The sequence below is a fragment of the Scomber scombrus genome, chromosome 21 (genome assembly GCF_963691925.1).
Source record: "Scomber scombrus chromosome 21, fScoSco1.1, whole genome shotgun sequence".
Classification (NCBI taxonomy): domain Eukaryota; kingdom Metazoa; phylum Chordata; class Actinopteri; order Scombriformes; family Scombridae; genus Scomber; species Scomber scombrus.
In genome coordinates this window covers 15,018,296-15,090,068 of record NC_084990.1, presented here as the reverse complement: position 1 = coordinate 15,090,068, position 71,773 = coordinate 15,018,296, and the positions used below count along the sequence as shown (strand labels likewise).

Here is a 71,773-nt window from a genome sequence, read left to right as displayed (position 1 = left end):
TTAACTTTCTTGCGGGTGCAAAATAAGAAATAAGGGGTTTGCAGTGGGGGTGGGGTGGGACTCTTAAAGACAGAAAAGGCAGTTATGTCTGTTTACCCACGTCATCATTAAAGTGACGGCCAACACTAGCCCAATGGGCTCATCTGCATAATTGAATAGAGTTAAGAGTTGCACCAAAGCCTGTGGTTTCTGGCTGTGTGTGGACTCTGGAGACTCAGTTTCTTCCTCTTGGTACAAACGTCATCATTAGACCCCCTTAGCCCATCGCATAACAAAGAGTTAGCTCATTACTGACAAAAATATCTTTGCTAATGTCCCCCCCGCTTTCCCAGATTCTCTTCTAATCTCTCTTGGCACAAATGACTTCAATTTCATGATGATAACATAGAAGAAGAAAAAAACGTGCACAGAGGAACTGGAAGAGAAAAAGAAACAGCTTCGGTGACATGGCCACACTGTGTACAGAGATAGGCATGCCAAAATACAGACAGAATAAAAAGAAATGAAAGAGCTTTCTTCCTGGCAATATTTCTGCCAACATCTGTCACATGCAATGCTTGGTGTGTGTGAAGGTGTGTCTGCATGCTATACAGTATATGCCATCCGTGTGTGTGGCTGTGTACTCGCTCCTGAATGTGAAGGGATACATATTCATGTTGTGTGAGAGCATGTACAAATCCAGCTAATGTGTATGTTTATGTGATTCCATTCGAATGTCGGCGGGAGTATGCATTCACATGCGTGAGTACTTATGTTTTTATATGTACATCCAAAGCCGCTTCTCCTCATTTCCTGCACCATTTGTGTGTGTGTATATGCATGTGAAAGAGAACAGCTTTGTATGTGTGCAAGTGTGTATGAGGCCAACCCAAGTGTTTTTACGCGTGCATCCAAAGCTTCCTCATTTTCCTGTGTGTGTGTGTGTGTGTGTGTGTGTGTGTGTGTGTGTGTATGCATGCCATTAAGATGAGCAATGGCAGCTGTAGCCTCTTCACCCTGCAGCCCTCCTTTCTGCCTCTAGAAATGTGCCTCCTGCTTGTCATAGAGGAGCTTGGCCTCTCACCACTACCATATATCAACTGCTGAATAGAGGTGGAAGAAGGGCAGAAATATTTTACTCAAGTACAATCACTGCAACTTCAGTAAGTGCCCCTTTCTAACAGTGTCGCAAAGCTGACTTCAGTGAGAGCTGAATGAAATGATAGCAAAGTGCTTTCAAAATGAATCATGGAGAGGTAAAGGCCTACAGAAAAAAGGTTTTTACTCTACTCTCAAATGCAATAACAAGAGATGAAGTAACTAGTTAATTTCTACCTCTGGTCTTGAGTGTATCTCATAGACACTGGATAAGAGGGGAGCTGAGGTCTATTAGGCTGACGCATCTTCCAAGGTATGTACCCCAAAGGAAAGCTAAAGCCACTACTGAATAAGGAGAGACTTAAACACATGGCTTCCCTTTTTCTGGCAACTCTTCACGAGCAATTTCAGCAGAGGAAAAGCAAGAAAATGACAGTAACCTGGATAGAAAAAAAGACACCTGACAGAGAGAAATAAAGTGGCAGAGAAGAAAAAACATGGTTTACATTAAAATATTTCTTATTAGTCTGTTTAATTACTTCTCACACCTCCTCAAACTCTTTTACAATTCTAATAGCCTAAAGAAGCAAAAATATAAGGTCAATTAAAAGACATCAGGACATCTGCAAAAGACATTAGTCAGAAATGCTAAATAAATAGCAGAAATTCCATCCTAGTTGGAAAATGACAATTACAGCAAGGACGATGGGATGACATCGTAAATTTGAGCTATAAATTTCAAGTCTCAAAAAGTGTTTTCCATATTTTATTAAGAATACAAATGCTACAAAGTCTGCCTTGAGGAGTATTATAACAGAGGTCTGCAAGAATGATAATAAACTGGGCTGAAGCTGGTGTATTGATGTTATTTGTGGTCTCCTCAAATGCAGCAAGGTGCAATTAGTTTTGGTGCATGGACAATTGATGGGTAAAGGTCAAGATTCTTCTCTGACATGTTCAATAATAAGTATGTAATAGCTGCATAGTATTTCCTTTGTATTAATTTACTAGTGATGGCCATTCACACTGAGAGCTGTGACTAAGAATCAATATTAAATCTTTAAATCTGACCCACAATTAATATTGATCATAATGTCAATGTCCAGAATCAGTCAATCAACACAACAGGAAATGTATTATAATGAAGAACATTTTGGTTCTGGAGATGGTGACCAGAATGGGATTGCTGTAAAAACAAAACCCATCCCTTTATGTCAGGAAAAGAAACCTCTTTCACCCACAACCTAAACTTGTGCCTTAGATCTGACCCACACCACCAACACCTGACCTACAGCCCTACAGCTCCGACCAAGGTCTCTCTCCTCTCAGCTGCCTCTAGAAAACAGTCGAGATCCAGCTTCTCCTCTAAACGTCCATCTAAAAAGAGGAGAAGACCCAGTGATGCTCTAGTCTCCTTTGCCCACACATCTCCCCTGTTTGAGAAAGCCTCAGTGCTTCTGCTGGGCTGATTGGCCGGCTCAGTGCAAGGACCAGATAGGATCTTTCTATTTGCCCAGTGGCGGGGCTGCCTCTCTATCAGCACTACCTCTGGAGGGGGTTTAGCTGGCCTGCTGATAACAATGTTTTCCCCTGCTTCCCTCCCCTCCCTAACGGTTTGTTACACTAGTAAATGGGAGTCAAGGCTGGGGCTGAGCATCCACAGCAGTCAGCTGGTACTACGCTTCTTATAAACAAGATTGGGTTCGTTTGCTTTTATGACTCCTCAGTGGTGTGTGTGAGACAGACACACATACAGGGAACAAAAACGATGGAGGAGAAACCGAAAAGGAGCAAAAATATACCCTTTCACTATCAACACTTCTAAACAAATTAGTCAAGATACTCAAGTTTATGAACATTCTTATAACACATTTAAGATGATTTTTTACACTCCTGTGCAGTGTAGTCAGAGTCCTGTTTTTTTACTGCGCTGCTGCCAGTACATCTGTCACTGGAGAGTTGCCAGCTTGACAAATCTGTGCTGAACAAAATGCACTGGAGTCCATGGAAGCAGCACTAAATAGCGTCTGTGTCAGATGAAACCTTGGCCAGTGAAGGAGGTAGTACTTAGCAAAGTGCACCTAAGTAAAAGTTGTAGATCATTCTCTGAGCTTGGCTAGGGCAAAACCTTCAACATGCTTTTTCATTCATACCGTGGTGGGAAAAGCCTTGCGTTCTCTGCATCGCTGAAACATCTGTAAGCTGTTGCAGATACAGAGCCCAGAGGAAAACATTTACCTAACAGAATACTAATTCTGTCAGGCCTCAGTGTCAGCACTTCATAAATAAGCTTGCACATATGGTATTGTTTTTTTAAGGTGGGTCTGGGAGAAGCATTCTGGCCGTGGTAATCCGCCACGTCCAACCCAAGTTTGTTTTCTTTCTTTCTTTCTTTCTTTTTTTAATGTTACCAGGGTTCTTGCTTTATCTGTTTTTAATTTCAAATACTCTGTCCACACCTCTTTTCTTTCCCCACTGTCTCTTGTTCTTTATTGACTACTAGCACCCAACTACTTTTATCTGTCTGTCTCCTCTTTTTCACATTTACATGTACAGTACCAGTCAAAAGTTTGGACACACCTTTCCATTCCCTTGACTGAGAGAGTGTGTCCAAACCTTTGACTGGTACTGTATCTCCATGCAATTCATCTTTCCAAGACATTTAAAGGTGTTGACCTTTGTTTTAAAGCAAATCGTAAATTTTTAACAAATACAAAATCTCATCAAATACTTCTATCCTGGCCCGATCTATTGCCACAAGTCTTTTCTGACACTGTGAATCTGTGGGTCCAGAATAAATGTTTGGCTCTTTTAAGAAAAAAAAATTTAAATATAAAAACCGGTGCAACATTTTTCAAACATGTGGGGTGCCAAAGAAGTCTTCACAGGCTATCAGAACACAATCCAACTAATGGCCTACCATCTCCATCTCCCTCGTAGCATAGTTAAAACTCTGCTTTTATGTCCCTGCAATGAATATGTGCATTCCTCTTTGGGATGACTGTCCTAGATTTAAAGGCTTGTCAGACACCACTAGCCCTTTATTTTTCCATAAACTCTTGTTTTTTTAATCTTTCGCATTTTTCACTGGGGAATTCTTGCTGCAGGAATGGTGTTGCAATGGATTATACGAAAAATGTCCACAACTGGGAGTTGAAATGGAAGGCTCCTTTATCTTTGCCTCGCAGCATCTTTTGTTGTGATGCCTGTGTGTTGCAGCACTGGAGTGCAAAAGTATTAAAATACACAAGAATTATAGGTTTTGCAGGTTTAATTTAAGGTACTGTATTGTAAGTAATCTCATTATTAAGGCACAAGCATGCAGTTGATGGTACTAGCAGTTAACAACCTTTCTATAAATGTCGTTGTAATTGCCGTCAGTTGAACATCTGTAGGCAGCTGCAGCTGATCAGTGCTCCTTGGTAGCCAACAAGGTCACGGTTTGTGCGAGACAGGAAATGGAGATATTCAATGCTGACAAGTCATTCTGTGATTGTGTCAGCCGCTAAGATACATAATTCAGTGCTTTTAAACTGGACCCGTCTGTTAAAGCGAGTGGTGCTTGTGTTGTTTCTTTAGTACATCTGTCTCCTCGTCACTCCTGGAGGATGACATCTCTCTCAGCACCGTGGCACGGTGGAGGAAAGAGCATTTCCATGGCGCAGGTAAACCCGCCAAGAGATAGAAGGCCCCCTCATGAATAAATGATTGTGACACGCAGCAATAATTTGCATCCTTGTAAAAGTGACGCATCAGCGCTTTTGTCTGCCGAGAAGTCTAGAGGTGTGTTTTTATTTTATTATTTAATGGAAAATGGCTTTCATTAACAGTGGCAAACCAAAAGGTGTTGACAGCGATGCACCGACTTGTCAAGCCGATCACAGCCTGTTTTTCAAGCTGATCACAGCCTCTGCCTTTTTTTCTCTAATTAGGCATATGCTGCAAGCATCATAACAAACGCTGAAACAGGTTTGTCCTTGCCTAATCCGGGGAACTAATTTTTAAGGTTATTATGCAAATCGATACTGTTTACAAACATGAAAGCTGGCGTCCTATTTTTGATCTGCCACATCGGTTTTCGATAGCTTAAAGCCCAGCTCGGCAGGTGTCATGTCAATAACAACCAGCAATCGATCGGTGCCAGTCTGATGGGGATTGGGACAGCAGGGCCTTGCTGTGTAGTGGGGACTTTCATCATCCACAGACTGAGGCACAGCCACAGTCACAGCACACCCTTAAACCTTTTGTCTATGGACACAGCCATAGATGACAATGTGGCTAATGTCATACTGAAGCAGGACAGATGTTAATGGCTTTTGTTGGGAATGCCATGTTTGAGATCTAAACAATATGACCACTTTTTTTAAGATCCAGGTCTGTGACTCCATAAATCTGAGAGCCCCTTCACATTGCTCATATGTACATTCAGACAATGTAGTTTGGAAGATTTAAAGTGTTATGGACTATTGAATAAAATTGAATTGGAAAAAAAGAAGATGCAAAACCCAAATAAATATAAGCTCATATATTTAGTTTGTGATTGGGGGTAATCACAGATGTGTATTAGAGAGGCTCAATGAAACACTGAATCTCAAACACAAGATAATGCCTGTATTTCAGGAACTGTGTGACCATTTTGAAAAGTATGCTAAATTTCACATTTATATCGCTTGGAACTGTTTAGCATACTTATTATGTTTTAAAAAAATGGAAAGCTTAAAAAGATTGTTTTTGAGCTGCAGTGAAAATGCTGCATGTTGACAAGCTACTGCAGCACATGGGTTCATCAACAGTAGCTGCTCGAGGAAAATACAAAGCCAGGATAAGGTTTCTCATGACTGCTTCTATTGTGGCATCTACTGCTATACCACCATGATCAGCTACAGAAAGGTTTGCCTGCATTTTCCCAGGCTGGTGCTTATTTGAGGAGCCCAGTCAAGCAAATGTGCCAATGTGCCAGTATGAAATGTAAAAAAAAAAAAAAAAACCTTCCAAACTCCAAAAAACACATTTATTTTAACAATTCAATAAAGTTGCTGCATGATTTTGATTTATTTTCAGATCTCGATTTAACAAAGAGGAGCAGGCAGATTGTAATGTATTTTTTATGCTGAACATGTTATGTCCCTACTAAAAAGAAAGATACATCTAAAGAATGGCAGCTGTTAATGATGCAAAATAGGATGCTGCATTTAAGAAATGGCTGTCCATATGGTGATGGTTGGGCCAGCAGTGAAAACCTTGTTGCCCCTGGCAGTTCGCCACTACTGATAGCTTCGTCCAAAAACATTATTCTTGGCCTTTTCATTCATAGTGTATCAGCTATATACAACGCTATAATATTAGGACAGAAATAAACCTCGAGTTGGCAATGCATACACCAGCGGCACTTGATTTATACATAAATTCATTGGAACTGGAACCGTGTATAGAGCTAGTCTTATTGAATTCAGACTTGACTTAATGTCAGTGACTTGCAAACAATAAGCATCTTTCAAAACCACTATGAACATTTACAAGAGGAGCAAAGTTTATATTCTTTTTGATGCATCGCATTGTGCACCTGCCATTCACAGCTGTGGGCCATGAATGAATCAACAACACACATACAAGATCAACTCACCAGCAACTGTGCTGGCCAAAGCACTGCTTCGACTAGAGCTGTATCATACATAGCAGCCTTTGGCCTTCAATGCCCTAAAGGCTAAAGAGAGGAAATGTGTCATGTACACTTATAAAATTGTATGTTTGCCTTATTTTCACTTTCAGTAGACCCCCAGTTACTGAACATATTTTGTAATAACATCCTGATGAAGTTTTCATCTTGTGTGTGGGCTTCAACTAAATAATTAGGTTTGATTGTTATTTTAAAATGCATTTTAAAACCCAGCATTGTGCCATTAAGTCCTTATAGTAAGTCCTGTTCCTAAAATCTAACAGAAAGGCAGTGAGAGAGAATTCAAAAAATATGGAGATATGATGTTGGCCTGAAATACAATGAAAATGTAATTTCAAATTGGACTTGAATGTATTTTGTAACTTGCAGGTTATAAAACTGTTGTGAGAAAGTACAATATACTTTTCCTGGATTAGGCCTGAATTTGATTTTCAGTTGATCAAACTAAAACAGGCGAGCAAATTTAGGAATTTTTGCCTTTTCTGCACAACTGCACATTCAGCTTTAATTTCAGACTTTGTCTTGAGATTTCAGTTGAGTTTTTCATTAATCAATCAAAACTCAGCTTTTCTGCTAAGAAATTTACATTGTAAGCTCACAAACTGACACAAGAGCACAGTTTCAGTTTCTTTTTTTCCTTCTTTTCTCTACAACTGCTCGGTCAAGTTCAAATCTTTGCTTTTCTCCAGTGATTTCAGTCCAGCCGTTTATTTATCAAGTAATTTATTCATACATTTATTTGAAGCATCGCTCAATAGAATCTGACCTCGGCGCCCCATCATCTGACTCTCCCTTCCGAGACAGAGTGCAAGCAGTCCCCCAAGAGTGAGGGAATGCGGGTCAGAGGCAGAATTTACTTGGGAAGGGGGCGGGGGCAATTTTCACAACGCAGTGGTGTTAAGCGGGTAATCATAATATGAGAGTGCTCTGGCTGCTGGGGTCATATTTGCTTAGGAAAGTTAAGGAGGACTGTTTTAAAGGCCTTCAAAATTACCCCTGATATCAAACATTGACCTTTTGTTGAGGCTGCAACATGCTACGATCATTAGAATTACAATGTGAGGAGCTTTTGCCATATTTCACACTAAGAACATGCTAAACCCTTGTAACCGTCCTTGACTTATGTTCTGATAAAAGAGAATGTATACAGTATGATAGTATATATTTATATAATCGATATGACAAAATAAGATTTAACACATTCATTCTAATTCGTGTGGTAATCATTTGAAATTTAAGCCCCATAAAACACAATAAAACCCAGATATTTACTGTCAACATGGGTGTTTACTACTAAGTTACTAAATCATCCATCATTTGGCATGGAAAATCAATACTGTAGTGAGGTTACCAATTAAATTGCCTGTGTCTTTTAAGTCTGCTCCACAGATGGAAAATCTTATGTTCCTATGCTGCACTTTAAATTAAAATACAAAAAGGTTTATAGATCTATTTATAATGTTCAGCATCAGCTAGTTTTCTTTTTTCTTCACAATAACCCAGCCTTCAAATGCTATGAAACTGGGGCTTGGAAGTTAGAATACACAAGACTTTGCCACCAATGAAAACTTTCAGTTAACTCGATGAAGCACACATCCAAGGAGTTCAGCTCTTATCAGAGAGCAGGATAATTGTTGAAACAGGTGTAACTGTCGAAGTGTCAGCGCGCCTCTCTCTGTGTTCTGGTCCCCGAACCAACCTCCGCCTATGACTCCATCTCATAAGTCTTTCAGACAACCTTGGTGTGATTTCTTGACAAAAGCACACACGCTCTCAAGGTGCACTCGAGCGAGAGGTAAAAAGGGACAAAAGCGCCTGAGAGAAGATAGGAGAAGAAATGGATTTCTTCTCTAATTATGCAAGAAAAAGCGACTTTGTGAAGATAAAGTTGGGTGACACAAGGGCATATTGAGGGACACACTCACTTTAGGAAGATTTTTCAAAGTGGGAGGCACAAATGGATGTTTGTGCTATAAGCTATGGCTGCTAATTGGTACAAACTTAATGAATGCAGGGTGCTGTGTGGAGACAGATGCTTTGTGCAATGTGGCAGATTTCAGTGGCTGCGCGTCTCTCTCCATCGCTGGAACATCAAGAAGAGGAGAACATTTGGCAGGTCACAAAATTATGCGAGGAAAAGGGGAAGCCCAAGAAGAAAAAAAAAATGTAAACAGTTGTTTGTTTATTTTTTCGTTAATTTATGGGTGACTGTGTGTATATGTGAATGGTTGTGTGTGTGTGTCGAGTGTGAGAGTTAGCAGTTCTCAAGCGCTTGTCTATTTGTTTGAGCCATTGCTTTTGTTTTGTCTTTCTTGCCTCGCCAGCTCTGTGGCTCTCAATTAGCGTGCAAGCCTCAGGGACCTAATTAACCAGTTCAATTAATAAATAATTTTCTTAAAAATCTCATACAAGCCATTCTGACATTTGTCAGCCACTCAGGAGCTGTTGTGTGTGTGTGTGTGTGTGTGTGTGTGTGTGTGTGTGTGTGTGTGTGTGTGTGTGTGTGTGTGTGTGGGTGTGAGAAAAGAGAGAAAAGGGAGAAAATGATTAGCTTGTTTGCAAGCTCTGCTTATCCCCCAGGTGGCTGATGCAGGGGACAGTGCTGTGTGTGTGCACAAAGCTGGATGGAGAGGGGCTTACTTACAGCGCTGGACCCCACAGCAGAGGAGGGCCCCCATGACCTTTTATCGAGTGTCCAATCAATAATGTGCGAGCGTCCATCTCTTTGAGTTGCAGCCCGAGCCTGGGCTTCTGAAGGCCTGTGGCCAGCAGCAAAGCAGGATGGGAATGGGCTACACAGTGGGGCAAAAGAGTCCTTGGGGGGCCAGAAGTGGAACAGAACCAACCGCCTCATGTCATTTACTCATAATGATGTCTTCCTTTAGTTAAAAGGGGAGGGGTGCAGGGGATGTGTGATGGGGCAGTGAACCCCCTCCTCTACTAGCCACAGCAGATTCAGCCTCTCTCTTCCTTTGTCTGACAGTGAAAGCATCCTCTTTGGTCTGTCACCGGGCTCAGTGATTAAGGAGTATAAACAGACCCTGGCTTTTTTCACATTAGAATCCCATTTAGTGTTTCTTATCATAGCTATCTATCTGGTCACATGTTGGGATGGAGTTGTATTTCATTGTTTCGTGAACTGTAAAGTATATTCCCTTGTGGGCACAATGGGACAGATGTGCTTGTTTAATTTGTAGCATTATCTCCAAACATCGACATTACAGGATCTGGTTGTCACCGCCAAAGAGCCAGCGCTGATGGATCTGACTGTGTACCAGTGTTCATTAAACACACACCAAACAGCCTTCAAACCGACTCCATTAGTGGCTGCCTCTAGAACAAGAGGCGTTTGAATGCAATTTTTGACCATGAAATGCTCTTTAAGCAGATGAACGGAACTTGAAAGATGAACAGGACTTGAAGTTTCCTTTTTTTTCTTGAAAATGCCAGTGAGGAGTCAATCACTGGATATCAAAGCAGCAGGGACACACAAGAAAATCCAATGATAATACATGGGCTACCCACATTTACTGAAGGCTGTTAAGATGGCCATCACAAGAATCTGCGCCGACACAAAGAGCAGTCACCGGCCATTCAGCGAACAGCTAGCTGTCGCTCTGTATTAGCTGCTGGCATGCGACGACAGTTTGTGTTGAAATGAGATCCTGTTTCCTGTATAGCTGTGCAGAGGGAGTTCAGAGACTTACTCAAGACACTTGGCTGACCCACACTGCCTACAGCAGTCAACATGTGGCTCCCTGGTCTGGCTTCATTGTATATTTATTGTGAAATTTATTTCTACACTAATCTATTGAGAATACCCACACAAAATGAAGCTGGCTTGACTAAGGAGGAAATATATTCTGGCAGCCAGATAAGAAGAAAAAGCAAGTTAAATATACCAGCAGACAAATAACTATTAAAGTCTGCATGTTCATATTAAGCATCTGCGGTAGTCATTCCTCATCACAACTGGGCTGGAGAGATTTCAGCGCATCGATCGGCAAAGTAAGTGTGTGAAAGAGAGTATGAGTCAAAAGGGGATCTGAAGGTGGGCTGACAGATGGAAGACACATTGAGGACCTAAAGATGGAGAGATCACTTTTGTTCACTGTCAGGTTTGACCGAGGCCTTCTCTACTCAGAGGTGACTGTTGCACTCTCTGGCGCCCCCAAACATCCCCCTGAGATCACTCCACTGCCTCCGCTTTGATGCAAAAGGGGGGTTATTGTGTAAATATTTTGCTTGAGCATTTGAGCATCTTAATCTTCCATAAGGTGATCTTTGGAGTGGAGCAACACGGGGTGCTGATGTTCAGAGGAGCTCCCAGTTGTAGAAAGAAAGAGGCAGTGAAAGAGACAGAGAAGGGAGAGAGAGGAAAAAGAAGGTCTGTGTACTTGCTAGAGTGCTGGGAGCTAGAGTTCACTACGGGGGCGTAAGTGTGTCAAGAAGAGCGCTTTTCCCCCATCCGCAAGCCCCGGGCCCTCTCCACAACATTAAAAAGCATAAACAGTCAATACTGAATGTAACTCAGAGAAAGAGCAAGAGAGGGAGCGTGGAAAAAAAAGAAACAAGTATGAGAACGCGAGGGTTTTTCAAGCGTTACACAACATAGTGAGATCAGAGAAATGGAGGCTGGGCTGTAGTGTATAGTTGCAAAGCTTTCTGATGGAGGAAGGGAGCATCTCCAAGTGAATCATTCATTGCGGGCGGCAGGGGTGTAAATATGAAGGGGAGGGTTGAAGAAGAGAGGGATCAGGGAAATGCACACCTGGTGCAAGACAGGGGTCAGATTGGCCCTACACAAAAGGAAACGAAAGGGAAAAAGAGAGTTTTTTGGCATACCTCCGTTTAGACAGCAGCAGTGCTTCCAACGGTGGAGCGCCTGTGCAAAGCAGGACAGAATGGAGTAGGTAGAAGGTGCATATGGTGGTAGGCTGTCTGTGCCGATCAACATGCTGAAAACACATGCCGATGAGAGGGAGGCTCATATTATTTTTGAAAAAAGAAAAAAAAGAGTTTCAAACATTCAACATTTTAGACTTCCAGTATGAGATGTGAGGGCTTGTTTATCTGTGGCACATTGTTCTTGCTCATAATCGCTCAAGAGTCTCAATCAGTCACTCCCTCTCGCCGTCTCTCATAAGTTTTTCAAACGATGTCTCCCAAACACTCGACACCTGGCTGACTGACTTCAGAGCTGAAATCAGTGGAGAAGTCTGTGTGTCTCTCAGTCTTTTTAATCATCCATTCAGTCACTCCTCACATGTTCAACCCTATGCATTCGGGGAGATCTCCCTCTATAGACAGATCATAAAGAAGTACAGCTTACTTTAGAGCAGGTGTGGGATGGCTGGTGCAGACATCATGGTGTTGTTTTTGAGGACATGTGCAATTCCTTATGTGTATATAATTAAATTAATCACAATTTTCTTTGATTTAACAGATGAAAATTGCTAACCATTTCATTCAAATGTTATAAAGAAATGTGGATCGTAAAGGATGTGTAACTCTGCTAACATAAGATTGCCAGTTAAAATGACTTACTGTATAATTATTTGTTTCAGATGTCTACAGTATCCTTGAAATGGCAAGACGAACATCCAGAGAGGACAATTGTAAAGAAAAATAAGCAAACAAGCATATAGCGCTACCTTTATTTTCAAGGTTTTCTAGTTTATTTAGAAGTCATGAACCAATGTTTTCCTCAATAAACTACTCCATCTTAAACCAAGGCCACTTCAACTATATACTGCTTTTCTCCTTGAGACAATGTTCTCTTGGTTTATGGCTAAACAAAAGTTACTTCAGTGCAAAGTGCTGTTTGAGCCACTTCCCTGCCAGAGCAAGACCCTATATTTTAAACATTTGGAGGAAGGAACAATATCTATGAAAGTATGAAATTTGATTTTTACCCCAAGGAATAGGCCGTTTCCTTCTGTTGTCAAACAGAATGACTAAACATGCTCATTCACATGCTCCCATGGTATTATTAATTTATCACTTCAGAGTTTTCCATGCTCTTGCACACACGCACCCACACATACATACATACGCTCCTGCACACACGTTTGCTTCTCGATGACTGACAATGTGATAAATTTTATTTGAATATGGCTGACATGAATTATGTAACCAGAGAGACTGGTGGCTTTGTTGCTTCCCTCTAGCTCTTCGCTTTTCCTCCAAGATAACATACAGTTGATAATTTACAGTAGAACACATTCTGAAACTATAAAGAAAGATATAGCGACAATGCCCCACAGAGAACAAAACAGAGTGCTTCAGTGCAGCCCAGCTGAGCTGATTGTGAGAACTGCAGAGAAGTGGAGAGAAGGTTTACATTGTGGCAACACTGCAATAAGGTTAGGTGGTTGACACTTTTGACACTGGAAAGTGATTTTTCTTGAGTTCAGCTCTGATGGTAGCGATGAGGTCTCAGAAGACTGGGTTAGGCCGAAAAAAGGGAAAAATAAACACAAATGAAAGAAAAAAACAGCACATCACCCCTGGTATCTGATGTTGATAGCTGTGGCGAAAGACTGCCTTTGAAAGGCTTGAGGAAAATGACAAAACTGTATGTTTTTTCATTGTTGCTGCTCCTGGAGACGGCTAACATAAAAAAAAAAACCTGCCTGATTGGTCCGAAAAGACTGTCAAATGTCAAGCAGTTATCAAACAACAGACATGTTTTCTTTTAAAAAGATACCGGCAGAAGGAAAAGCCTAACCTTTCAGTGAGTGAGTGGAAGTCACTCATCTCATCATGTGCGGCACTCCATACAAGCAAAACCCTTGCTCTTTACAAGGCTTACACTTTTCCCTCTGATTCAAGTCGATAGTTGTTGACACAAGTTGTCTACGGCTGAAACAGATGGATCTGTTAAATTTAAAATTTAAAAAGGTACATTTATTTACTTGGAGGGTAACAATAAAGACCCAAGTGGAAAAACTCTAACATTCACACATTACCTAAAAAATGTTGTTTTCCTGCATATATAATATGATGTGGTAACACAAAATTAAGAAAAGTTATTGTCACTAACAAAAGGAGTAATCCTCATATACAGGTTTTTCCTTCGATTCATGGGTCACTTTTAGATATGAAATTTCTTTTCTATCTTTTTGTGGTATCCCTTGTTCTTTTGCATCATGTTTACATCTTAAAGGGAAGCTCTTTTCAACCTGGAACAAATTTTCCCATCATGTTGTGTTTTAGTGACTAAAAGGGAAATAGTGACGTATCAATGTATGTACACTAGAAGTGCTTGTTTTCGTCACTGGCAAGCTCAGATTGTTATATGTGCCTGACAACATTTTGGAAAGGACCATACAATGAAATAACACTTTTTTCTTTACCTTTCACTTGGTCTGTTTGTTATTTTGTCTAATCAAGTTAAGTCTTGTTCTGAATTCTCGCAAGAGTTGAATATTCAGCCATGACAGAGTTGTAGAGAGGAGTGCTCGATGCTTAGTGTTATCTAAAAGATTTTCAAAGATATGGCTAAATATTTAACTGATTTCAACAACTCAGCTCTCACAAGATTTCAGAATGAGACTTCTCATTGCTATACTGCCCCATCGGATTACATAGCAGCCTGTTAGGCGGCTGCGGGCTGAGACGCTGTTGCTCAATACTGGACCAATTTCAAAAATTGTTGTGCCCATTTGTCACCTAGACATAAAAAGATAGGACAATAGGATCCAGGGTGAAAAATGCCAAAGTTTCCCATTAATGTGGCCTGTGCAGTTGCATGTCATAATCATCAGCCTGGACTGACAGGAACAGCTTGCTGAACACTGGAAGTACATTTGTATTTTGGTGTTCCAGTTCCTGTGGCTGCTGTTGTTCAACTCCCCTCACACTGAGCGTCACTTGTAAGAAAAGGGAGATGGGACGACAATGTCCTTGATTTTGATGAGACTTGTTAATGCCCTCATTTTCATGTACACCACTGAATCAATCATTACTGCGCCATTGCACTATTTAAACAAACTTCTCCACAACTTTCACATGAACTTACATTTCTATTCTCATTATTTTTGATTTTATTCGAAGAGAGTCTTTGTGCTTTGTGCTCGCTGCACAGGCAGGTCAGAGATCAACATGGAGCTGGCAGGGATTCAGTGTCTTGCTCAAAGACACTTTCGTAGACTGGGTTCTCGCTATCATGGGCCTCGAGCCCAGCCATACTGCCCTACAACCCCAACACCGACAGCTGATATGAATCTCAAAGACTGTGTTACACTGAATATTTTTCTCTTGCACTTTTGTTGGACTGTCTAAAGAAGCAGTGAGTAATAGATGACTTTTTTTTATTTCATCTCTGACTAAGAAACTACAACATTTTTGGCAATGGTTACAGTGAAATGTAACAAGGGAAAAATAATAGTCACAATAGAGTTAATAAGCTAATTAATAAAGGGATCCAATAAAAGCATCTAGTGAAATATCCAGGTAATATATCACAATGAACAATAATTCTGCTTTGTTTTTATTTGTTTATTTACTTGGCTTCAGAAAAAAATGTGTTGCTGGGGTTGGAGATATGCAAGAGGCAGAGGATGGAGTTGTGTGTTGTCACGCTCTCCTACATCTATGAGCAGCTGAGTTGCACCAAGGGAGCTGAAAAGTGAGTTCTGACAACTGCAGATATCTCTGAATCTGGCAATGTAGAGGTTTTGATATTGGTAAAAAACCCAATCAACTTCTCATATATAAATCCACCTTTAAAAATGCCGAAAACTTGTGTCATCTTTGTGAGACAGTTGGATTTTTAAAATCCTGCAGCCAGAGTCAAAGTGGTCACCAGTTTTCATTTAAAACACAGCAGCTGACAAGGCCAAAAACACCAAATCAGTATTTACAAAAGAAGGTGAGGCCAGGACAAACTTTGTACTTTTTGCATTTCTCTGCTGTAAATGGAGGTGATAATGAACATTAATATGTACAGCTGACTCTTTATACAACTCTTGCTGTGCTGCCTTTGGTGTCCTGTTGAGAGGGTGTCTAAGCAGTGCACCATCAATGGCAGGGAACAAAGCCAGAGAAAATATCAAGTCTTTTTCACAACTGCCTGCCTGCCTTGCTCTGTCTTAAGATTAATCTAATTTGGTCTTTATTGAGAAATGGGTAAGAGCAGTTTTGTTTTATTTATGTATGTTTTTTCCTCCTCTGCTCCTTTCCTTTGTTGCTTCTCCTCGGCTGCCTCTGACAAAAGACAGCCAGCCTGCCAAGCCCGGTGTTGCTCTGGGACGGACCTGTCAATCACTCCTGACGGCACCCTGACAACATGTACGTTAAAATTTCAAACGGGACTCAAAGGCGGCGCGTGACAGCCGAGCCTTTGAAAGTGGCTGTAGCGCTCGGCGACAGCCAGAGGAGTATGGGTGGAAAACAAACTAGAAAACAACAGTGCGGAGGGAAAAGAGAGAGAGTCAGAGACAGAGGGAAAGAAAAAAAAACTAAAGTTAAAAGCAAAACAGTGAAGAATGTGGGTCTTGATGATGGGAATTGGCATTAGATTCTCCCTTGGTGTATCATTGTTTTTTAATTTGGTTGAAACTCCCTTGAGTGGAGCTTTCGGTCTTCCAGGGACTCTACTGAGGGCCTGTTCTCGCCTCAGTCCAGGGACAGGAGCGCCTCTCTCCTGCTCCTCTGAGGCCTCACTCAGATCAAGTAGAGCCTCTTATGCATCTCGCTACCCTATCCTTCAACAAAAAACAACTGTGCACGAATGTTAATAACATTCTTGATTCCATCTCGCATTACCTTTTTCACGGTTGTGCAATTAATTCCCAGTAGAAATGGAAGCCAGTGCTTGCCACAAAGATAAGCCTTTTCTGTAGAATTCATAAATCTAAGATGTATAGCTTCCAATGCTGACAAGAAAATGGACACACATCTCAATTTAGATTCCAGCTCTGCTGTCCTGTATATGCAAGGATGAAATCTTTTTGAAACGCTATGTCTCTGCGAACCTTGTCTATACACACAAACAAATGGCATATGGCGTTCAATGAGCAAATAGAGGCTTGAGGTTGTACTTTCAAACAACCACCCATGCAACACACAGGTTCAGACCACCACCACCACCTCTTCAACGTGGCTAAATGAACAGTGCAAATGGGGTACAACACAAAGGCCTAGGCTGTGCCAGACCCTATGGGAGAACTGCCATCTATGCAGTCCTGCAGTTTGTGCACTGATCCTTCAGTCAGCATCCACATCTGCAGTTCAAAAACACACTGGCTTGAAACTGCTACAAAGCTAACTGTTCATTGTCTGTCTGAGACTTTGTTTGACCATGCTGTGTGTGTGTGTGTATGTGTGTATGTATGCGTGTGTATGCCTGTGTGTATATATGTGTGTCTAGTTTAAGTTTGTTTGAAACATTCTAAAAACAACACTGTGGTGTGTGTGTATGTGTTCAGTGAATGTGTGTGTGCCTCTACAAACAAGAGGACAAGCAGCATGTGTGCTGGGACACAGGTCATGTCAGCCTGTTAGTGACTTTTTTTCTTCTTTTTTTTTTTTTTTAAACTTCTCCCTCGGTAAAACTATGTCTGACCACTGATAGGCTTCAGTACAGACAGGCGCCATGGCACTGACACACACACACCGTCCACCTGAATGTGTGCCATTGTCTATCTCATGTCTATATACATGTGTGTCCAAGCTTACCTACAAATGTATACATGCAAGCAAACAAAGACACATACAAGCTGCTCAGAGATATGGCTGTGGTATAAAGAACTTTAAAAAGCTTTTCTGCAAACAGGCAATGCTTTGGCTTCTAGTGCCCTCTAGTGCTTAGATCTATCTGGCAAATTAACAGATATCTGCTGAATACTGAAGACAAACTTGGAACTATTTAAATGTACTAGTGCTAACGGACAGAACAAATGTAATGTTGCTCGACTTGTGAATAAAACAATTTTAGAAATGTGTTTTACTCGAGCATGAACGTGGGTATTTTAAAAAGGTGACATCTAAAATTGATAAAGCAAGGGGCAGAATAAGGAAAGGCACACATTTCCCAATAAATTGAATCTCTTGAAAAGATCTAAGGCATTTATATACTTTAAAACATTCAAATTATAAAACATCCATGTCCTCTTTCTGCACAATTATTCAAAAGAACTAATAATAATAACTACATTTTACTATACTATATCATTGTGTTATTTTTTCATGGCTTTAACTATTTATACTTAAATATTTTACCTTACATTTTACATTTGTACAAAATCTAACATAACATCAAGGATATTACTATTATAATGATCCCATATGTGAGAAATTCCTTTTGTGTTATTAAATATATTAAAATGTGAAAAGTGGCTGTTTTAAACAAGATGTTCTATTAACAAAGCTGGATCTACACACAAAAGCTAATTTCAAATAGTATAACAAGCCTGTCTTATCTGTAGAGTCCCATCAAATTGCTTTATAATATGATCAATCAAATTCATTTACATAAATAGATGGCTTTTATTTTATATTCATCTCCTCAAAAAAGGGGCTGGTGTGGCAGGACTGAGTGTAGATTATCTCAACATTTTTTAAATCGTGTTTATTTATTCTTAAGGACTTAACAGCTGCAGCAGAAGAACTTCTTTGTAATCAAAACAATTCAAATACACGTTCACTTTCTTTATAAGATTTTGTTTCTTAGGCTGACAATAATATATCTTAATCTGATCAAACTGAATCTCTTGTGGAAATTAAGAGTCAAGATTTTTCTGGGAGGCTCTTTGTAAATGTGTGTAATAAAAATACCTCACATAAAAACCTGTTTAGTAACTACCTTATGTTGTTTTAACTGTGTCATTTGGGAAAGTGATCTAAGACCTGTATTATTTTAAACTGTGCGCTCATAAGCAATTGCATGCGTCTGGACGAAGAAGAAAAAAAGCATCCCGTTATTATGCTCTCTGTTGTGTATTATTAATGTGGTGCACAGAAAAGGCCTTTCAAAAACTGGAAATCCAAGTAACATTATCAAGGTGCCATGCAACTACAAACACAATTTACACATAAAAATGTGACTAAAAATATGACTTATTCCTGCATACTTTTTGTTTTCCACATGTTTATCCCCTCATATGACTGAAGTCTTTCATACATAATTTTGCGCAAAAATGTTTTTATGTCTCATCACATCAAGGAACATTTTCCCCTGTGAAAATACTGTAAACTGTTATTTATAGCAATACTGTAGATTGTTATATGAAAATGCTTAAACTTTATGTGTATTATCTGAAGATTTTGTTAAAATAATAGAATACATAATATAAAAATGAAATAGTAATCGCCTCTGAAGTGAAAAATATTAAATCCAATACATCTTGACATATGTAGCCAGAGCCATTATAACCTAACATATTTAGGGCAGCTAAGGTCACTGCCTTTGAACAACTGGATATTCCATGTGAGGATATTAATGTAGTCTTATCTACTGCTTAATTTAGTAAAATAAGGAAGGGTTTTTGTAAATCATATGCGTATATTTTCTCACATGCATGATAGAGCCAGCAGAGGTGGGATTTGAGAGGCACCTCAAAGCTATGATTATCCTGAGTGTCTCTGCCCAATAATGTTACCTGCTGGGACAGCAGCACAGCTCCTCTAAATAAATTGCAAGTGGCCTTGGGCAATAAGAGGAACCTTCCTTTGATCTGCCTGACTGCCAACGAGGAAAATGTGCAGGCAGTCAATCAAGCTCTTAAAGCTTTGCAACAATGGAGCCGACCCCAGTTTATTATTTATTTTTTAAATTGATGTATTTCATTATCACAAGGTGTCTACTTGCTGGGGGAGGGGGGAGGGGGGGGGGGGGCAACATGATCAATAATTGATATGCGGTATGAAAAAGCTGATTTGCTGCCTCTCCTCTGGTGCACTTGTCACTAGCTGTTGTCAGAACACATTTGCTTTGATGACAAATTTGAAGAAGTGAACAACAGTATCACATCTGAATACAAATTTAGTGAGTGGTGAAAGGCAGGAGCCCCTTCTTGCTGAGACTGTTTGTTCAGGGCGCTCTGGAGGAATAACTACCAGGCTCTGAGGTGAGTTACAGTCTTGTAAGCAGAGAGATGAGAGGGGGTTGAACTTTTTTGTCATGTGTCAGTAAACAGCGTGACTTGTTTGAAAGGCACCTGGATTACAGGATGAAAAGTTGCTCTTTAAACCTTTAAAGCTTTGGGGCATGGGAGACACGCCACGTCAAAACAGAGTGTGGAGATGAGGAGTGAGAGCAACTAAAAGCCATCACTCCCCCTGGTGTGTCTGCTGAGAGACGAAGGAGTTGTCCTGCTTTTCACAGAGTTTGGGTCACGCTGTATGGTGGAGCATCTTAAATCGATTTTGTATATAAAGCAAGATCATTGAATGATTTGAACAGTCAAGGTTTCCTGAAAGACAGCTGGTTCCGACTGCTGCACCTTGAAGGAAATTCGTCATAAATAAGAGCGTGGTTGTTGGTCCAACATACTTTAACTTTAATTTCAGCAATCTTGACAAAAAGGAGGAACTGATATTTAAAGTAACGATTCCAGTGCCAAGCGTGGCACTGGTGTGATAATCTTCTAGTCCTTTTTATTTATAGATATGAGCTTGTTTTCTGTAACAGCAGAGTTAAACGTATTTAATAAAAAGCTCTCTAAAATGTAAAAAGTAAATTGCATTAATTGTACATACAGGACGGTTTAAAACATGCAGAATATTAGATGTACTGTGAATATGTAGATGTTCATTAATTCTTCGTTAAGAAAGCATTCACCTACAGGTCATCAGAATCAAAATAAGAAAAAAATCTTCATGGTGATTTCATTGCTAAGAGTACTTCTTAATTAGCCTAAATGTTTTTTTAATTACATGTACGGATTGGATTTAACACAAACTTTATAACTAAATCCTGATGGGGAACAGTTCAACACAAAAATCTCAGAGAAGGGAAAACAAACAACATATCAACAACTCAACATAATTGACAGCTGCATCCATTTGCTCGGTCCAAGCCCCCTCCTCCTGCTTTTCCACTCTGTTCTTCCAACACCATTTCCTCTTTTAATTATCCCCCAGCAAAAAGATGGAGCACATCAGACGCATCGTGGTAAATCCTGGCCCTGGCACAGGCTCATAGTGGCTCCTGCGTCTGGCAATCCCGATAGAGCCTGTGCGCTGGCAGTGACAAGAGAGGAAGGATGCCTGGAGATTTTCTGACAGAAAGAATGGAGAGGATGATCTCTCGGCAAAAGAGAGGTCCTCATTCTACTCCCGGCGTGGGAGGCTTTTTGGCGAGCGATTTCCGATCATACCACACTTTCAGCACCAGATTAGCCAGTTCTCAGGAGCAAAACTCACATAGACCCCTTGTTTACACCCATAGTGTTTTTGTAATGACTGTTCAGTAAAAAAAACACATTGGAGGCACTGCAAGCACGGCTGCTCTCCTATCTCTCCCTACAACATTTCAGGGGTGAGACTTATTGTATATACCAGGGTCAGAGGTACCACGGTTTGGAATAAGGTTTGTTTTATAATTGAAGTAAGTCTCCTCTGACCTGAAATGTGTTTTACTGAGTGAATTCCACATTCACATTTTAATTAGATATCAGCTACACGAATGGGTTTTTCTTTTGGAAGCTGGATAGATGAAAAAAGGTTGCAAGTTAACTGGTGGGGTTGCTATCTGTCAAAGTTTCTCCTATCTCTGTGGGGTACACATCAATCACAGAGGTCCCAAACTGACAGTCATTCTGCAGGCTAATAGTGTCGTCATCTCCCACATGATTACACAGATTGCACAATGAGATCCTCGGACACAATGGAGCTGCAAATCTAGCCCCCCACTCTGTTCCCGTCTCCTTTCCCTTTCTTCCATCATTCTGAGATGAAGAGTGGAATGCTCCACAGCGGGTAGCTTTCTTCTCCTCCAGGGGGAACTGAAAAAGCAGGCAAGGGCCTCTGTGATGTTACTTTCCCTTCAGGGTGGGGAGGAGATGTCTTGTAGCACAGCTAAAGATGATCATTTGAGAGCCTGGGAAATATGGTTCCCTCTGGAAGCCACAGAGACATGGAGAGAGCCAAGGTCCCGACTAATGAGTTTGGGTTAGCTGATGTTCCTCAGTGATGAAAATGAAAACAATCTCAATGATGGTGGTGGCAATCAGATTTTTAAATATGGCTTCGTTCAAACATTGTATTGCACCTCAGTTACATGCCTCCATCAGTACAAAGGTCAGAGGTCAAGCTGAGCTACAGAATAGCAGCCTTGGGGCCTTAAGACACTTCAACAGAGCAAATGTTTACTACTGTATCACACACAGCTTGAACGAGTGATTTCCAGTCAAAGTATGGTTTCCCTGACATTCTGTTGCCCTCTTGCATCAAGACTGAATAAAAAGATGTTACATTTAATATGCGTGATGAAAGAAGTCATTAATCTTTGAATGAACATATGAGGAAAATCTAAACATTTGTTTCTTATATGTTCTGATAAAACCTTTCCTCCCAGAGTAAATATTTGCTCCAGAAACTCACAAAACAAAACAACGTCCCATCTGATAATCCACCACAATTACGCTGCACGGTGTGATGAAAGGGTATCAATGATCTATTTATGTCATAGAAAAAGAGTGCAGCTTCAAACATTAAACCTATTGAAGCCTATGAGAGTTTCAAGTCGATGAATGATCAAAGAAGCAAAAGCTTATCAACGCTGTTCCTTAACACTGAAATAGTGTCATATGGCTGTCGATATACTACCACAGTTGCAGCGTTTTTGCCCAGGAACATAATGGCTATTGTGTTCTCTGAAAACATTTGCCTTTTTACAGAGTTGAAGCTGCAAAAAGCACACAAAGTGAAGAGGGGGCACACGCTCTTTATCCTGATGAAAGGCTAAAGGATGAGACTGACCTTTCTGGCATCAGCTGGGCTTTGGGAACACAATGCATGGCGGCAACTCTTTCTGGCCTTTTCCCCTTCAGCTCTGGGCTATGCTTACAAGCCAAAGACTCAAGTCCAAACATCTATCACTTTATACAAAGACTGAAACACACAGATGCCCCAAAACCCTCCTTTTATATCACACATACTGAGCAGTTTTGTCTGTACATCTGCAAACAGACCAGCCCCGTCTGGCATCATAGTACAACTGCAGGCTATGGAAGCAAAAAAGACAACAGATCACTGTAGATTACATCAACACAAAAGCTTGACTTAGTCCACGGTATCAGCATCACTTACCCTAACAGGAATTGAACAACAATTATACTGTGACCTGTACCACTTAGGGAACGTACCAATCCAAACTGAGACTGAATAAAAAGTGACGGTTACAATTATACAGAGAGATGAAATCAAAGTCATGACCTGGTTAAATAGTAGTAAAGAGTGCCCCCCCCCCCTCCAAAAAAAAGACCACCTAACCCACTATACACTTTAAAGGCTTTGTTGTTGGGGGGCCACATACCTAAAGGGCCTTTGTCTGATATTTCAAAAGGCTGCATCACAAGGTCATGGCTGAACAAGGGTCACCCAAACACAGAATAGCACTTGTATGGCATTCATTTTTTTTTTTTTTTGCGGGGGGGTCAATTCTATAGGTAAACTCTAGCAGACAGGAGATAAGTTACCCATGGACTCTCAGACAAAGGGAACAGTAGCTGGCATCTGAAATGGTAAAGAGTAGTAGTCCCTGACGTGTCAGAGGCCTCATTGTCAGTGGGAGAGTATAAAAGGACCTGTAAGTGTGTCTATGGCTATGGTGCGCTAACATCCACAGCTCTGCAACCATGGGGAAGGTATGAGCTCACATGCAATGTGGCAACAGCTTTGGCAAAGGAGTGATGGTGGAAAATGGCATGATTTTGGAAGCAAGTGTTAAACATTGTGACAGGGATAGTAAAAGTAGCAGAAGGGACTAGCAGTAACAAAACTACTTAATCAAGTAATCAAGGGCTTGCTAATACTTGAGGACTCAATTTTGAGGGGAAAGTCATATAGGTGTTTAAAGGGAAAATGTCTCCTGAATTTCTCTCCTTGAATTTCAGAAGTCAGAGTGTTCAATTTGGACAAGCATACATTATGCTTTCAATAACTGTCAGCTGAAAACTAGTTTAAATTGTATTCGTTTTCACCTGTCAAGCGTTACAGATAATATACAAATGTGCAGAGTGGGGAAGGGCTCTGAAGAAGTAATTGGGTTTGTTTGTTCAAGGGAGAGCAGTGTCCCCTACAGTCCATTCATGAGTATCGCAACCTGTCAATTTATGTACCTACCACTAACTTGAATGATGCATGCCTCTCTCTCCTTTGCATTCAAGATAATCTTCTATGAAGGCCGCAACTTCCAGGGCCGCCACTGGGAGTGCAGCAGTGACTGCATGGACACTTTCAGGCACTTCAACTGCTGCAACTCCATCCGTGTCAGCGGTGGTCACTGGGTTGCCTATGAGAAGCCTCACTACATGGGCTACCAGTACATTCTTGGACCTGGTGACTACCCTGACTACCACTGCTGGATGGGCTTCAACAACTGCATCCGCTCCTGCCAGATGTACCCCCCTGTAAGTCAATCAAACAGACAGATAGGATTGGTAGTCCCCCCACCCACCACTGTTCACCTTGTACATCAAATGCTGCTTTAGAAATGGATGTCAATCACTGGCCTTTTGATGTCATTTATAGATACTCAGGCAGGTCATAGCATAAAAGTCTCTGTTGCAAGGCCCACAAGGAGACCCAGTCAGCCTTTAAAAGGAATATGATACACCCCCCATAAGACTTGGTGCCTTCATTCTAATTCTATAAATCACATTGAGTGTTTCTGGCAGTTTAGGAAGAAAAAAAAATCTAATCCTGTCATGCTCTGAAAGAGTTGTTGCTCATTCTCATCTATACTTACTTGAATAAACCAAGTAGTCACTTGAATTCAAAGTTAAACAGATCAGCTCAGGTCAGAAAGCTCTACTAAAGTGCTCTCTAGAGTTCACACCTACCAAAATAGCATAATAATCATGTCCCAATTACTTTCACACACAGTATAGAGGATCTTACAAGATGAGGATCTACAACAGGCCTGAGATGATGGGACACACAATGGAGTTCATGGATGACTGCCCCAACGTGTTTGACCGTTTCCATTTCCGTGACATTTACTCCTGCAATGTCATGGAGGGTTTCTGGATCTTCTACGAGCACCCTAACTACAGGGGACGCCAGTTTTTCCTGCGTCCTGGAGAGTACAGGGCCTGTGGTGACTGGGGCTGCCACAACCCCATGGTGGGCTCTTTCAGGAGGATGAGGACTCTCATGTAAACTCCACTCCTGTGCTTTTCAAATGAACATTAAACACTTGCTTTTAAAATAACTATGTGCTTTGTGAGCTTATTTCAGCAAATCCACACAACATGTAAACATTAAGTCTGAAGTGAATACTCCAGCCAAGCAGCAGATTTGCCTCCTGGTTAGCATTCATCTTTAACACATAAAGGCCTATTGCTGCTTAAATGATCTGTGCAAATTACTGTCAAATGCCTACCATAAACAGACCAAACCATTTATCTTTGCTGCCCTGTCTATCCTCACAGTCTACATGCAGGTTCATGGCATTCATGCCAATAAAGGCAGCTGTTGCAACTCTTATTGTAGCACTTTGAGAAAGTGCAGTTGTTCAGTATTTTCCATAGACAGGCAGAGCTTTGACAGAGACAAAGCGGCTGCTGCAGCTCACCAGTCCTATAGTGTTGTGCAGGCTATAGAGTACACTGTGCTGACACGACAAAGCTTTGTTTCACGTTTGCAAAGCCCTGATCCCAGCAAGGTCTATAAAGGGGTCTGGTACAGCCTGGTGTCTGTTCTGATCTGAACTTAACACAGTTACAATGGGCAAGGTAAGCGTGCGATTTTAAAATCTATATAGTAACAGCAACTCAAATATTTTGTGTCGTGTAGTTATGTGCATCTTACAGGTAAACAACTTAACAATGTTAGATTACTTAAGAGAAGCTGCAAAGACAAAGTCAATAAGCGATGACTAAACTTTTTATGGGTAAAACTATCAGTGGATTTTATTTACATTTACATACATAGGGAAAGGCTAAAAACGGCAAAGAATTGAGGTTAAAAAAATTAATGAATGAAATTACAAATATGCAGAGTAAAAGCAAAAACAAGACATCTGTCAAATTAAGCCTTAGTCTTCAGTTAAGGGTAGTAAGAATTGCAATTATTCAATGAGCTTGAAGTCTTATGAAAAAGGGCCAAGAACTTTGGCAAAGCCTTGAAGACATTTTTCTCTTTATTAAAATATACCACATGCTATACCGAATTTTATTCAAACTTGCCTCTGGTACATCATTTGGGACACTTTCTCATGTGCCCTTAAGCTCATCTGTTTCAAAATTCTTCACTTACAATCTTTTCATACAAGAACTTTGCTAGACAAAGCTAACTTGCAAACCTTACGCTGAATACTAAAATGTAGGGTTGACAATAACAATCAGACTATTTGAGTTAAATTTATTGTAAGAGTCTGAAAAGCTGTCATACATTTAAAGCATGTGTTCATTTGTCCTTTGCATAGCCCTGTGATATCAATGTTCACCCATCCATCATTTGCAGATTACATTCTTCGAAGACAGGAACTTCCAGGGTCGTCACCATGAGTGCAGTAGTGACTGCCCCGAGATGCAAAACTTCTTCAGCCGCTGCAACTCAATAAAAGTGGAGAGTGGTTGTTGGGTGGCCTACGAGAAGCCCAATTATGGCGGCTACCAGTACATGCTGAACAAGGGCGAGTACCCTGACTACCAGCGCTGGGCAGGCTTCAATGACTGTATCCGCTCCTGCCGTATGGTGCCACCTGTGAGTTTTAACTGATGCCCTAGCCTGTTTGCAGTAGTGTTCTCACTGAAGGTTTTCAGTAGAAGTGCCAGTTCAGGATCATTTAGTTCCCAAGCCTAGTCCTACTGTTTTCACTTCTCAGTGCCAGTACCTGTGGCTATTTTAAAAACGCCTTTTTTTGTGGCTTGACCTAAATCTTCAGTTAAATTGTGTCAAAAGAAAAAGAAAAATATAGACTGGATCATTGGATCAGGGATGTATAGGAAAAAAAAGTTTGTCCATAAATTGATGTCTAATTGCTAATCTGTTAAATGGTGCTGTTGTTTTAGGCTAAGAGCAGTTAACTGAAGACAAGTTATTCTACTAACTAACAAATGTTTACCTTAAATGGCTGTTTCATTATTTTCTCTTTCCTAGTATAATGGAAACTACAGGATGAAGATATTTGAGCGATCTGACTTTGCAGGCCAGAATATGGAGCTAATGGATGACTGCCCAGATCTGCATGAGCGTTTCCACACCCGTGACATCTCATCTGCCAATGTCATGGAGGGCTACTGGATGCTACATGAACATCCCCAATACAGGGGACGCCAGTACTTCTTGCGCCCTGGCGAGTACAGGAGGCACAGCGAGTGGGGAAGTAACAGCCCCACCTTCGGCTCTCTGAGACGTGTCACTGAGCTCAACTGATTCACAGCTCTCATTTTTTACCCTTGCTGAGCCTTAATGTTAAGCTTCCCACCCTTTCGTTCTACCAATGCCTGCACTGTTTCAGTGTGGTCTCGACACTGTGGTGTCCAAACCTGTAATCATAAATTTTAATGATGCTGGTTTTGGTGCGTCTGGTTTTGTTAGATGGCTTTGCATTGTTGGTCAAAGTTGCTTCCCAGCTCAATGCTCAGGCAATGCTCACAGTAAATATATTTTTTGCTTTGGTTTTCCCATAGCAAAATGGTTTGCCTTGCTGTTCCTCAACCTCATGTCCTACTAGAATCACAATAAACGAAAACTTGATGAAAGTCAACTAAAGGGAGCCTTTGTTAATTTTCTATTGACTACTACAGCTGTTACTATCAAACGATCAGGGGGATATGGCTTGTCATAAATCTGAGGGATGTTTCTCTTTTTAGTATGGTGATTGAACTTGAGTTTCATCAGGCCACAGAGTTAGATACAGAAATATAACCACCAAGGTCCTGGTAAGACCAAGAGTTTTTACAGTTTGCCCTGATATCGTCATTCCAGATACACAAAAAAAAAATGTCAAGGAAACAGAAGCTTATTCTTTGAAGTTTGATATTAAAGACCATAAAAAAGGGTATCTGACGATGGGCATGTAGGAGTCTTTATGAGATCACATGGTACAGAGTAAGTGCTTTGGGTCCATGAAAGATGCCCATATTAGATCCACATCACAGGGCCAGTGCCAACTCAAAGAGTTGGAGTCAAAGTGGCCTGGTATTAGCCCCGAGCATTAAGCTCTCTCAGAACAAAAAACAAAACCCAGTCCACATCCCGGCTCATACATTTTTTATCAGCCCAAGATACTGAACCCTTTCAGAAATAAATATCAATTATTGAAATTGTTAATTAGACGCTGCGTAATTGGCGAAGATACACATGAATAAATAACTTTGACCATTAATTATTGATTCAAAAAAAATTGAAGCCCAGCGGGGTGTGCATTTGAGAGTCTCTTAAGATCAAGCACAACAAGAAATATGAGTTTTGGCCTTGAGTAATGTCCAATTAAAGGATTGTCGGCTTTGCTGTACAAGTCCAGTGATTTGCTCTCATCATCCTTTTTATATCTGTGGACAACAATACCCAGCAGACAACACACCATCAACAGGGTGCAACATGGGATCCGATCATCTGGGGGCTGGGGGCAATGCTAGATAAGAGATGAGAGGAAATTCACAGGCTGCCTGGTCTCAGCCATAACTGTAAGTTGATCTAAGGTCATGGAGGGGCAGTTGTTTCAAATATCCACCAAATTCAGTAAGTAAGCATTTCAGACTTAGACAGGACTTCAGAAAAAAAGTTTTAAGTATATGGTAATGACTTCGCAAACTTTGTTCACATAAAAAGAAATGGCAAATAACCTGAAAGTCGTTCAAACAACCTGGCTTAAACAGTACTTCCTTGTTGTGAACTCTCCAGACTGGAGTGGTATCTGCACTTTATCTACACAGATTACATGGTTTTTACTACTTTCAAGAACCATAAAATTTGTACCCAAGTTAAGGATGAAACTGGGGTGATCAAAGACAACAAGACAATTTATTTCCAAGCGTAATCCAACTGGATTATTGGTCTAAATTGTTTATATGTTTCCATTAACAATCAAGAGGAATTTAGTATTTTTCAGTTGGTGACTGTAATTCAAACATGGAGCATGGACAGACATTGGGAACTATTTTGCATAATCTGATAGGGTCACATCTTATTACCAATATATAAATATTTCAATGCAAAACCATGCAGTTACTCCACTTTCAAATAAAACAGAGGAATTCCAGTCAGAAACCTGGCATCTGAAGCCTCATTTCATAAGAAAACACTCCCAAGTGTCCTGTTGATGCGTAAGTAAACTTGTATCAACTAAGTATACACACTTACACCTGAATCGCTACTGTAGCTGCGACAACTCTGATGCATCTGATATTGTAAAACACAATGCACCAAACAGGCAATACTCAATGTCCCTGGATTGTTCCTTGTCTACCTCAAGTCATTTAGATGATATTTTCAATAGCTTCACACATAAAAAGGACAAAAGAATGAGATCCGAGTTTTGTCTCCTTCTTTATCTCTGAACCCTTTGGACTTGGTGATGGGAAGCTGATTGAAGGGTAAGTAGTGCATTTTAGAGAATGAATTCTTTAGATGATAGAAGAGAGAAAGAAAAGAAAGAAACAGAGAAACTCAGAACACAAGCCTGTGATTCCATTATTAGTCTCAGTTCTCCTTCTCCCTCTTTTCATTTCTGATGGGTGGATAATTAAACCTCTATAGTATTGTCTTCCATCTTCTTTGCCCCACTTCCAGCAATGCGAATTCCCCTATGGGCAACTTTAAAAAGGCCCTTTTTAGACATCTGTTTTTCAGATCAGACTTTTTTTCCCCATTAATTTGTGTTCTTTGTGAAAATAGAAAGACTAGTGGCAGGAAAGAGATGAACATATGTGTAAAAAACAAAACAAAAAAAACCCTTCAACATTTCAACTGCAAAAATCAAAGAAATTAAGAAATTAAATTTCCAAATATTCTCTTTCAACATTTTTTTTATATAAATTCTACAATACAGCTATTAAAACAACCCAAACCAATCCGTAAGTGTGCATTACAAGACATCAGATAGGAGCTCAGAGGCTGGAATGTTACAGAGCTTAATTTAAAAGCAGTCGCGTTTTCCCCTCCAGCTTGAAGGAGGCAGCTTGTCAATTACTGTTCCTGCTCTGACAGAGGCTCTGGGCACCACAAGGAACAGGCAGGAAAGCAGCAAAGCATGGAAAAATGAGAACAACTTGTAACAATGATCAAATTAAAAAAAAAGCAAGTAAAAGCGATGCATAAAAGTTGGATTGTATTTTAACTTTCAGTACTGTGTAACAGATCTCATACATTTCTGATAATTATGTTTCATTTTTCTCAGTCAACAATTTTATTCTAATTTCAATCTTGTAATTAGGTTTTACTACAGGAAATCGTAAAATCTGTAACTAACCAGGATTTGGTTAAACTAAAAAACTAAACTAAAAAAACACTATCAAATACAACCTTGTAGTGGTATTAGGCCAAGTCTGAAATTACCTAGATCAGCATCTTTAAGTAAAAGGCCCATACATCAACAGTTACAGAAAATACAGAAAGAAAAAGTAAACACTTATGTTACATGAACAGAGAAATCACAGTACCTATCAGTATGAACGTTGTGGATAATGAGCGATTGCAATCAGCAACAATAAAGTTAGGCCCTCAGTTATATAATTAAATTATTGCAGCAACTTGATTTTTTATGAGAACTGAAAAAATACTTTGGATTTAAAGAGATACAACTTGCCTACTTCAGTTTCCTTTGATACATGTCTTATAACAGTTGTGCCGTTTGTCTCGAAAATAGGTAATCTTGGTTAACTCCCTTCTTGTTTCCCCAACTGTGGAGGTATTATGTGTTGTCATCACCACATAACACCTCCTACCGGGGCCTATGAGGGTGACTTAGTATCACAAGCTGAGGTAGAATTTAAACCTTTGTAAACTTAGTTCCTGAACAACAGTATAGGTAGAACAGAGAGAACTGTGTGGTTGTGCTGATACAACAAATCATTGGAGTGTTGAGAGTCTCTCTCCATGCTGTGTGCCTGGAGGTTTAAAACAGTGACATCAGCCATTAGCTACAACAAGACTGCTGGTGGGCGAACAATTTTGACCAATGTAAGGCCAAGTGAGTGGGTTTGTGTCTCTGGTCTAATTGCTGTCCCTCTGCCCAGCTAGAGGCTGACCGACAGGCAGGTTTTCATGGAGGTACTGCATGGTACCGTGCTCAGAGAAGTCAGCTGCTGTGTGCCCATCACCTCTCAGAACCCACTTGGTTGTGAGCAGCCCCTCCAGGCCCACAGGGCCCCGGGCATGGATACGCGCAGTACTAATACCTACCTCTGCCCCTAGAGACAAAGACAGAGCAAGAAAGACGGCAAGTGAGAATGTTGAACAATAGCACTTGTGTTGAAAGAGATTGAGTGTACAAATAATAAAAAGGCAGACAATAATAATAATGAGAATAAAGTCATCACATACCCAGTCCAAAGCGGTAGCCATCAGCAAAACGTGAGCTGGTGTTCCAGAAAACACAGGCACTATCTAGCTGCTGCAGGAACTGCTCCGCTTTGTCCTCTGAAAGAGAAAGACTGCTTATTGGTGCTACAAGCTCACAACCATGTATCTCTGATTTCTGGCCTAAAATTGAATTAAATGTTATGTTAAAATGAAAGTATTGTAGTTCCACCATAGAAGACCTGAATTCTGAGAATTCATAATTACAATTACTCATTGCTGCTGTTCAAATCCCAATTATATTACACACCCAGTGCTGTAAGCTGTTCAATCATGTGAACAGCCTCCCAAAAACACAATATGCAGGTCATTTATATGATCTTGGATGAGTCAGTGTAGATATACTGTAGGTCAATAGGTTTGAATGTCATCACGAGAACTTCATGAGCTGCTATATGATTCTAAAATCAAATGTAGCTCATATAGACGCCAATACAAATTAATTTTATTAGTAAATAAAATCACCTGCAATTTGTGCACAAGGAGCATGGTAGGTTTTAATCTAATCTGTCTAATACATCTACCTACAGTACGACTACATCTATGTTTGCAATCTGTCTATCTTGACATCTCTTACATCTACATATTTTATCTGCCGTATATTTATCTGCTATATCTTTCTATGTAGTGTATCATTCATATCACGTTCTAATCAACTTTAACACAACTGAGTACATTTGAATTAATTGAGGTACCTTCTGAGGTCACTAGATGGCAGCAGCACACCCTCCAATGCAGGTGAGAATACTCCTCAATGTAGAAATGTGAACAGCTGACTTTCCTGAATGTTTCAAATGCTCCTCATCATTTTATTCTGATCACCTACGAAAAAACATGTAAAATACTCTGCATAATGTATCAGTAACTTCCTCTTTCATGAGGAATTTATCTTCATTTTCAATGTACTGGATCACGTACCAGATTTTATTTTTGCTACAGTCTATCCATGCTGTGAACACAGCAATTTATTATAAAATGTGATAAAAGAAAAGTGAATATTCCCTTAGATATTTATAGAACACCTTTAGTTCCAACACGATTTTACAATTTTCTTAAAACTTTCCTGACAAATGAAACACATCATAAAGATGGCAATGTGTCCATGTGCAGTATGACCACATTCTTTCAGCTAGACAATGCCGCACATGACGATTTCTATCAACATAAGTTAGAGAGATGCAGAGTGATGGCTCACTTGAAAAACAGACACGTGTATGAGCGTGACCCAAAGTAAAGAGAGGATAAAGTCTTTTAAAGTAGGTCTTAGCATGTGTTTTACATTTTATATGGGCTCTGTCCCCTCCATTGGAGTCACAGAGGGAGGCTGTGCACTCATCCCGAAAACAAGGCGTCACTGCTCATTACCTGCTGTGGCAGATACCAGGATGAATAGGGAAAGGAATTCAAGAGAGCAGAGTGGAAAAAAATAGATGGATGTCAGAGACACCTACTTGAAGAAGCATGGATTGTTTGGCTGGCTTCTAGCGTGGTGAAGGGAAATAATGGGCGATAGCAGGTTTTCAGTTGTACCTTTTGCCATTTTGAAAAGCACAAACTTGGTGTTTCCAGAAAGACATGGCAACAAATAAATAAGTAAAAAAATAACAACAATGCTGGTACGAACACGTTGGACCACCTACCGTTTTCTGTGATGATAACGTCTGTGTGGGAACTGCCGTACTTGTGTATATGGTCCACAGCCTCCTGCATGCTGTCCACCACCTCCAAACAGCACTCTAGGTCCCCGTACTCTGTCCGCAATGAGCTGGCCTCTGATGGACTAAATGTCAGGAAGGAGGCGAACCGAGGGCCTGCATGGATCTTCACCTAGTAACACACCACAAACATTGGTATACTTTAATTTAAGAGCCACAATTAATCTTTTCTGCTGATAAATCCGCTATGGTGAAATGTTTTGTTGAATCATTGTATTGTTGAGTGTGTATGTATTTGTTTTTTTACTCGTTCAGTGCGCAGCATGTCAATGATCTGGTCAAACAGCGGCGTCCTGAGGATTTCCCGGTGAATCAGCAGAGTTTCCATGGCATTACATGCAGCTGGGTAATCGCACTTCGAGTCTCTGACTAGAAACAGAAAGTCGGTATCAGTCAGTACCAGTGCCATAGTCACAATTTATCATTTGGTGAACTGATGAGTGACTTTTTATTTGGCAATGATTTGTATTTGCTGACCAATCTTGATGACTTTGTCCACACTGGCATCTGCATCGACGTAGACATGGCAGATTCCCTCACTGTGACCCAGTACTGGAATGCCCTTGGCCGCCCGCTGAATGTTTCGCACCAGCTGGGAAGAACCTCTTGGGATAATCAAATCAATCATCTTGTCCAGTCGGCACAGATCCTCCACTTCCTCACGAGTGCTCACCTAGTAACAATTACAAGTTTGGCAAACACATCAGCTAGAAGTATATGCTACACTTATAAGGAATATGGACGGGCAAGTCTTCCCTGGTCAATAAATGAACTACATTAAGTCTGTGTTGTCTTGTAAAAATTGTGTAGGAAACTAGTTTTACCAGTTGCACGGCCTCTTTGACTCCATGCATGGAAAGGGCTTCCTGGGTGAGCTGGTGGAGGATACGGTTGGTGTTGGCTGCCTCCTTTCCTCCCTTCAGAAGTAGGGCATTGCCACTAGCTATGGCTAAGGCTGACACCTGGAGAGAGACACATAGTTTGTGATATCACTGCAAATATTTCGAATGTGAATTATGCTGTTTCTTAAGCATCTTCTTTCATTTGTGCAAGGATACTGCCTGATAAGTCTCAGAAGCTATCCCAATTTATCAACAGTAGCATTGATAGAAAAATATTGGAATATGTATAATTTTCCAAATGAAAGTGTTGTCTCTTTAATTAATTCTTAGTTGTTAGCATTGCCACTATTATAAATATAAAAAATAAAATATAAATATTATTAAATGCCAGGTCTGTATACCTGTGGCAGGCAGTCAGGTCGAGCCTCAAAGATGACCAAAAGAACCCCAATGGGTACAGTGATCTGCTCCAGCTCCAGGTTTTGAGCCACCCTGGTCCGGCGCAGCACACGACCCACACTGTCCTGGGCTGCTACAGCTATTTGGCGCAGACCTATGGCCAGACTGTTAAGTTTGGCTGATGAAAGGCTCAGGCGCTTCAGCATGGGAGGTGGCAAATGGCCTGTGGAAAGAAGGAAAACAGGGTTACACTTTGCTATCAGGTAATGGGGAATCAGAATTAGACCATATAGGGAGGGGAAGTGATTGTCACCCTCTGGTGGAGAGATATGTATTGAATCATCCACAAGGATACAAAATCATATGTTAGGTCTAAGTTCATGTCATAATATAAATATCACAATTATATTTAGATTGGATGATTTCCTTTCCTACCAGGGAAAAATATATTTATAAGAAACTATTCATGGAGACATAAGCTTATTCCTTTCTGGAAGCAACTTCAAACAGTAGAGGGAACATATGAACACTTTCCTTCAGCAATATAATTTATGGTTGACTGCCAACATAATAATTCATGAACTTAAATAATATCACAGGCTCCTTAAAAGCTAATTCAATGCTACAAATATTGCCTAAAAGCACCAGGTTCTACACTGCTGTATCTCAGAATATCAAATTAACTGTATCTGTGGCACTGTGTTACCTGCACTGACAGCCAGGTCCATGTCCATCTTGTTGGCAGCCAGGATTTCTTCCTTCCTTTCAGTCAAAAGCTCTGCTAGATGGCAGATTATCTCACTCCTCTGGCAACATTTACCGACAAATAAAAGACAGACTGAGCAAGTAGCAGCTGTATCCACAAGAGGTCAGTGTTTCTGTGTCTGATAAAGGTAAGCTTTGGAATAACTCTTTTGGTGTGTTTAGAACCTATATAAACATTTTTTATGAATAAACTGAAATTATGAAAAACTATGTAAACAATGTGTCACCTGGTCTGGTTGCAGAGATGCCAGTGTTCTTCCAGTGCTTCGTGCCATTTCTGTCTGCTGCTCTACAGTTGGGCCTAGTCAAGTGTCAGGGATAGGAAAGACTTCAGTCAAAGCTTAAAGACTCTACAGCTGTGGTCAATAATTTGTTGACCACAGCTGAATGCGGACAGGTTAAGAGAGGAAGTGTTCAGCCCAAGTGAACTCACCAGCAGGTTTGATTTCAGAGAAGAAGGTGCCGACCTTCTTGCCCTCCACAATGTCAGTGATGACGTGACCTGTTACTTTGGGGTGTGTGCCATTTGCAATGACCACTGAGGTGCCACCTTGCAGCGCCCAGAGGGCAGCTTTTACCTGCAGGCGAACTAAATTTTAAAAAACATCTCTCACCAGTCTCAACCAGAAATCTCTAGTTTGTAAATGGATAAGCTAAAATGTTAACAATTTCCTAAATCTATTTAACTTTACATTATATAAATGAACAATAAACATGATCATATTTTATATGTTGGCTTGCTGTGTTAATTTAAGCACAGGCAACTGTGATAAAATGGTCACAAATGAACACAGCCTACAGCTAACTTTGTAAATTTGTTCAGTAAGATAATGATCTTATCTAAGGCACTAAGTAACAAGTTCAAGATGAAAAAAGCCAACATTTTCAGAACTGGGTACAACTCTACTGACTGAATCTGCATAGTTCACATCTATTTATAGAGCATAACTGTGTCATAATTTTGTTATATTATTTCTTACTAATTTAGGAATTTGGGAGCAGAAAACTGAAGTGAAGAAAAATCCATAGAAGTGACTGTGCACTTTGCCCATCTGATCAATGTCTAGAAAGATAAGGCTTTTAACCAGAATATAAACAAACACCACATACCTTGGCCTCCATGCCTCCAAGCCCAACTCTGGACTTTGTACCATAGGTGATGGACTGCTGGTCTCCAGGGTAAAAGATGTCAATGAGCTTGGCGTCATCTGTCCCAGGGGGGCTGTTGTACAGTCCTAAGAAATAAACATGTCTTACATAACTGACTTGTTCATATGTGATGCTTCTACCATTTCACATTTAATATTTCACATTTAATTCAAAATGTAAATTCAAACAATATTCATACATAAATTGATATTATGATTTATATTAATAATAATTACCCATTAATTCTCATTTGTTCTTGAAGACAAATGTTTTCTCTGCCTAAGTGGTCCAAAATTCTAAATGTAAAAAAGCTATTTTTTTTACTTGATTGACACGGAATGGACCAAAATCCACCACACAAATATGTGCACACACACAACTTGTGTCAACCCCATCAGCATCAATTTCAAACATGAAGGCATAAGGTCTTTGTTTGTCTCTCTTGTGACACTCAGTTGACCCTGAGAGAGGTGTTTATTTTCCTCTATGAAGAGCAAAGGCAGATGGTGTTGTTACCTAACAGCTGACCCAGACTGCTGTTGTGGTAACACACATACCTTCCACGTCAGACAGTGCGATGAGGAGGTCAGCCTTCATCTCTACAGCTAGCCGCGCCGCAAGGCTGTCATTGTCCTTAATGCTGATAACCTACAGGAGCAGAAAATTGTTGATGTAAGCTCCTAAAAAACAGAAGCAGTGGAAGAAAATCAGCCATCTGCCATTTACCCTTCTGAGCATTTTCTTAAGGGTTGACAGTAAGTTGATTAATAGAAACAAATACATGGTCTCATATGTACTACAAAACTGTCACATTAATTTCTACTGAGCTGTCACCCTGCAGGACCTTTATCAGGGCAAACTTAGAAGAGAATATGCATTAGGGGAAAACTTACCAGGTATTTCATGATTCTAGTGCAAATCTTTTTTAGATTTTAAACTGAATCCCTCAGACAAAAGTCCATTTATGGTTCCAAAACAAGTATGTTTGAGATAATGTAAAGAGTACAGTAGGCACACATTTTACAAACCAAGATTATTTGTCCCCACTTTGACTGTGTAATGATTATGTTTGTATAAAAATGGAAAGGGTACCTGAAAGAACCTGAAGGGGACTAAACCAGAGAATGGGGCAGAATCATCTCCAAGAAAAAAGTGTTAGTTAATTCTGCAGGAGGAAAAAGAAAAAGGAGGCATCTACCTCCAGAAGTCCTACTGTGACTGCATGCACTGTCATCCATCACATCCCTGCATGCACATGCCTTAATGGTTGAGGGAAGAGCTGATGAGGTGAGGCAGGGTGGCAGAGGTGTTTCAGTGCATGTGTAGCTAATACACACTCTATATTTTTTATTATGCTGCCATCGCCAACATCACCACGACCAGCGTCACCCCCATGCTGTTTTTACCCACATTTACCCCCTGCAGGTCGCTGTTGGGCTCCGGTGGGGGAACCACAGCATCATTTGTGTTGATGATGGGAACTATGTTCATGCGCAGCAGCTCCTGCAGTGTGCTGTTCAGGTTCTGCCTCTTTTGGTCATCGTGGAAATCCAGATTTGTCACAAGGACCTGACAGAAGATGGGGTGGAAGGCAGAGATTTAAGAAAAGGAAGTGAGTTAGAAAAAGACTGAAAGATGTCACTCTGCATTAAATACATATATACATCTGAAGCATTTAAAAATTATCATCTGAGTACCTGTGCAGTGCAGGTGCTGTATTGGGTGAACATGGCCTCATACAGGGCCATCAGACCGCTTTGTCCAGCTGCAGCACAGGCCCGTGCCTCAAGCAATGGCAGAGACTGCAACATTAATTCAGAGAACTGGTTACACTCAAAAATTGGTTCACTGTGTCTTAGTATCAACATACTTTGACCACAGAGACAACATTCTGTACATTTGGGCAATATGTAACGGAGTGAGCAGAGTCCCATACGTCTCCATATGATAGAAAACTGTTATAACCAAAAATCTGGATGACCTGATGCTAATCATATGTAGCAGTAAAAACTGTTTGGATGAGTCAAGTTACCCGTTTCCATTTGTTATTGGAATACAATAGTACAATAGATGTACAATAACAGATGTACACAGAAGAGCAACACACTCATTACAACAGTCCACTAGCACAACTACTTACCACAGAGTAGAATCAACACCAGTTTGACATGTGTCCCAAAGAAAAACATTAAGCTTCACAAAAGGTCTTATTTATCACAAACTATTATACTGGATTAGATTATGTGACAAACGTCACTACGTCCATACTTTAAGAAAGGAAAGACATTCAATAACAGCTTTTGGTATTGAATTTACTGACATTTACTCAGGCAAAGCTTTCAGGCCACCTCTACATACATGAGTGAATATTTTTCGGAATTTTCTGAACTGTTCTAGTAATTTTATTTGCATTTACCCACTCATTATATTCACATTACTGATGATTACAAATCTCTCATTGAGTAAATATTTTGTGAAAGCACCAATACTCATTCCTACAATACTGTTGCAAAAACTAAACTAAGGTATTTGGATTCTGTCCACATCACCAAGCCCTAGTTTCAACCCACAGATAGCGGCAGCAACAGTTTCTTTAGTGTTGGACTTATTTTACGCTTCAAGATTACGTAAACACATTCCTCCAATTCTTCTTACCATATCTTTGAGCTGATTATGTCCGGAGTGCAGGGCCTGTCGGACACTCTGAGACAGCAGGATCTCGTGTCTTAATCTTTGCTTGCCAAAGGCCACCGCTCCGCTGGTGACAATCATCATCTCTCTGCCTTGATTCTGCAGCATAGCCACCTGACCCATAAGACAACCAATTAGGACTCATTGATCACAGGTGGGCCCATTGTTACTTCATGTCAAAGGATCATGCTTTAAGGGTCAGTTCAACTAAATGACAGAAAAACATATCCTGTTCCTTGTCCCTTGTCGTAGCTAGCCATGAGATCTTTTGTTTGTTTCATTGCTCTTTCATTTTTTATATTTATTTTTGTTTTGAGATACACCTCTCAACGTTGTCTGCCTCCACCCCAAATAGTAGCTTGTTTGTCCAAAAACAATGTTGCAGTTATTCTTAATAATACACAGACTTCTGAACTGTTTTCACTGGAACTTCTACAAAGAAAAAGTACCTATTTAAATTGTCCACAGCATGTTCTGCGGATTTCTAATGTAACCAAAACATATCCTGAATGAGATGTGTCTTAAAATATAATAAAATCTACACTATATAGATAGCTAGATCCCACTTGAAGTAGGTGAGATTTTTATTTTTATTTTTTTTAAATATAGGACCCTTTAAAGTATTCCTTTTTTCATCCTGTTTATTGGAGCTAAGTCTGGTATGTTTTAGCCTCGGTTTCATAGTATGCCTGATTTTGAGCTGGTCCACAAATCAAAATAAAATGTACTGGATGATTTTCTACAGGACTCAAAAGTTATTTTTTAAAAATATATTCCGATACAATTACTAGTTACCTGTTAAAAAATGTAGTCAGTAATGTAATGTAATCCAAGCATCACAATATTAAAGTTATGCCAATTTTCAGCTCTGAACACGTTACACACAGTCATATTAGTGGAGAGCTAGTATTTGCGCTACAAGCTGTCATATACTAATGCTCACTTTTGAATTATTTGTACTTGTCTTTGGGACTGCCACACTGCATAATGACCGTCCCTAGGGGGGTTGCGCGTAGTTAACACCCTAACTATAATATACTATAACTATAACTATTATTATTACATATTTGGTATTGAGGTAATCCAAAAGTAACAGAAAGTAATCAATTTACATTTCTTTACTATTGTCATACATAGATTACGTTACTGACTACATTTTTTAAAAGGTAACTAGTAATTGTGTCAGAATACATTTCCCCTCCCAGCCCTGTGTACCTGTAATCTGATTACTTCTTTTTTATTTAACTGTAACAGAATACAGTTACCTTTTTTGTATCCTAATTACATAAAATGTATTCCATTACACCCCAAGACTGCTTGTGTTTGTATTTTGCCAGTTACCTGCTCCACAATGGAGGCTAGCCTCCCCAGAGCCAGACCACACTCATCACCACGGGTGACCACAGCGCTGCCGAGCTTGACTACGATCCTTTTAGCCTGGCGCAGTTCACCGCGGTGGGCAAAGGAGCTGCTGTTGGCCCTCCCCTGAGGAACTGTGTAGAGGAAGGGGATTAAACTTTTACCCTACTGATCAACAGGGCAAGTGTTTTATCACTTCCTTCAAATGTTATTCATCTGCACAAAACAGAAATAACACTGAGCAACAGTGGAATTATGGCCTAAAAAGAAAAGAAAAGCATACTGTTTTGTTGTGAACATTTACTCCACTAAAAATTACAGGAAAACAAAAGTCTCACATAATGTTGATTCTTCTATAAAAATTTGAGAATGAAAAAAAAAGAAAGAGTAAAACCACTAATCAGAAGAAATAAACAATGTAGGGGGAAAGCAACAGTTTCCACAGTTTCAAAACTTAAACTTAAAAGTGATGACACATTTGATGATGTGTCAATATATTGATATATACACAAAACATTACACAACTGTACAAACAACCATGTTTTGCTGGGGTTTTGTTTAATTGATTACATGACTGCCAGACACAGTGGAGCCCCCCCCCCCAATCCCCGTCCATCTGTAACCTGGGAAACACAGTCTTTAAACTGCCACATCAGCAGGGCAGGCATAAAAGCCTGTGCTGACATTACACATCTCTCTGGAGCAATGAGGCGCATGAGAGCGACGGGCAGACAGACAGTAGAGCGAAAGAGAGGCCCGTGAAATCTTGTGCAGATTAGAGTAGGTCAGAAAACTCCCCGCAGGCACAACGTCTTAGTCAAAGTTGACCCAGCATGTTATAACAGCAGTTTATCAGGTGTATTTGTGGAATTCACAACATATCACTGCTGTGAACATACTTTAAGGACTGTGTTGATATAATCATAAACATACAGTAATCATAAAAATATTTAAAAACAGTGAAAGTTCATCAGTTTCCAAGAGCCTGAGGCGATCTCTTCAACTTCTTTTTCCGTTTCTTTTTCCTGACCAATAACCAACTGAAAGATATTCAATTATCCATAGTCAGCAAATATTTAACATTACTGCTTTATTAATTAGAGGCTTAATCAGTTATCAAAACTGTTGTTGATTTTAGGGCTGCAGCTAAAATCAACAACAGTCAACAACAGTCAATCAACACATTTTATTATCTCTTACTGTGTTGTTTGTTTTTTCAATGTATGGATGAATCATTTAAAAAATAAGAAACATATCCATCAAAGTTTTCTAAAGCCTTAAGTAGTGTCCTAAAAATGCTTATTTTGTCGAACATAAATCCAAAAAGCAAATATACTCTAAATACTCTAAATGTGAAAGGACTGCACTATCTTGACAGTGTTTAAATTGGATATACACTATGACAATGTGGCACTGCAGCCTTGCTTGCCTTGTGACAGCGGTCTGGTGAGCAACCAGCATACGTGTCTCCTGGAATCCAGTGGGATCCTTGAACACAGGGCCAGCCTCTGCAGCAGCATGGTCAGTTTAATGCCTTTACTAGAAGCAATGGAGACAAATACACAGTATCAGCATAAAGAACAGTGGGCTTTCATTGTGGGAGCATTTGTTAATATCATAATCGACATACCACAGAAACAGTGATAGTGAAGGTTGTATCCACATGTATGTACATATGTCACACACATGTCACATCCTACAACTGGTCCCCTCAGGTCATGTAAAACCGTTTGAGCTTACTTAAACTCCTGAAGTACCAGTATATCTTGTATAGCACCTTTAAAAATAGAGTTTACAAAGTGCTTGGACATGCAAAACAATACCAGGACGCAGAAAGAAATGAAACATTCAGAAAAACCAAAGCAAAACAAAAACAGATGAAGTTAGGATAAAGTTAAGACAAGAACATACGTTAGAGAGAAGAAAACAGAGGTTGAAAGGTTAAAAAACCTCGACATCTCATAAAAACAAGTGTGTAAAAATGGGTTTTTTAGAAGTACCTGCCCTCTGTAACGTCTTCTACTGAGTCTTGTTCATGTTATTCCTTCATTTATCACTCAAACAGCTGGGGCAGAGGTGGGCTCTGCATCAGCACGACTCCTCCCTTCAGGGAAAGAGCTGATGATGAAACTGTCACTGCAGTTTACAACAAGTGTAAAATGTCCCTTCCGCTGCGTTAATTAATCCTCGCTACCGTGAAATGAACAGCGGTTAATTACTCACTCTCGGTCTCTTTAACGTTATAATGACAATTTTATTTTTATGCAGTGAAAAGCAAAGCTACGTTTTAATCATAGACTGTATATAAGAAATGAGCCGCGTGGACGGACTCTCGCGAGAGCGGTTTTAGGTGGGTTAAGGTTAGGGTTCAAATCTCGTGAGAATTTCGCAAATCGACCCTCGAATTGGCGGTGAAGTGGCAGGATCTGACGTCATGCCGGCCGGTTAAAATCGGGAAGAAGAACGGAATGACGTCAGATGGTCGTATTTAGAAATACAACTCGTGCTGAGTTAAGTTTGTTACTCACAAATGTCGTTTTTCAAAGAAATTACCATTATTCTCTAAATTATTTTCTGTTAAAAACAAAAGAACAAAAATAAACCTCATTCAAAAATCTGAAACACTTGATTTCAAGCATACAGAAAGCAATGATAAGATAAGATAAAATATTCCTTTATTAGTTCCACGATGGAGAAATTTACATTATTGCAGCAGATAAGTAAAATAAGAAGTATAAAATAGAATAAAGAGCACTAAATAATAAGTAAGTACAATAACAATACAATAATATATATATATATATATATATACATATCACACAGTTGAACTTAAGTAGTAGTATACCTGAAACTTACGTAGTGTTATACCTGAAATACTAATATTGCACAATCATGTACATTAAAAAGTTCAGTTTGTCAAATTCAGAGGGATGTGAGGTTTATTGGGAGCAGTGCTGATTGTACTGTCTGACAGCTGCAGGGAGGAAGGAAGGTATGGTATTTGAAATTTTGACTCCAGATTAACAAACTATACATAAGGTACACGACTCATATTTAATGCAGAAAAAAAATCTGTCCAATCCAGAATGATCAGCAAGAACTGTCATGGACACCATATTGCTCATAAATCAAATAATCAAGTTCTGCTGTAACATAATCAATATAGCTGTGGCTGGGCAAAGATAAAAAGTTGTGCCACTTGTAAATGGTTTTGATATACTAAAATAGTACTATGATTGAAAGATTATTATATTTATAAAAACAAAAAAGGATGGATTATTGATATTTTTCTGAGTTTATACAATTTTAGAATTTTGCATGTTTTGATATACTGATATGTGTATGGATAGTGTACAGATAAACAGATTACGAGGGAACAGATGGATAAATAAATGTGTTTATTAGGTGTACAGGGAATGAACGTGGGCTGACTGTTTAATTTGTATAGGTATATATTTATGAGTGTCATGAGTGTTTTTTATTTATTGTATAAATGGGGAATACTTATTAACAGCAATAGCAAATGGCGCATTGGTTTTCACGCAGTTAACCCCATATATTACAGTTTGTACTGTATACATGGTCTCCACAGTTTAAAACACATTGTGTACTTATAGACCAACGGTATACTGTCTGACCCAACTGACTCAAATTATTTGTTTCAGTAATTTGTGCACCTTTCATGTGGAAAAAAACACAGAATTACAGTATTGAGGAAAGTTGTCTGTACCTAGATTATCCTGCTGAGCCTGTGACAAAATGAAAAGTAACCCAGAGCAGAGTTGACTGACACTGTTGGACTCCCACTGCCCCAAGGACCTTAGATAACTAAATTGGTTCCTGTGGCTCTGGCTAAATGTGTATTATTCCATTATTTCCCGCCTGTTCTTTTCTCTGTTGTCCGCCTTTGTCCTTTATCTGTGCTCCTGTGTTCCTCCTCCTCTTCCCTCTTTTATCTGTTCATCTGACTCAGGGGAAGAAACTGACCCTTACCTTGCTCCTGGCTTCACTAATCCACTAACTATATATTTGTGTGTGTGTGTGTGTGTGTGTGTGTGTGTGTGTGTGTGTGTGTGTGTGTGTGTGTGTGTGTGTGTGTGTGTGTGTGTGTGTGTGTGTGTGTGTGTGTGTGTGTGTGTGTGTGTGTGTGTGTGTGTGTGTGTGTGTGTGTGTAAAATTAACGTAATGATTAGGGATAGGCAAGTAGTGCTGATGGTGAGGGTTAGGGTAAGTCTCAAGGAAATTAATCTAGCTCCCCAAAAGTGACCATGATGTGATATGTCTGTGTTTGTTTGTTTATGTCCGCACATCCTTTTAAGTCATTGCAGGTCCATTCATTTAGATTCATTTCAATTTATAAAATTGTTAGTTTTTTAATAAATATTGTCATTTGGACACCTGTACCTCACAGCAATGTTGTAGCAGACAAAGATGCATCTAATGGCCCATCAGTCCATCAATAATCAACAATTATGCAGCACCAAATTTGCAGTTTATTTACAATTATATTTCAAAAGAAAAGAACATTTCACAGAGGGTAACTCCAAGTAACTGATTTCAACAAAAAAGACACATCACATAACAGTACATTTTTAACTGAGACCAACACATTGCAACAACTAAAAATAATAATAAAAACAATAAAAACAAACATAAAAAGCATCATGGATAAAATGGAATATGACAGCAGGACATACACATAAACAATACCAAACAAACCCGACTGGTCTGTTCATGTATAACTTTTCTTGTACATCTAGTGGTAATTTAGTGTGTAATGCAGTTGTGGGGTAGTGAAGATGAAAGGGAGACATCAGTGCTGGAGGTATTGTAGGAAGTAAGACAATGTATGATGTAGTAATATATTGGTATATTGGATGATTGGTAATCTGTTTAACCAGCAGTCTTTCTGGTTTTGTAAAACAGCCTAACTGACTTGTAGTGGTAATGTCAATAATATTAGTAAAACAGGGTTAGGGTGTTTGGGAATTTGTAATGCAGTTATATGTCCAAGCATGTCAGTAATGGGCTCAGGATATGTCCAGATTGAGAATCTTAGATTATGATTTAGGCAGGGTTATGCCAGGGAGTGTAGAAGAAAAAAATCTGCTGAGTTGGGACAGTTAATCCGTGTGTGGATTTGGGTAAAAATAGATAAATATATAGATGTGTAAAAACCCATGCAATAGAGCTTGAAGGTTCTGTGGAGAACTGTATTACAATAACTGTAACTGAGAGTGTGTGCTGACTGTATGTTTGCTTCATTCATTGTCCCCAAACTCATTATCACGGTCCAAAGTGGCAGCATGTGTTTCCAATATCAGCATCACCCTGAAATAACTGCAGACACACAACTATGTAAGCCCCCACCCCCAAATACTCAACCTTCATACAGTCAAGCTGACCAGTTATCCACTGAGGAAGAGCATAAAAGATCAGAGGAGCTACACCCTCTCTACTGAAGACTCATATGTCCGTTCTGACAAAGACAAACTTCAAAGGGGAAGATTTCCAGAAGTAAACAGGATCAGTAAAACAGCCAGTGGCAAGAAAACCTTTTGGAGGAAAAGGTCAGCGAAAAGAAAAGTAAGTTCCAGTAACCTTTAACTTATATTTTTGATCACATTATCTTTAAATGCCTTTTCATTTAATCAATTTTCAAAATGTAAAAAGCATTTTAGATAATCTGAGAAACATCATTGTTACAGTAAACCAGTTAAACCATCTGCAAGAATATTGACTGACTTCACATTGGATTTTAGATCATGTGCATCAGTCATTTTCAGACAAAATCTGTTGGATGGCTTTATGGCAGAAAGGGAGCGTTTCATTCCACGCAAATTGAACAACAGCTGTAGTATCATTGCAAAAGCAAAAATGGAAAAGAGTTTTAGAGATTTGTGGGCCAACTTTGAAAAACAAAAAGATATTCTTCAAATTAGAAACAATACACAATGTGTGAGTACCCCATTGCACTTGAATCAAAATATATCCCCACTTCTTTGATTCAGATAAAAAATCTAATCAGATCAGAGGAGGCAGCAGTGATGTTCAGTTCAGGTGGTGCCAGACAAGCTGCGCTGGACTGTAGCGTCATGGAGGAAGACTGGCAGAGAGGACAGAGCTACACCGCTCACTGGCACAGTGTTAACCTTGTACCACACCTACACAGGTTAGTGATAATTTTATTGACTCAAACACCTAAACTGTGAAGTATTTACGAACCTGATGCAAGTATGCTTTACACAAAAAAATTCAGGATGTTTTTGTATCCCCTCTTACAGGCTGACAATGACAGAGGCAGAGCGCTCAGGGAAATACTGTGAGGCCAGGAGGCTCCTCCAGCGCTTCCTCTCTGGGGCCATCAGTCAGAGGCTCCCAGAGTCCAAAATGCACTTACCCAGACGACCCCATCATCAACCTGCTGCAGCCCCTTTTGTCATTGGTTCAAAAATGCAACCAGTTCACATCCAGAAGGAAGTATGCTGTGTGACCATGAGTCCAAAGAGTGTTATGTTAGAGACAAATGAGAGGAAAACTATGGTGAAGATGACAAAGTTGCAGAGGTTCCTAGGCTGAAACTTTTTACATTTTGTGTTTAAATTAACACAAAAAAAGTTTCAACAAATTCTAACCAAAGGATTTTTGTTTGCAGTTTAACTCATTTTGATTGTTGTTCATAATGTAGATTCTTGTTATAATGTTCTTTTTTGACTAGACTATGATAATAAAAAGATTAACTGTGACAGAATTCATCATTAACCCAATAAGCTTTTAAGGTGCTCACAAATGTTTTTGTGGTTGACACAGGTTGGATCCTGTCTTCATTGCTAAGTTGTTTTTCATTAGGTTTGTGTCAAAATAGGACATGAACAAACAATATTTCAGATGTTGATTTTGGATAGAAATTTAAATTAAAATGGAAAATGTCTTTCATGTATTTCACATGAATGTGCATTTATTAATTTTTCTGTTAATCTAAACATAAACAAAATGAGTATTTCTTTCAAAAGCCGACTAATGCACAATGTGCGTTATAAAACTGTGTTACATGCTCTTTTTTTAAAACTTAAGCTATTTTATATCCTTGTGAACTTGACAATATGAGAACTTTCCAACATTTCTGTCCAAAGCACTATAAACTCTGAATGTTTACAGATTCTCCTAATGGAGAAGGAAAACTCGACCCCTTTTACTCAGTCTGGCTCTTGTCGTAATCTCCAAATATCCTAATTTTAACAGCATCACATGGCAGAGTTCCACATCCCAAATACCTTGTTTCTTTTGGACACTGTAATATGTTGGATGTCTGAAGAGGGTCAGTGTTTGTGTGTTTGGGATTCTGGTTCAGCTGCCAGGGATGAGCGAGGTGTTAAGAGACTCCTGGGGAGAATATTGTTGATTACAACATGGCTCTTCTCCACGTTGGTTCAGCTGCTGCTTTTGGATTCACTGGGAATAGATGGAAAATTAATTCAATCAGGGGATGAAGCTTGCTGTTTTGTCAGCTGGCCTCAGTGGTGAGTGGTTTCAAACTTTAGCAACTAATTTTAACTCAGCAATAAATAGGATTGTCCTACTTACAGCACAAAATAATCATAATATTGATCATCTACAATCATCAAGACACTCAGTCTTTTTGTACTGAAAATACAAGACACTCCCCTGATGGCTAATCTTTACTGTCTTTACCTGAATTGGTAAATAAATAATATAATTATAATCCATTAAATATTCTGCACAACAAGAACTATAAACTATAAATGAACATCAATTAGTATTTTTAATACTGAATGATATCTAATAAATATATAAATTATACCAATAATTTTAACAATAATAATAACAATAATTAACCTTTTTCATATGAATTATATCTGAAGTAAAGATGCTGTTACAAACTCTGTGTATGTTTCCCTTTGAAAGCCAATTTTCTTAAGCTTTTCTCAAGTCTTATGAGCTCATCCTTTTCTGTCTATGGACCTACAGTGAATCCATTTATAGTTTGAAATGTATTTAATAAATAATACCCTCAGATTTATGTAACTGCCTGATTCAAGGCTCAGCCCCACCCTCTGATTTTGTTACTTATCATTTAATATTGCCTGTCAACATGGTAGACTTTTCTTTTCGTTCACGTTTTTTCTCTCCCTGACTTTACATCACCAAAGTAAAATGGAAAAGACAGAGACAGACCTGTTTGTGTCTGTCGAACAGACCTGACAGGGAAAAACTCTACTGTTTCAATGTAAAAGGCCCTTTAGAATGATTGTGGAGATATGGATGGCCTCTGAGAGGTGGGTGGAAGACCTGAAAGCAATATGAGGAGTCCATTAGTGGATCTAGTGTTGGAGGAACCCCCCTAATCTGATGGTATCAGTGCTGCAGGGCAGGACAAAGTGAACAGAACAAATGCTATCAGGCAGCAACATGGGCCCAAAAACAGGATCACTATCTCTGCCTATGAAACTCAGACTAGCCCAAAGCACAGACACACACATTTTGACACAGACGCACCCACATGCACAGGTATATAATGAGGCTGAGGCGACGGCAGTGCACCTGAAGTCTGATCACCAAACAGAGGCACTACGTAGAGTCATACAGAAAAAGGAAGGATGGAAATAAAGGGGACAGAGAATGGAATAGCAGCCATGGCAGCCTGCTACCAAAGATTTGATCCAGCAGCATATCTACAGTACAACTACACTCCTCCACGGGCTGATTTTGAAAGAAAGGACAGCATAGTGCCATGGAAACTGGCGTGTCTGCACAGAGCTTTCACTGAAGGTAAGAGGATGGGGCAGAGGATCATGTAAACTTAACTCCAAATAGACTCCTCACTCATTAAAAGGCTATAAAAAATGGCTTACACTCAGTGCATGATTAAAAAAAACAATGATAAATTAAATTTCACAAAAAATGTAACACCATGAAGATTTAAAACCAATACTTTTTTTTCTGGGGTGGGTCCATATACTGCCAAAACCAAACATACCAAACATCACAGGTTGAATTAAGGGCATCTCAGTTAAAATATCAAATGAAATAATCAGATTCAGATCAATTTTGCATTTAGTATATTTTAAAATGGTAACTTGAAATTGGATGCATCATTCAGAATTGGAAATGTCTGATATAATGTAGCATGTTCTGCAAAAAGCACATGTTTGAGGTGTGTGGAATAAAGGACATTTCTTTTGGTAATGATGAATTAATGGCAAAATAGGGGGAAATACTTGGCTTAAGTGTCTCTTTTTGTTCCTCCTTGAGTTCTGAAATTGTCTAAATACTTGTTACTATTTCATTGTACAATTTACCTTTTTTCATATTCCATGTATCCTGTCATAAAACTCAACATGTTTTCCCAATGATGTCTTGTCCCTCATTTCTGAGGGATCCTTTTCATTTGACTGATATTGCGGATATGCTACTTTACAATAACCCTCTGTGTTTTCTCTCTCAGCGATTAAATGGATTACAAAGTATTTATTTTCTCCACCTTTCCAGGTGATGTGAGCGGTGAGCTGCTGGTGGACATCGGTTCAGGTCCCACCCTGTACCAAGTGCTGAGCGGCTGTGAAGTTTTCAAGGAGGTGCTCCTCACAGACTACCTGGAGGTCAACCGGCAGGAGCTGAGGCGCTGGCTCCAGGATGAGGGAGGCTGTGGCTTGGACTGGACACCATACCTGCAGCATGTATGCAAGCTGGAGGGACGACGGTATGAAATTATCCCTTTTAAGATTTGAGATGTCCCCTTAGCATTAAAGTGTTTTGTTCTAGCCCCCTCATTAATTTAGCCTTGTGTTTTACCAAATATAACTATTATTATTTTCTTAGTTCTTCAGTTTGATGAAAAAAAAGTAATCTTAATACAAAGGTATATGAAGATATAGAAACTAAATCGTCATTCATTGATATTGTATCTATCAGACCCTCAGCATGGACAGAGAAAGCTGCCAAGCTACGACACGTCATCACGGACATCCTCCCCATTGATGTGCACTCCGCTCAGCCTCTGGCCCCTGATGCCCTTCCCTCAGCGGGGGCTGACTGTCTGGTGTCCTGCTTCTGTCTGGAGAGCGTCAGCCCTGACCTGGCTGCCTTCACGAAGGCCCTCGGCCACATTCGGAAGCTCCTGAGGCCTGGTGGCCACCTCCTCCTCATCGGGGCCCTAGGAGAGAGTTACTACTTTGGGGGCCCGGGGGTTAAGATCCCTGTGGTCCCACTGAATGAGGCTCAGGTCTGTGCTAGTTTGAATGAGAGCGGCTACAACTTAATCAGGCTGGAGGTTTACACACTGCCTCAGGACATGAGGGTGGGGGTTGATGATGTATCTGGAGTGTTTTTCGTAAAGGCAAAGAAGGAATAAAAAAGTGGGAAAGATTATGGATAAAGCTTAATAAACATGTACATAGCATACAAATTATTCAGAAGAAAATATTACCAGTGAAGCTGAGGTTTGCAAGGAATTCAAATAAAAAATGGCATTATATGAATATTCCCACATTATCCCTTATACTATGATTGTTCAAGGTTGTGATCATCAATCCTCAATATTCCAACTGACTCTCAAAGGAAAAATGACAGGACACAAACAGCTGAATTAAATGTGTCACTTTATTACATTTGCGTTTCATTGGTATACTGTATGTCTTTTCTGAGGGTGAGTGTGAACATGAGATTCCCTTTTGCTGGCAGCCGAACTATCAGTGTTAAAAATGTAATTACACATTGCCTCCTGCAGTTCAAACACAGCTACTACAGCATCATGAATGTAACGCTTCAAAATGTGTTATAAGCATATCATACAATGTCACAACATTGCATTTTATAAACACTGTATTTTGGTAGAGTTTACTATATGCTCTTTTTGATTACCATTTATTCAGCTGAGAGGTAGATGTTGTGTTTTGTACTTTGTTATATGTGATTAAAGAAGCAATGGATGCTATAAAAAAAGCTGATTTTGTGTTTCCTTGTCTGATGTCATGTTGATATATAGCACTGCACAAAAGTTTTATGTAGTTTAGATGTTTATATTCTTATCCATTATGCAATACCATCAGAAAGATGCAACATGACAATGACTTCAAACATACAAACAGAATCATAAAGAATTATCTTCAATGACAAAAAGAACAAGGAGTCCTGCAATGGATGTCATGGCCCCTACAGAGCCCTGATCTCAACATCATGGAGTCAGTCAGGAATTACATGAAGAAACAGAAGCAACTGAGACACCTAAATCCAGAGAAAAACTGTGGCAACTTCTCCAAGATGCTTAGAACAACCAACTTGCCATGAAACTAAACTGAGTGCAAATGCAAAATGGTGCTGTTTTAAAAGCAAAGCATGGTTACACCAAATATTAGATTAGATAGACAACTTACTTTGCCTTTACTGTGCTTGGTACTAAGTAAATTAAATAATAGAAACTATTCATGGTATTACTTTTAAAAGCATCCTGACTTTAATTTTGGTGCCTAAACCATTTGTACAGTAAATCTGTTGTGAATATTGAGATAGATAGAGGCAGAAGATGGGTGGAAGCACGGTGCATTTCACAATACAGCTGTTTGGCAAATGCCCATAAAATCTTCCATCATTCCAAGTAATTTCAGGTGAATGGATTATTGTCTTTCTATGTTATCAAGTACTGAACACTGGGTGTCTTGTATATGACTACAAAATCACATCAAGGACCATAAATAGACCCATTAGTAAATAACAGTAGAAAAACCTGTGACTATTCTTGAATGATTATGAAATTACTACAACTGTAATTAACTCAGAGGCCCGCAGGGATGTCTGTGTACACACTACTGTTTTGGAGAGGCTGTGGCAGGCTCAGTTTTAAAGCTACTGAAGATACTGGCACTGGTACTGGTTATGGATACTGGTGATCATATGAAACTGGACAAACTTTAGCCAAACTAAATAACATGATGGAAACACTGGCATGGCCATTTTCAAAGGGGTCTCTCGACCTCTCACCTATACCTGATATCTGAATGTATATGTGTTCTATGTGTACCCAAGAGTCTCACCTCACCGACTTCATGCTAATCCCATGCATTTTTTGCATGTAGTATGAAAGTATGATCTTAAAAATGGTGAATATTTAGTTATATATTTCTATTTCTATTTGAATATTTCTGCATAAAGGGATCCCTAAACAATTTTGGAAATGCATGATTTTGGTATAAAGCTGAGACTTTCTGAACAGAAATGCTCGCCATCCAATCACCGAAAGATGCAATTCTCATAGTAATCTCCCCAAATGTTTTGATACCAAATCACAGTACACTTTTTTTTTGCACAAAATCTGCATAACAAATGGTATTCATCCCACAAAAAAAGGGGGGTGGGGGGGGGGGGGGGGGGGGGGGGTTCTTGGATTTTTCACACATTTGGGAATTCAGAACAAATAGTCTGTGTACATTAAAGATGGGGCAATAACAAAGATAAGTGACAAACCTTGTTCAATGTCCTCTAATCTAATAAAATTCTACATCTGTTCTTATTTGCTGCAACCACATACACATTGTCATATGTCCATATTACATCTTGACCTCTTGTGGTGTCTGAAACACCAAATAAAGCCTTTTGTCTTTCTTTTCTTAGACAAGAAATGTGATCAGAACGATATACATTCCTCCAGATTAACACTACAAACACCATACAAACACCAGTAGCCCATTATAATTATTTTATTAGCCATCAACACAAAACATTGTTTATATACAAGGTTAACAATGAATCTTCACACTTATCATTTGTATTATTTTGGAAAAATAGGTATGCTTTCAGTTCCCATCCAAAAATTCTGCCACCAAAAACAGATAATGCTTACTAATCAGCATTTTACAAAAATAACTTTCATATTGACCAACCAGAGAAACTGTGCTGCATTATTGTTATGAGTTGGATTACTATGATATGATTTAATCTGGTGTAGTGGGACCTAAACTGTGTTCAGATAGTCTGCAATCCATCCTCCTTCGATTTCCTTGACTTTGCACACAAACATCTACAAGGTTAAGGAAAGCAAAATGGAAGCTCTGATTTAAATGTGGAAGCAGCCCTATATGCACTGAATTATGTACCGGTTATTGTGTATACTTATTATATAATGTAATATAGTGTATGCTTTTTCACACTACAGGTTACACTAAAATGTCAAATATATTATCATAGGGTAGTGTCAAGTATGTTATTTGACCCTTTGCATCAAATGGATATCCTATCCTGAGCCATGTACATCTTTTGCTGTTTCTGATTGTTCTTGATGTGTGTTTTAGCACCAATGCAGTGCAATGCTTTGCACAAAATGTTCTTGCATGCATGCAGCAACCTGCCAAAGGAGCAAGTATCAGAATATGTGTTGATATCTTACAAACACACATGATGGCAAGAGAAGGTGCTATAGTTCTTAGCAGTTCTCATACTTTTTGTGCAGTGTCCTTGGCTGACTGGCCCTGGCTTCTGTGGCATGAGATGTGATTTTCTTCAAGTGTCAGGTTAAACTTTTCCTCACACCTGCTCATTAATATTCTGACCTTCCTCAATGCCCGTCTGTTTTGTTTTTTTCAAACACTTTCTTTTCCACATTCAACTTGCTTGTCGCATGCATGCACACATTCACAGGCCCAAATAACACACACTCATGTACACCCATGCACGCACACATATGGTCCATATGTGCCTTATGCAAACCAGATTCTCTCACTCTGTCTCCACTAGAGCCTTCTTCTTTTGTCATTCTCCCTTTCCTTTGTCTCCTTCTTTGACCGCTTCTTTAGCTCCAGGATGATCAGCACATCTGGTCAAACTGTCCGTTGAAGCAGGCAGATCCCTAAGTGGTTTGCTTTCTTTTCTTAGATCTGGCAAGAAATGATGTCATGGAAGAAAGTGTAAGCAACTTCTATGTATGCTACAAGTTCTAATATGGGGTAGAAAAATGGCACAATGTGACAAAGTGTCTGTTTATACAAGACTATACAAGAACTTCTGTCTACCTGTACCTGAAGCTGTCTGCTGGCTCTTTTTCTCACCTTCCTCCTCTTCCTCCCCAGAAGAGGGCTCCTCTTTGTCCACAGAGCTCATGTCTAAGGAGGAGAAGTGAGCCTGGGCCATCCTCTGCACAGCTGGAATCACAAATATACAGATTAAAAGAGCACTCCACCAATTTTACATGTAAAAGCCAGCTTGCATTTTAAGAAGAGCAGTACTTCCCAGCTGTGGCTCAGCAGAACTTTTCTAAAATCTAAAAATACAACCGGGTTATCTCAGGTTGGCCTTGGCAAATGCAAATCTTTCGTGAATATCCTGCTTTACTGTACAATTGAGGGATGTAGAGTGTGGAAGACATTCCAGATAGGTATGGTCTAATAAAAGACACACTTTAAAGATACTGGATCTCTCCTGCATCAATATTGAACTTTTATCTGTCTCTTATGAGTCCACCAATTTTATGGAGGTATAATTTAGATGCATATCAAACTGAATCCATCAAACAGCGCAATATTTGATATTGAAAAATGTGTTATAAATTAATACATGTCAACAATATGTAAGAAGAATAAATCACTGTATGATGAGTGGCAATTTAATGATTGCAAGGGTTAAGGTTAGGGGTCATAGTCATAGCAAGTCATAGTTCCCAGAAAACAAAAGTAAATAATGTAGTAAATATGCATATTCATAGTAACGAGTTTGTGCATTTTTATATTTGTGTGACTGTCTGTCGGTATGTGTGTGTGTGTATGTGAGACCATGCTGCAGCTGTGTGCCCTATTAATCCAGGATGATCCAGCATAGACTCACAGCTGTCTCTGCTCCTAATCCCACATAACACACACATTTACACACACACACACACACACACACACACACACACACACACACGCACGCACACACACACACACACATTTACGCTCTCACTATGGTTTTTGGATACACACGTATCACAAGCAGATATAGACCACATGGCAGTTGCCAGGAGCAGAATTAGGTCTCCCAAATTCAGTGTTTGTTACGTAAATGAAAACCCATGTGTGAATCAGATAAAAACACATCTGAGACCGTGCACTTGCCTTTGAGTGAGGGTGGCTGGTAGGTTGGTGTGTTAACCAGTTTGGCTTTTAAGACTCCATTTTCTCCCAGAACCCACTGCAGAAGTCGAACAATGAAATAATGAATTAAACTCAATGATATACAGTATGTGCAGGTAATACTATTTTACCAGTGGAGTTTGTTGAAATACTGTACACCAGCCTAAAGTCATATACCCTCAAATAGACTATGAAATGCAGTAAATTGCTATTATTTTGTTAAATTCAATGATGCAGACAAGCCTAACAGTGCTTCATTTACTGTCTCCTCTACAATATATAGTCTTGTTTTGATGCAAAGCGGTTAGTAATTCAACCCTTACTCATTCATGACGGACTGACACTAAATCATGTTCTAAAGAGTATCCGGGTGGATACTTTCCATGAAGTCCCAAATAGTCCACAGTACTGTAGGTGATCTACCTGGTGAGGCCCACTGTCTTCATCTGGTGACGGTGGGTCTGTCAGTCTGAAGAGAGTGGCGGGTGTCGGCCTCCGACGTCGAATCTTGACAAAAAGAGAGAGAAAGACTCAGCTAGTGTCGAACCATACTGTGCATATATTTGCATATGTGTTTTTCCTATGAAAGCCTCTATCACAAACAAGCCTATTCATAAAAAACAAGGAACAAGGTGTGAGGTGTTATTAAATACAATGGTGCAGCTGTGTGCTTCTTGATGATATGCATACAGAGGATTTATTTGTGACAAGTATACAATCAGTAATGTAAATCATCATGTAGCAACATTCACAAGGTTGTTGTGCAGATTGTTCCTGAAACAGGATTACAATTTGTCATAGATGGCAACTAGGTTAATTTGCTCATGATTTTACTGCATGTTCCCATTACTTGGTCATAATCATTTAGGTTTTTTCAAATGTGATGTCCAATGTGTAATTTTACTTTCAGATGCATGTTGACTTGAACTTAATTCCTCTTGGACAATGTGACATCTAACTGCTGAATCATACTAGTCTTGCCTTCAGTGATTGGTTTTAGGTATGTGTGTATCTAACTAATCTTGCAATTTTTCACTTGTTGCTTGAGTAAAATGAATATAAAGCCCTGTTTATATATAAAACATGGAGCAATAATTTCCAGTTGTTATTGCAGCCATTGTTATTACAAAAGTATACAACCAGATGTCTCCACAAACTATGTAGGTCACAAATATGAATTCCAATACATCTGTGTTCCAGTTGAAACATCATCGTTATGTATTGTTGTGCAATGTGCTGTGTTTATGCAATGTGTGAAGAATAGTGAGTCATAGACACCGGCAGCAGTAACGCAACCCATGAAAAATGTAACCTGAGCATCAGTCGGCCTGAGCAGCATCTGATATGAGGAAACTGTTTTTACACAACTTATCTTAACAATCACAGGGAATAGTAAATTAAGTAATTCAAAATCATTCTCAACTCTTCAACTTAACATTTGCAATTGAGTACTTCCATTTTATGCTATTTACACTTCTACTTTACAACTTTCAGAGGTAAATATTGTACTTTTTATTTTACTACATTCATTTTTAGTTTTCAATACAAAACAAACAATCAGTTTATAGTACAGTGTTACTGTTTGAAATGCCCCAAAGCATATAGTAGTTCAAATTAGCTTCATCTCAACTAACTAGCTGAATATTATTTTCATTTTCAATGAATCTGACGATTATTTTCTCATTTACTTGATTAATTGTTTTGTCTATCAAATATCAGAAAATTGTGAAAAACACCCATTATAATTTCTTATAGTTCACGTGGTGTCCTCAAATGTCTTGTTTTGTCTGATCAACGGTCCAAAATCTAAAGATATTCAATTCACTTTCATGTATATCACAGAAAAGTATTGAATACTCACATTTAAAAGGCTCAACTAGCTTATAATAATAATAATAATAATAATAATAATAATAATAATAATAATAATAATAATAATAATAATAATAATAATAATAATAATAATAATAATAACATTAAATTATCCAAATAGTTCCTGATTAATTTTCTGTTGATTGGCTAATCAATCAATTATTGCAACTGTAGACTTAAGAAAAAGCTTGGTGGTAATCATAAACATAGCTCAAGTTACAATTACTCATTTTCAGTATATAATGTGATAGCCAGACAAAAACATTTGATATACAGTATATGAAAAAAACATGGTTTTAAGATAATGTTATCGGGAAAGAAAAGTAAATGATCATGTTTCTGAACTGACACGGTAACTTGTGATTTAATTGTTCTTACAAACACACAACAGCGGAAATTTAATTCCCCCCCCTCCAAAAAACATAGGAATAAAACACCTGCCTCTGGCTAACAATACCTCAGAGTGTTATGAAATATACAATAGATTCATCGCTATTTCCATTTTGTAACGTGTTATGGTAATGCAACTGTTGTGAGATACGAGAGGCTGCCAAGCCAATCAGGGCTAAGAGTGTAGGCATGAAATGTGTGGGCAGTGTTCACTCTGGAGTAACTCTTACTGTTTTAGCTTCACTCTGCATGCTGGATTCATACATATTCATCATTTAGGCCATTGTGGGAGAAGAAATGTAAATATGAATTAAAAGGCATCCAATTAGAGGTTCAAAATGTGTCAACATGAACATTTCAGTGTGACAGCCCAATAAATATGAGCAGCGCCACACACAAAGAGGCAAAAAGACACACATCTCTTAGGGAAAAGAGTGTGCAGTCAAAGGACCAAACTGCAGGTTAAGCACCTGCCTGAGAGCCTTTTCAGAGTGTTTTGTTAGCACAGTTGCCAGGAGGTCAACCACCTAGGGATGATAGTATTTACATAAGGTTTTTGTTTTGCATGTCTGTGCCTGTAAATGCCTGTGGTAGCTCAGTGCAGCTGCAGTGGATGACTGGTTTCATTTGGCTGACATTATTGGTTGCTATTTATATCATTGACTAGCTGGTGGCATATCTGTTTTCCTGGTTTTATAAAAAGGTACATTGTATTACTTTACAACACAAGCATAAAGAAGGAGGTTGTTCCTTTAAGTACAGATAGTCATTACGTTTGCTTCATTTAGAACAACATACAAAAATAGGACACAGCCATGGGAATATTTAATAATAAGTGATATAAACTACTAACAATTTTTACCTATAATTAAAGAAGCATTCATTTTTCATGTGACACATGATGTAATGACAATTATTGGCGCCAGTTGCTAATAAGGCACTATCTGACCCTCCTTTAAATCTTGGCAAAGGTCATTGAATTTACGTGTTATTATCACCTCAAGCCCTCATTGAAACAACCTACACCATTATTGGTTACTTAAGTAGGTTGTGCATTTGCCGAAAATGTTTTATCCGACCAACTGATAAATAAAACTTGAAGACGTAATCCATTTTGGCGTGACGAGTCACACAACACCATGCTGTGGCCAGCATGAGTGAGGACAGATGGACCAAACGCTTGGCCAACTGTGCAAGTCTGATGTGTTTATAAATTCAGATTTTCTCCATCTTTTACCCCCAATTTGACAACATTTTAGCAAAATATGATAATAAAAAAAACATTACAAAAGCAGTGCGTTAGTTCTGTCTTTGTGGCTATGAAATAGGAATTCAGTGTAGTGCGAGCATTGTTAATCCCCCACCTCATTTTGGAAGGCAGGATGACCTTCACGGTTATATGATTCAACTTCAATACATTAATCTGGATGTTTATATTGCATGATGACAGCGCTGGGTAGGTACAGTGTCCCATGAGCCATTTATACTGAAATAACCTATCCACAGACAATTAAGAATATGCAGAATAAATCCCCTTTTTCTGTTCAGTGCTTTCAATTTATTCTGTGAATAATCCTTTGTAGAGCTTGATTTGGTCATGATGTACTCAAGAAAAGATAAATCATGCCCACTATTGCCATTTGACATTTTGTTTTCCAATGAAGAAATTCTAACATAACATCTGATTTGAAATGGAATACAGATAAAACAGATGGCTGCACACATACATACTGTGATTTGGATGTGTTTTTTTCACCTGCAATTCATGACTGGCCATCATTAATGTGCCATCATTCCAGTTTGTGAATGGGAATAATGAGTTAACAAGATATGAAGTGTGGATTTGTTGAATTAGACTCTTCGGAGTTTAGTGTTCTCAGCTCTACTGTGGGGAAAATGTTTTTGGCATGAGCTGTCCTTGCCCTTGATTTAGGCCTCAGTCATCCACAGCTAATCTCTTCAGTTTTAATCAGTTGTCTCCTCGGATAATGATTTCTCTCCCTTTCCTTTTCTCACATGCCTTCTGTTATCCTTCAGTTATGTTTCTCATTTTTTCCTTCTTCACACTGCTATTATTTTTCTCTTCCCTCTCTCTCTTACCTCTCTGCATGTCTGCTTGTCCATGCTGTTGCTTGCAATGCTTGCCATTTTAATACTAATGCTCTGTCTGTGTTTAGAAAATGCTGTAAACAAGCATTTGCCTAACCCTCACACACACACACCATGTAGACTGCTGTTGGCTGGTCCCCCTGAAACTCACACAGGTAACAGTCAGCAAGACGAGACATCCTCCACTAAACCTCACAGGGCTTTTCTGAGATGACTAGTGATGTGGCAATGACCTTTTGGCACTTAAAGTGGCCTTGATGTGCATGTTTTGAACAGTCAGCCCTGAAAAAATCATTCATTAACTGAATCTTTGGAATCTTCGTCGTGGTAGGCGGATATGTCTATTTCAGGGCAGGTGGCAGCAGTAGCCTAAAGGCAAGTGACAAGTGCATGTGTGACCAGAAAGTTAAATCTGCAGTATGGTGTGGGAAAATTACCAAGTGAACAAGAAATGGTCTCCAGGTCCTTTGAACCAAGACCTATTCCCAGAACTAACAACTACATGCTGAAGTCAATTATACAAAGAGCAGAAATAGAAACGTGTCCATGTACCAAGACATTATGCATTGAGTCCTTTGCAGGTGATGGTTTGCTGGTATTATAAAGATTGCAGAAATCTTAAAACACCAGCTGATTGTTCTCCATAACAATTATTAGCAAAAGATTATCCTTGGCAATCCGATCTCCTGTTTATGGTAATACATGAGTGTTAGGGATGCTTTGGTGGCTATAAGAGGACATATCTTAATACGTCTTATGATGCAATAACCTTGCAACCTTTTGTGTGCTTTACCAGGGAATACTTCTTTTTGCTTTATTTTCATTAAAACCATGGTGGAGGTTTATGGTAATCTTACTTGGTCCTGAGCCAGCAAATTGCCAGGGCATCTTATAGGGACAACTGACTCAGCTTTTGTTCTCATGTGATGCTTTCATTGAGCATTTATAGGTTAAGATTTATGATGGGAATGGGTCTAAATAATAAAAAAAAAAAAACTATGGCAGTAACGAGCAGTCTGCATATGTTATTATTAGAAATAATGTAAAACTTCCCTGGATAACTTGCTTGAGTAAAGTACCTTATTACCATAAGAAAAAAATAATTAAGTACCCAGATCAGTGAGTTGTTTTAGGCCAAACAGTGTTCAGACGTGTTTCATAAGGAACATGCTGGCATTTCCATGGGATTGCTTAGAAAAGCAAAGACGGAACGAATGGGTAAAGAATCTAGTTCAAAACTCTGGAGACTGCAAGTTGGGCTGTAAACAACAGATGTGTGAGAAATATTTGAGTTTGTATATTATTGATTTATTCATTTATTTGTACATACCAGGCTGATCCAAGCTCTCCATGCAGATGCCCCATGAAATCGTGAAAATCCTCTACTGGGAAGAGACAAGCATTCTTGACATTGAACCTGCTTTCCAGTGAGATTTCCCAGCAGCGTGTCATTAAGACAAGAATGTGTTTTGTATTAAAAGCAGAAGAAGTGGGTATTAAATCTGCATAAAGCATCATTTGGCTGGTCTGCTTCCACTCCAAACTCTGACATAGTTTCAATCTAAACCAGTCAGTATGTTTTGCCTTTGTTTGCTTTAGGATGTTTCAGCATAAACTACAGAAAACTCACTTACGCTTTATAGATATTTTACATACACCACCGCCACCACCACCATTTGACTTATAGTGTGATCTGCTACATTTTGTTTCACACATGAAGTATAAGTGCATTATTGCTCAGGTACATAATCTCATTCTTAATACTACTAACAATGCTGTATCCCTCGCTTCTCCGAGGCTGCACAGCTCAGCTTAATCCCAGTGCTGCCCATACTCTGCTGCCCACAGAGTAATACGCAACATCAAAAATACAGAGTTCTACAAAGTCGTGCTAGACTGGTTATGTAACTGTCTGTCAACCTCAGTGGGAAGACAGAGAGGAGGGCAACACTCTTGGCATGCATGTTTAATCATTTGCATTATCAATATTGCAGAACACTTATTAGAACACCACGTGGATGCAGTGCTTTAAAAGTCAATTAACAGTAACATAAATCTGCACTTGAACCTCACAAAAGTCTTCAAGTTAATGTGTTTAGTTCTTTCATTTTTACGATGCAAAAGGCATTACTTGTTCAAATTCTCTTTATGACCCAGATTTGACCTCCTTACCACACACGCACGCACGCACGTACGAACGCACATGCACATCACTGCCACAACCACTATCATCATCATCATCATCATCATCATCAATGTATGCTCCACACTACACCCCCTGGCTCTCACCATCTCCACCTGTCGCGGGTCCAGCTGAATGGGCACTGAGGAAGGCACCGAGAACTGGATCTTCCTCCTCGCGTCCTTGTCTGCCTCTCGCTCCATCACCTCCGTCTCTGCGGGCAGCAGCGGGTCCATGGCATCCAACCTGTCACCTCCACAGCCAAAAGCTCACAGATGTCCCACTAAAAAGTCCAGTCCGGAGTCAGTTCCGATGTGACTGCCTGTGTTAGCCGTATCACTACCCAAATGGTAATTTATGGTAATTTAGATGTAAGTTGGCATCTTTTTGTCCCAGGAGTCCTCTTCTAGTCTTTTTGGAGTCTTGAGTTGCGTTTGTCAGCTTTGCTCTTCTCCTCCTCCTTCTCTCTCTCTCTCTCACTGTGTGTTCATTTCTCTCGCTCACTCTGTCTATAATACGGACCTGCGCTGTGTGATGAGGAGAGGAGGGGAGTGAAGGTGGGGAGAGCGTAGTGTGGCTTTATGGTGCTTTCCAGTCGGAAACATGGTAGTTTAAAAGTGGACCAGGAAGCAATTTCCCCTGAGATCGGTTGGAAACAGTGGTGGAAGTAAAAGTACATGAGTATTAGCAGCAAAATGTACTTAAAACACTAAGTAGTGGTTTGGTCCCTGTGACTGATATAGTATTATATATGACATCATTAGATTATTAATATTGAAGTTTGCATTTCATTATTGTAGCTGCTAGGTAGAGCTAGTTTGAACTACTTTATATCAAACAGGTATCTCCCCATCCGAAAAGTGAAGCCTTATACCGGCATTCTCTCTAATGGCCAGCAGGGGGGGACTCCACTGGTCTCAAAAAGAAGTTTGCTTAAACTTATAAGAAAATCTTAATTGATTTATTACCCAGGTAGACCGTTTCCTATCGAATTTATAGTCGTATAATCGCTAGCTTAAAGTCTTATTTAATACAGCATGATGTTGATTTTCTAAATTATGATCCAGAATAAAATAGATGATAAAGCAGCATGCCATGGGGTGTGGCTACCTTGTGAATGACAAGTCGTTACGTAAGGTAACTATGGTGTAAGTTTCACAGAGGCATTCGCAGTGTATATTCAGTTCATGAAAGTTAACTGTAACATTTTGGTCGCCTAAAACAGTTTTGTTCAGTGATTGGATTTATTAAAAGACCCTCTAGCATCAGCATCAGCATTATCACATAAACTATACTGTGTTAACTATAAATGTAATGGAGTGGAAAGTACAATATTTCCCTCTGAAATTAGTGGAGTGAAAATATATAGTAGCATCAAAAGGAAATGCTCAAGTCAACTACAGTAAATGTACTTAGGCTGGAAATAAAATGTAAACTGTTGCAATGCCTTCCGTGTCACACAAATTCAAAACATGCTCTGTGAATCATAATGATTTCATTTTTATAAAGATGAAAAACTGAAAATAACAGTTAAGATCATATTTAAAAAATGTACACAGCAATTAAAGGCAATAGTGAGTTAAACTGAACCAAGATTAACCACCAACCAGTATTACAATAACAACAGGATCTACTATATTTTATTGTACATTTTGGCTGTTGTTGATATTCCTGCAACCAGTGAGGTGAATGTGGGGATGGAGGGTAAAGCTAAATTGCATTGCTATAAGTGAGACTATTTTAGAATAAATGATACATGTGCAGTTTGTGGTGAGGACCTGAAAAACTCAACTTGAGTCTTTGTGAAATGTGTTTATGCAAACAACAACAAAGAGTTCTTTTATTTTCTTATTAGTGTTTCTCAGAATAGGGCCAAAACATTATTATTCTTTTTCCAATGGCTATAATATGAATTGTAAATATAGAGGCACTGTAGTCATTTGGGAAATAAGTTGCCATGGTAATGATTTCTCTTCACATTGCTGAGAGTTTGTAGTAGAGTAACCGCAGTGTGTGTGTGTGTGTGTGTGTGTGTGTGTGTGTGTGTGTGTGTGTGTGTGTGTGTGTGTGTGTGTGTGTGTGTGTGTGTGTGTGTGTGTGTGTGTGTGTGTGTGTGTGATATCTAAATGTATCGTAACCTGTAAATGTATAACAGATGGTGATAGATAGAAGAGAGTGGAGTGGAGCTATGCATGGTTTATGGATTTATCAAATAATGTTGGATGGCCTAAATTAAAAATCATTAGATGTCAATACAACAATATGATGGAGACTCCTGACCTGACAGAAATCTGCACAACCTAAAATGAACCATGAACAATGATCCATTAATTCATTTAATAGCTTAATAATGTTGCAACTCTACTGTGCATTGAGGAAAGGGAGGGAGGGAACAGGATGAGGTGACATATGGCAAGATCAACAGATGGAAACACAGAACAGCAGGTAACATGTTTGTGTGTGAGGAAAGAGAAGGATGCCCTCATTTGTGACTGTGTTGTGCTCCCAATGGAGAGAGAGTTTCACTGATTCTTATCAGGCTAACTGTTCATTAAACTTTCACTCAGATCCGAAGCAGTTTGAGGGGAAAAGCGGTCCGTCCTGTGACCAAAAGATCCCAAGTGTGATCACTGATCCCACAAGAGATTCATCCTGTACCGAAGTGAACTTGAGAAGAGCTCTGCAGGAAGAGGTGATGCTGACATTAGACTTGCAGGGCTTCAGATAAAAAGTAAAACTTCCTCTTCGAGAATTCAAACACAGCACCTCTGTAGTATAGTTCAGCTGATGTCCTTGCAAAATGAACAGACAGGCTCTTTTTCAGTATTAAGTATCACGCCAGAAACTGTGTGCCATATGAAGAGTTAGTACCTGTTAGTTTCAAAAAAGAAAAGAGGTTTTAAACATACAACATCACATGTATGTTATAATCACTCATGTAGTATTAACATGCACAGAGCTGCAGAGTAATAATCTATAGGCTTATAGTGTGAGGACCACAAAAGGCTATTGTGAAGTGTAATCCATTAGTGTTTCTATCAATAATGTGAGTGTTGCAGTCTGAGATGGTGTTTGTTTGGTTGGTTTCATATTACCACTAGGAGGTGCCAATAGTCCCTTGTGAATAATTTCTGTAGTATGAGTATGATCAGAAACATTGTGCAAATTATTTTATCAAAAATATACATACATTTAGCAAGTTAATAGTGAAAGTATGAAATGTTCAGAAAATTCAATCCAATCAGAATAACTCAAATTATATTAAAACATTCAAATGGGATAATGAAAGATAATAATCATTCAAATAACTATATATTAATATGTTTAACACCTCATGACACATGATTATCACACACTCTGATTATCTATAATCAGCAAATACAATATCTACAACACAATAGAAAGTATCCCTCTAAATTGTAATTGTGTTGGATGTTGGGGATAAAAAAAAGACATGCAACCATTTAGAGCTTTTTTTCCCCTAGACAGTCATGCACTTGCTTTTAATTACCAGTAGATGTCACCCACTTATAACTGGAAATAGTACATTCACTGAGAATCCTGCTCTTGTGTGAATTCAACCAAACACTTGACAGATAATGTATGAAGAACAGTGTTCATTTGAAATAACCTACAAATTACAGAGCAAGCTGTTGTTCGGTTGCTATGATATCAAGTGTATGTTTGGCTTTTCCTGCTTTTCCCTTTTCAAATAAATAACACAAAAGCAATACAAATAAAACAAATAAATGATCCAGACTTTTCTGTTATGTTAAATTGTTTAATGTCATTGGAATTTATGGGAGAAAAAAATCTGTTTTTATCACTGTAATGTTTCATTCAATGGTGAGAGACAGTTTATAGGTTATCAGATATTGCTTCATGGTCAAATAATAAAATAATGCAAAAACATCAAACACAAGGGAAAAAATCATCAAAATGAGAATGAAAATTATTGTTTTATTGGGAAACAGAGGTCTTTGGTAAATGCATTATAGTCAAATGTCAATGTATTGTTTAGTAAGGAGGAATGTCTTTTTATGTTTTATGAAATGTAAATTACATGCTCACTTATTGCCATTTATTGCCCTAAAATGCATATCATGTACATCAGCAGCAATTTTATTCATTCATTCTGTATTTATACATAGTAAAGAATCCAGTATATTCTCTAAGCATTTGGCGATATTCATTTTTTTAAAACTAAATAACTGAACGTCTATATCTTGTTGCAGTCTATACATTTGTGCCTACGGGATTATAACACAGGGGCACCATGTTGGGGTGTGACCTCAGTTATAGGACTGGACAGCCATGAAATACTGAGATCTAGTCATTCATACACATTTTTCCTTCCACTTAATGGAGAATGTGAGCAGGGCAAACTGCAACCCACCACCATTATGATGATGAGGATAAGCCTTCCTCTTCTATATTTTACATTCTTATTTCTCTCTGTCCCTCGCTCTCGTCCTGCCCCGTCCCCTCTCTGCAATCTGTGCCTCTGCCACCTTTGGCACCAGCCTGCCCACCAGCACCTGTGCCAAGCCTGGCAACCCAAACCAAGACGCTCTGCTTAGCTCAGTTCAATTGACTCGTTTAGGCAATTGCACCCTGACTCTGATCTTTATGGCGGGTACCTTATTCATCCCAAGCCTTTGTGTGAATGTTATCTGTCTTGTGAATTTCCTTTTTTTTTTTGGAAGCTTGGTCTTGTAAAAATGTTCTATGGGGATTTATAGTTATTCCTGTGTGTGTGTTTATGTTTATTTCTAATTGTGCCACTAAAATGTTCCCATAGGGCTTATTATTTATATTAATCATCTTTTTCTTACTCCACAAAATCATTAGCCTATAAGTAATCCTATAACAATCCTAGAGGGGTGCTCTCCTTCAATATATGAGTGATATCATTCTGAAATTTATCATTATAGGATTACTATAATTATTTCTCATAAGGGGATTGTTTTTGTAAACATCCTATAAGAGATTAACCCCGTTTTTCCCAAAGATGGAGACTAACAGAAGCGGTTTGAATCCAGTGCGGGGTGTTTTTTGTGCCATTCACTCCTTATTCCATTTTCTCTTTCAGCTCGGTGACAGATGGCGAGTCCCTCTCCCCCAGGGGAAGCCAGTCTCTGTGAATGCGGCCGCATGTCAATCACCGGCTCTCATGTGATGGCTCTTGCCAATGACGTGCCAGCCATATGGGCCTGGCATCAGAGCTGGTATGTAACCCACCCAGTCCTGCCTCTGAGGTGCCACACGGTTCCCTCCACGCGTTTGGGCTGGGGATAGCAGCAGCAGCAGCAGCAGCAGCATCAGACAGACAAGAGAGAGATAGAGAGAGCAAGGAGAAAGAGAGAGAGAGAGAGAGAGAGAAAGAGAGAGAGAGAGAGAGAGAGAGAGAGAGAGAGAGAGAGAGAGAGAGAGAGAGAGAGAGAGAGAGAGAGAGAGAGAGAGAGGGAGAGGGGGGGGGTGAGAGCAGAACACAGCGCCTCGCCTGCAGAAGCATCCGTGCAAGGCGTGTGGATGCGATACCCACCCGGAGAGAAATGGTGTAAACAAACCCGCTTTGCCCCATCACTGAGCTCCACCGCGGAGGTAGGTTTCCAATCAATGTTAGACTATCCGATTGATTTCTGTCTTTTTTGTAATGCCTGTTGTACTGTGAAGGAAGAATTAGACTGTCACATTATTATATCCCTCCTATTTAAAAAAATATATATATATATTTTTCTCACATGAGACGTGAGCTGATAGGATTTAAATCTCCTCTTCAGTCTCTTTATCGCTTGCTCCCATCGAAGGTATAGATCCACTTGCGTTTAAATTGATAGGTTAGTGAATCCACAAATCAACATCGATCCCAAAGACATCCTACTAGAGACTTTCGTACATTCATAATTTGCATTGTAGGCCTATTCATTTCTTAAGAGCAATTTGAGTGTGTAAAGTAAAAAAACAAAAACTGAATTAGATTTGAGTAGAATACCTAAAGAGGGTGTGTGTGTGTGTGTGTGTGTGTGTGTGTGTGTGTGTGTGTGTGTGTGTGTGTGTGTGTGTGTGTGTGTGTGTGTGTGTGTGTGTTCCTGCACGACGCGCCTCAGAGCTCTGTGGGGGTAGAAATCTCCACAGAGATACGCAGGCTAATTGACAAGGTATTGGTTGGCATTAATTACATTGTGCTTACAAGATTAGAAAAAAAAAAAAAAAACGTCCTTGGGCTCCACAAGCACAGCTGATACTCGGCACGTAGGTTTATGAGAGATTATAAATTGTATATTGATTTAAATGTTCACTTTACATAACGAGCCTAAATGTATTTCTTGGTGAGTATTACCAATACATTAAAGAGGTGGAGCTACTTTAATGGCCTTACTAATTATGACCACAAACAAATAGCCAAATTATTACGGTCAAATATTTAATTAATTATTTGTCGTTAAATCCTGGCCCTTGACACTAACAGCTTTGATTAACCTATAAACCCTCTGAATCTTTTTTAATGAAGGGGGAAAAATACGTCAATATCTAAAACACAATCTGGGGCTTTCTTACATGTACGCCACTGAATTAACAGCCGGAAATAACCACAGATTTATTTCAGGGAAGAAAATGTCAGATAATGATTTTGCTGTGTTGGTAAAAATGGGGTTCATGGACCCGTAGATGGCTCATGGGGACGCTGCAGGTGGTCTTATATGAAAAATATATTTCAGTGTGTTTATTTTTATTCACTTTCTGACAAACACTACCTTGATGTGCAATTGTGTGGATATATTCATGACATAAATATCCTCAATTAAATTAAAACTTACTCAATTGGGTTGTATAAAAACTATATAGGCTTTATATTCAGACACGTGAAAATGTTTGGGACCTTGTCGTCCAGTGTGCGGCCTGGCTGCGCTAGAATTCCTCTAGATTGGTAATTTATTGGACAGAGGAGGAAGAGGCGACCCGCACCCTAATGTGTCCCTTGGGGACCTGCTGAAGCAGGCCAGCACCGCTTACTGTGGCGAACTGCTGGAGGGGACAGATCGAGGCACATGTGGAAACCGATGGTGTGGCTCAGGCTGTTGCTTTTTGGCCTTAAAATAATCCGTTTTATCGAACATTTTAAAGGATGTTCAGACATTTTCACATGAACCAGTGGGGCCATATAAAACCTGGGGAAACACCTGCAAACCACAACAAATTTAGCCCATTATTAATTATTTGGATTGAACCTATTTTAGGGTAAGGTGGCATCATTTTTCCTTTATATCCTTTAGAAATATTTCAGACATTTATTGTCTGTAGCCGTTTTTATTCTTTTGAGCATAGTGTTGGGCCTTTTCGACCTGCCTTTCCTTAAAACTGAAAGAAAGTTCGCTTGTATGTTTCTTGTACAACTTAATTAAAGATTATAAAACAGGGATATCACCTGTCATTGAAAATGTTACGATGCTAGACTATCATAGATAAATAAAATGCACGATAAAATAAGTACAGGCCTTACATTACGTGGACAACCTTACCTTCACTGTGTGTGAAACATTTATGAGCTCAGTGAGGCAGGTTCACCTGGGGGTGCTGAAACAGCAGCAGGCACAACAACTCAAGTGTTGACTGTCTCTCTTGCAGGTTGCTTGCTACAATGTTGAGCCGTCTATTCAGCGAGGTGCTGCCGGACGTCCAGAGGCTCGCTGCTGACTGGGTGAAGGACAATGAGAGCGAGGACGACAAGAACAAGGACGGAGATCACGATAACTGTCACCTCGAGGATGACGACCTGGACGAGCCGCTGGAAGGCAGCAGTCGAGCAGAGTCTGAAATGGCAGGTGATGATGATGATGATGATGACGATGATGAGGCCGAGGAAGAGGATTGCGGGGATGAAAACAGTGGAGACAAACCCAAGAAACGCGGCCCAAAGAAACGCAAGATGACGCCGGCGCGCGCGGAGCGCTCTAAAGTCCGTCGAATGAAGGCCAACGCGCGGGAGCGCACGCGCATGCATGACTTGAATTCTGCGCTGGACAATCTGCGCAAAGTGGTGCCGTGCTACTCTAAAACGCAGAAACTATCCAAGATAGAGACTCTGAGACTGGCCAAGAATTACATATTAGCGCTTGGAGAGATTTTACGCAACGGGAAACGTCCTGATGTGGTGGCCTACGTGCAGATGTTGTGTAAAGGCCTGTCCCAGCCCACTACCAACCTGGTGGCAGGCTGCCTGCAGCTTAACACCAGGAACTTCCTGACTGAACCGTGTTCAGACGGATCTCGGTTCCACATGCCCAGCTCTCCTTTCTCCGTCCACCCTTACTCCTATCGGTGTTCTCGCATCGCCAGTCCCCATTACCAGCCCGGCACCGGTGGGCTCAATGTGCGGGGTCAATACGGCTCTGGGTACGAGGGAGTGTACCCGCCGGGCGGTACGTCCCCTGACTACAACAGTCCGGACTACGAAGGCCAGCAGAGCCCGCCCGTCTGCCTAAATGGAGGGTTGTCCGGGAGGCAGCAAGAGTCATCTGAGACGGACAGGAACTATCATTACTCTATGCATTACTCCGGACTGACCACGTCTCGACCCAGCCACAGCATACCCTTTGGCCCCTCGGGAGCGCGCAGCAGTGGTGCGCACTCGGAAAACATTCCACCGTTCCACGACGTGCACTTGCACCATGACAGGGCGCCCCCATATGAGGACCTCAATGCTTTTTTCCACAACTGAGCCCCTGCACTGGTCCAGATAGGTTTATTGACCTTATAATGACAATCCTATAACGTGTAATATTGTTTTGGGAACAAAGAGGAGCTTCAAAAAGGATGAGAGATAGAAGAGTCCTCTGATAACCTTCTGTATTCTTACTGATGTCATCCCTACTGTTGTACATTCAATCACAGTGTGTCCAGTATTATCCTGTATGCAGAATGAGAGCAAATGACATAAACGATGTATAGGCCTACAAAAACATGTTATGACACAAGCAACAGAAATAAAAAAAATGTTTTATAATTGTCTGATATGATCAAACAACAAATCTTCTTCTGAACACCAGGGGACCTTGCACTCTGGGACTGTGAGGGTTTTTATTAAATTATCCTATAAATAAAATCTGGAAAATTAAAAAATGCTCATTTGAAAATCATATCTGAAATGTTAGGCTCTATATTCTGCCTTGTTTTGGTGAATTTGTCATCAACATTTAAATATTTCAAGTTATTTCTTAACTTTAAACATTGAAATTTGTAACATTTAAACATTAGAATTGCATGTCAAAGATTCTGACATTTAAATGTCCTGAATTTTAACTTTGGTGACCTCATAGTCCAAATCAACCATAAATTAGGCTACATGAACATGCAGTATCAACATGTATTTTAAAACTTTTTTTTTTTTTTTTTTGAGGTAAAACATAGGCTTTCAATTTCACAGTGTATTGTGCATGAAGGCTACAAGTTCTGAGATTGACTTTGATTTTGGTTTAGGAATTTACCACAAAACAGATTATAACACCTGATGAAGAGCAAATAAAAGGTGTTGTATTCAGCCATGGATGACAGGAGGCCCTTAACAGAACTACATACATTTTAAAGGAATATCTCTTTATAAGAACACTTGATCCGTGACATTACTGGCCTATACAGCAAACACACACACACACACACACACACACACACACACACACACACACACACACACACACACACACACACACACACACACACAAAATATCTCA

The 71,773-nt window shown here is 39.5% G+C and overlaps 5 protein-coding genes across 7 annotated transcripts; 3 read left to right on the top strand and 2 right to left on the bottom strand.

Moving 5' to 3' along the window:
• Positions 1-25,650: 25,650 nt before the first annotated feature.
• On the top strand, positions 25,651-27,304 carry LOC134003114 (gamma-crystallin S-1-like). The gene is made up of 3 exons (XM_062442245.1): positions 25,651-25,659; positions 26,381-26,632; positions 27,029-27,304. The coding sequence occupies exons 1-3, from the start codon at positions 25,651-25,653 to the stop codon at positions 27,302-27,304; spliced, it is 537 nt and encodes a 178-aa protein (XP_062298229.1).
• A 3,517-nt stretch (positions 27,305-30,821) lies between these two features.
• aldh18a1 (aldehyde dehydrogenase 18 family, member A1) lies at positions 30,822-41,893 on the bottom strand. The gene is made up of 17 exons (XM_062442675.1): positions 41,803-41,893; positions 40,356-40,507; positions 38,979-39,128; positions 38,021-38,125; positions 37,734-37,892; positions 36,881-36,971; positions 36,285-36,409; positions 35,608-35,752; positions 35,402-35,475; positions 35,116-35,215; positions 34,412-34,632; positions 33,993-34,130; positions 33,646-33,841; positions 33,416-33,537; positions 33,094-33,280; positions 31,418-31,513; positions 30,822-31,284 (listed from the first exon to the last, which is right to left on the bottom strand). Exons 1-17 carry the CDS (start codon positions 41,891-41,893, stop codon positions 31,088-31,090), a joined length of 2,349 nt encoding a protein of 782 aa, XP_062298659.1. The 3' UTR covers positions 30,822-31,087.
• Positions 41,894-48,991: 7,098 nt separating this feature from the next.
• On the top strand, positions 48,992-50,745 carry LOC134003694 (phenylethanolamine N-methyltransferase-like). Its single transcript, XM_062442959.1, has 3 exons — positions 48,992-49,163; positions 49,884-50,094; positions 50,307-50,745. Exons 1-3 carry the CDS (start codon positions 48,992-48,994, stop codon positions 50,743-50,745), a joined length of 822 nt encoding a protein of 273 aa, XP_062298943.1.
• Positions 50,746-53,076: 2,331 nt separating this feature from the next.
• On the bottom strand, positions 53,077-62,488 carry LOC134003661 (protein phosphatase 1 regulatory subunit 1B-like). 3 transcript variants are annotated; one of them, XM_062442922.1, is made up of 5 exons: positions 62,150-62,488; positions 55,913-55,996; positions 55,472-55,547; positions 54,395-54,523; positions 53,077-54,259 (listed from the first exon to the last, which is right to left on the bottom strand). In XM_062442922.1, exons 1-5 carry the CDS (start codon positions 62,276-62,278, stop codon positions 54,135-54,137), a joined length of 543 nt encoding a protein of 180 aa, XP_062298906.1. In that variant the 5' UTR covers positions 62,279-62,488; the 3' UTR covers positions 53,077-54,134. The 3 variants fall into 3 exon arrangements, with proteins under 3 accessions (XP_062298906.1, XP_062298907.1, XP_062298908.1); XM_062442923.1 differs by having other exon boundaries at positions 54,401-54,523; XM_062442924.1 differs by having other exon boundaries at positions 54,431-54,523.
• A 4,657-nt stretch (positions 62,489-67,145) lies between these two features.
• LOC134003595 (neurogenic differentiation factor 2-like) lies at positions 67,146-70,764 on the top strand. The gene is made up of 2 exons (XM_062442837.1): positions 67,146-67,270; positions 69,672-70,764. Exons 1-2 carry the CDS (start codon positions 67,146-67,148, stop codon positions 70,762-70,764), a joined length of 1,218 nt encoding a protein of 405 aa, XP_062298821.1.
• Positions 70,765-71,773: the final 1,009 nt, after the last annotated feature.

Bases quoted from the DNA above. Each gene is read 5' to 3' on its own strand.
- LOC134003114 (XM_062442245.1), top strand. The intron at 26,633-27,028 runs GTGAGTTTTAAC...TCTCTTTCCTAG, and splicing joins CCTGCCGTATGGTGCCACCT to TATAATGGAAACTACAGGAT.
- aldh18a1 (XM_062442675.1), bottom strand. From the start codon at position 41,893: ATGCTGCTGCAGAGGCTGGCCCTGTGTTCAAGGATCCCACTGGATTCC. The intron at 40,508-41,802 runs GCAAGCAAGGCT...TCCTCTACACAG, and splicing joins CACCAGACCGCTGTCACAAG to TTCCTCAGGGGAGGGCCAAC. The intron at 38,126-38,978 runs GTAAGAAGAATT...TTAATGTTGCAG, and splicing joins ATAATCAGCTCAAAGATATG to TCTCTGCCATTGCTTGAGGC.
- LOC134003694 (XM_062442959.1), top strand. From the start codon at position 48,992: ATGGAAATAAAGGGGACAGAGAATGGAATAGCAGCCATGGCAGCCTGC. The intron at 49,164-49,883 runs GTAAGAGGATGG...CCACCTTTCCAG, and splicing joins GCACAGAGCTTTCACTGAAG to GTGATGTGAGCGGTGAGCTG. The intron at 50,095-50,306 runs GTATGAAATTAT...TGTATCTATCAG, and splicing joins TGCAAGCTGGAGGGACGACG to ACCCTCAGCATGGACAGAGA.
- LOC134003661 (XM_062442922.1), bottom strand. From the start codon at position 62,278: ATGGACCCGCTGCTGCCCGCAGAGACGGAGGTGATGGAGCGAGAGGCA. The intron at 54,524-55,471 runs GCAAGTGCACGG...TTGTGATTCCAG, and splicing joins CCAGCCACCCTCACTCAAAG to CTGTGCAGAGGATGGCCCAG. The intron at 54,260-54,394 runs GTAGACAGAAGT...ATTTCTTGCCAG, and splicing joins GCAGACAGCTTCAGGTACAG to ATCTAAGAAAAGAAAGCAAA.
- LOC134003595 (XM_062442837.1), top strand. From the start codon at position 67,146: ATGGCGAGTCCCTCTCCCCCAGGGGAAGCCAGTCTCTGTGAATGCGGC. The intron at 67,271-69,671 runs GTATGTAACCCA...TCTCTCTTGCAG, and splicing joins TGGGCCTGGCATCAGAGCTG to GTTGCTTGCTACAATGTTGA.